The 72,089-nt window shown below is 42.9% G+C and overlaps 1 long non-coding RNA gene and 1 pseudogene across 1 annotated transcript; both read right to left on the bottom strand.

The window, feature by feature from the left end:
• Positions 1-22,609: 22,609 nt before the first annotated feature.
• On the bottom strand, positions 22,610-29,175 carry LOC111849965 (uncharacterized; annotated as a pseudogene).
• Positions 29,176-44,029: 14,854 nt separating this feature from the next.
• On the bottom strand, positions 44,030-45,588 carry LOC140578725 (uncharacterized). Its single transcript, XR_011982997.1, has 3 exons — positions 44,878-45,588; positions 44,296-44,612; positions 44,030-44,159 (listed from the first exon to the last, which is right to left on the bottom strand). It is a non-coding gene; the product is annotated as an uncharacterized lncRNA (long non-coding RNA).
• Positions 45,589-72,089: the final 26,501 nt, after the last annotated feature.

The following is a 72,089-nucleotide window of genomic DNA, read 5'->3' as shown; positions in this document are numbered from 1 at the left end:
AGGGCTTGTCCTTTGAAAAATGCAGGCGCACACAAATTTGTGCACCTAAAAAGTGCTAGGTGCACAATTTTTTTTGTGCACCTTAAAAGTGCTAGGTGCACAATTTTACCTTTTTTGTGCACCTAAAATGTGGTTGGACTTTGGTGCAATGGGTCAAAATGTACTTGTATTTGTACATATTTCTGTTTTTTGTAGTCCTAGTGTTAGTTGAGAATTTTGTCCTAGTTTTAATGCTTTAACATACACTCACCTAAAGGATTATTAGGAACACCATACTAATATGGTGTTTGACCCCCTTTCGCCTTCAGAACTGCCTTAATTCTACATGGCATTGATTCAACAAGGTGCTGAAAGCATTCTTTAGAAATGTTGACCCATATTGATAGGATAGCATCTTGCAGTTGATGGAGATTTGTGGGATGCACATCCAGGGCACGAAGCTCCCGTTCCACCACATCCCAAAGATGCTCTATTGGGTTGAGATCTGGTGACTGTGGGGGCCATTTTAGTACAGTGAACTCATTGTCATGTTCAAGAAACCAATTTGAAATGATTCGAGCTTTGTGACATGGTGCATTATCCTGCTGGAAGTAGCCATCAGAGTATCCATCTCTCTCACAGTTACGTGATAGACTTTTTCAAATCTCACCATGATCCTGTTTGGCTGTGTCACTCAAAACATCAGATGGCAATGCAATATCAGCTAGATGTCCCCCATATACATGATATAAATACTGAATTACCATTGGCACTTGCAAAATAGACTAAACCACAATTGTGAGTGAGATGCAGTATACAGTATATTAACACTACTGTGGCTTTGCCCCAATACAGCCAATTATTTCAATGTACAATATTAAGGCTGCAGAAGTCGCTTTACCTTTATCTCTTATAAAAGGTACTAGTATTATTGGTATCTGCTCCTTAGCTTTGGCTTGGAATTGCCTCAACAATCCTGGTACCTTGTAACTACTGAACTTCATAATGCCTGAAAATAACAGCAAAAAAATGAGCTCACAGCAAGAGTTGAGCCCATCTCTGCCTCCAAAGGAATCCTAAGGAGTGAGACCAGCAATTTTAAGCTTCTCAATTTTCTGGCTATATACTGTAAGTAGGTAACTGCTTTCTATTGAGGCTTTGGAGCTGCACTGCCACCTAGACCTGGACTGAAGTGCAAGAGAGTGGGTCAGGGGTCTTAATGGTAGTAAGTAGCACCAAGTCATATCAGCTTTAAGAATGATGATATGAGTCCTTCTTCTGCTGCTTAATCAAAGTCTGATGAAACTGGTAAGAAACACTGCTACCTAGCAGGTGGGTGGACTCTCAACAACTGTTCTCTTTGAGTCTGCTACTTAGGTAAAACATGCATATCCATTAGATTAATAATTTTGTATGACTAGATCTATAGATTTTATGTATGTGTTGTTTAAACCTTAGAAACATGCCAGAAATTGGCTATAGCACCCTTAAGTAAGATGAATTTTGTCAGCATATTTTAAATAGAATTGTTCAAGTTTCTGTGGATATAGTACAAATGTGTAAATTATTAATGACACGTACTGTATATATGCATGCTCTATTACAATGATAGAAGTTTCTAAACATGTAATTAAGAAAATACAAAGGACTATGATGAATAAATCCTTATTGCCTGTATACTATTTCTTTCTAATAGAAATGTTTCAAAAAAGTTTAGCCTAAAATGCCAGGCCCTTTACAAATTCCATATCAGTATCTGAAATATTCTGCCTTTTCATTTGTCAGTGTGACTGTGTTAAACCGGAAAGAATTCAAAGAAGCATACAGTTCTGGTCATGAAAATTAAGTTATCATAATCTCTAAATACTGCAAAGATATAAACATGTTGACCACAATTTAATACCACTTAAGTTTTTTTTTTCCTTATATTTATCTTCCCACAGTGACTTCATTCATCCACCCATCCAATCATCCATTTGCTTTTTCATTCATTCATTTCCTTATTTGTTTGTTTATTTTCTTATTAATTTATTTATTAGTTTGTTTGCTTGCTTGCTTGTTTGTCCAGAATATTTTTGAATGGATAATATGACTGAAGGTTAAAGAGTATTTGACTAATAATAATAATAATAATAATTTCAAGTGTAATGCAGTATTGTGCAGTTTGAATAGTAGTATGCTCCTCAGTGGCTTAATATGCAAAACCAAATTTAGAGCACACCTCTGTGTTCACAGCGCACCTGCTTTTCAAGAAGCTGAGGTGAATTAATTGTCCATTTATGAAGCTGCTGTGTTTGTGAGGTTAATTCTCATTTTGACTAATAAGACGACCGTAAATGAAAGCACCATCTGACTGAATTGCAAATGTGTGCTGCTAGTCTTTCTTGAATACTTTAAGTCTCTTAAATGAATTAATACAACTTAATGCATGGCTATTCTATCAGGGATGTAGGCCCAGGTGCTGCTTTTCAAAGATTCCCACAAAAACTTACTAGGAAATTACATAGATTAGATTAATTTTGAGACTTATTTTTATTAAGTGTCACTCTAGTTTGTTGCCCTTCAGAGAAGTATACACATTATCCATCCTCTACATAGGTTTGAGAATAAAATAAAAAAACATGTTCATATTTAAAAAGGATGATGAATATAATTCTTGCAGAGTGCGGCATGAACCACTGTACCACTAGAAGAATTTTAAATTCCAGTATATGAGAAAAGGAACATTTTTAATGATTTCATAAAGACCGTGCAATGGGATGGCTATAGTTGAAGAGTAAAATCAGTTCTTCGACTTTTTAAAAAGTTTTTCCTATGAGTCTAGAAGTCTGTTCAATAAAGTCAATTAAACATGCCCGCACCCCAGAGCAAAGGTTCATTGTGTAGACTAAACCATTTTTACCAAGACCATCACAAAAACTTGGCATGATCAATTTACTGGTGTAGCTAACTGAAATTATAGCTCTGGCTTTTTGCAGTTTTTACTGCTGAGTGCTACAGGAATAGGCCCTGCACCCACAGAGCTCAACATTCCATTTACTATTGTATACAGTCAAGTTCCACATAAGAAAGAAAAATTGCATTTATTGCATCTATTTATTGTGCTTTTCTGCACACTACTGTGATAAATGCTTTATCTCATAGTTACATGACCAATGTTAAAATAGTGTTTGTTAAGAAAAAAAAAATGTCCTGACAATAAGCCTTTGAAATGACAATAGAGGTGCCAAGACAGATTACAGATTTTCTTCTGGAAAGGCATGAACTTCAGTACTTTAATCACAGTGGTGATTACCTAAAACAGGGCTGCAATATGTTGGTGCTGAAATTCTGAAAGAAAATTTTTACCTGTCATTACACATATGTGATCCAGGTTATCATATCTGGTCATCATGCACTTTGCATGTCATTTTAGTAATTTAAAAATCTGGATTTAATCATTTTATATACAGAAGCTCCCTGGTTTACAATGGTCCATGATACGATATTTCAACTTTACGATGGGCAAAATTTTTTCACTTAAAATATATTATTCAATAAATTAAATGAAATATTCAATTTATTATAAAATAGGGTCTCATGACCTGCTCATACTATCCTTCCATGTGCCACGCCCCCCTAGTTACCTCGTGTGAAACCCCGATTGTTTTCAGCTTTTTCGTGTCATTCCTGATTAGTCCAGTGTATTTAAGTCCGCGTTCAAGTCTGTTTCCCCAGTCTGGTCATTGATGTTGCCTGTCTTGGAGATTAACCCGTTAAATAAAGTCCTTCGTTCATATCCACGGCTTCGTTCGCCTGTTTACCTGAACCCGACATACAGTAACATAGGCTTTGTGGTAATGATTTTGTCCAACTGTAGGCCAGTGTAAGTATTCCAAGCATGTTTAAGGTTAGGCTAGGCTAGACTATGATGTTTGTTAGGTTACTGTATTAAAATGCATTCACGCCTTACAATATTTCTGACTTACAATAGGTTTATTGGAATGTAACCCCATCATAACCTGAGGGGAGGCTTACAAGGTTGCCAAGTTATGATCTGAACCATTACTTTAATGGCCGTTAATCATCTAATACTGTGAATGTGATTTGAAGCAGGCCTGTAATGTGGGGTTAGCTGGCTATGCTTATCCTAACAATTAATATCTTGGAAAAAAAACTTAATTGGTAAATTAAAGGCACCTCAGAGTTTAAACCTACTGTATGTTTATAGTGTATATGCTTTGTACGTCTCCCACAATATGCTAATTTATTATGCTAGAGGAGGGTTGCAATATGTTACATAATCTCCTCGCATCGCAGTCTTGGTGCATTGTCAGTCATGGTAATAGGGTACTCTGAGCATGTTAATGCAAGAAAGTTAAGTGAATTACGGCTTTATTATCACACCAGTCATATTTAATACTCTGCAAATGGTAATACGAAATAACGCTATATAAATGCAAAATGAATAAAATGACATAAAAGCAAACAATATCAAGACAACGGATATTACTGGATGTGACCCATATACACTGAAAGCAAAATGGTTGTGAACCATTGAGGGTATTGTTAATGGTTTGGTTCTTCAACAGTCGTGGGCAACACTGAAGCAAAAGTATGCAGCTAAAAGTCTGGAGGTTTAATTTCATTATTTCTGCCTGGGTACAGACACTGTGGAGGAGTGTTGACAAAATATTCTGGTATATTCATGCGTAAGTACAAGTATACATCACATGCATATTATTTGTCATTTTATGTTTATCGTTATATTATTTTCATCATGTAATGGTAACATAAAGAAATTACATTCACATAACTGTATGTGTTTTTTAAAGTAAATTGTTTATCGATTTATTTTATCCCTGGATATGCAGCTTTCATTTGGCTGTAAGAATTGTCTTAGGAGTTGTTTCTTTTTGCTTTCCTCTAATTATGTCTGTGATGCTGACATACTGCTGTCTCTCATGTTCACTGTGGTGTCTGGTCAATTGTACCTCTGTCTTGCATAGTGGCTGGATTGTCTAACTTGAAGGGATAAGTAACCCCTTTAGGATATGTTTCCACAAAGTATTTTGAAAACCGAACAAATTTTTATGTAATCCGTTTACCTCTTATAAATCATGTGGCACAAAAATCCATAGAATTACCGATTCAGGTTAGGTTACAGCAGTTGCCATAAACAGAATGGGAATCATGAGATGCAGTCATTCTAGAGCAGTCAGATAAACAGTATAAATAGTATATAACTCTAAATAGTTAATTCCTCATACATTGATATTCCATACCAGGCAGGATAACATGGTCTTAATAAAACACAATACAGTCCCACATTATTTTCTCACATGGCTTTTGAATAACATGTTACACCCCCCCCCCCCACCCCCCCCCCCCCAGATGTGCTAGAATTGCTTGGTATGTAGGTTCTTTGCTTTAAATGAATGCCTTAAAAAATGCTTTTAACAAATGAATGCATGAAAGTTGCTGCTAGTTTCCGGTGATGCTGAGCTGCATTTATCCAGTAACACATCTGCAAACCCCACCACTTAGGAGGCCCACGTTGATATAACTGCAATCCTGTTCCTCCTGTTTTATGGGTTAAAGTGGGAACTACTGGAGGACAATTGAAATGTTATTTATGCAAAACGAAACATTTGAATGGGATCCACACACATGTGCACACATGCATACACGCGTGCACACACATACATAAATATGTATAATGACAAATACTGTTATTTAAAATACAGGTAACATCTACGGGGCTATTATTGTAGCAAAATTATTTGCAAATGTGTATGGAGACTGACTATCTCAATCCATGTGTGCATAATCAGATTAGTAAATGTGTTTAAAAATGTGTAAATGTGTACTGAGCTTTGCAAATGTGTACAGGAATCTTGCAGACCATAGACATTGCTGTACCAGAAGGCTTGTCATTGAAATCCATTATCAGATCTGAAAGATGAATGATAACTCGCATCTGTCTTAAGCGCGGCTCCTATAACTCCATTGACAGATACGGACACATACATTTGTTTAGTTATAAATCCATTCGACTTTCTCACACATTAAATTGAATTTCCCATTCTCCCTGTAGTTGGCATCTGGTTTAACAGCTAGCAGGCACGTTGTGATTGTTGCCCGACCCATGTCTTAAGTCAAAACACAGAACTTATCTTCCCTCTTCAACATTGTGGAGTTGACAATATTATAATAACTGGCATACTACAAATTAGTAATACAAAAGTTATACAAAATCAAAAACAAAACCAGAAAGTGACAAACATGTCCAGTTCTTTGCGCTGTGCAGCTAACCCATACAGTATTTAACCTGTCATGGGATTAAGTGGGCTGCAAATTGACACTTTGTCAGTTATTTTTTACTACAAATGCTTGCTGTGTGTGTGCACTGTACAACACTGAGATGGATGTTAGAATATCCACTCTGGCCTCCAGGCGTGTATTTGCTCAATATTGAATCCTTTCTTTGAGAGATGGCAGGTGGTGAGATGAGTCTGGGAACGTTCATATTTCAGTCAGCCTATCTGATTTTTCAAACCTTTCTGTATTAGAAGTATCACTCCCAGGTACTGGAACTAATGAGGTAAAGAAACTTAGAGTGCTGTGTCTCCAAAGCTGCTCCCTTATACGTCTCATATATCAATAGACAATGATAAACACATGTGTGTGCAGTAGATTTGGTCCTTCATCAGAAAGGTTCATTTTGCATATGGCATAGTATTTTGGAGTACTTATAGCTTTGGTTCACTCCGACCTGAAACATGAAATTTGTCATATTTTGCATTTGTTGCAGCAATATATAATCACTCCAAATCAGTGGGATCAGAAGAAATTTGGAAAATATAAATAACATACATTTCTGTAGTTGCCTGTCCTGTTGGCATAAAACTTTGCTGCAGCATAATAGCGACAGCAGCCAGGGACATATACAGTCAGCTCACTGTGCCTGGGGTTTCTAACAAGATCCATAAGCACGCACTCAGAGAAAAGGGCAGGTGCTATGCCAAAGTTTTATTAAACAGGCAGAGGACACGTATAATCCAAAATTGAAATATCTGGCTGTATATCCCATTTTGGGCTGGTGGAGATTGCTTACAAGCAGGCCAGAAAATGGATTTCATAAAAAAGACAGGGTGTTAGAGACACCAGTCTGTAGGAAGTGCTGATCAACAGTAAGCACAAAAGGGGGCTTTGGCTCCTTAGTGTAATTGTTAGAATACTTTTATGCATTTATGGTTGCTTACTCTCCACCTCACTACTAGCTCCAGTCTAGGGTTGGGGCGTAACAGAGTGGAAGGGAAAGGGCAATAAGGGAAACACATGGTGTGGTGCACAAGGGAACACACGTGGACAAAGGGGTATTTTTTTGTATTTTTCTGATTTTATTTACACGTGACAGACGCAGAACAAATAAACCCGTGGCCTGTACTACGAAGGAGGTTTAACCAAATCAGACTTAACCCAGAGGTAATGTGCGAACGCGAGGTTCACAAAATCAGGTTGACTCCATCGGGGCTAATCAGTACTACGACGCCGGTTAAGAAGTTGATTTGTTAAATCGGTGTTAACTGCATTGGAGTTTGTGCGCGTTCACATAAATGGAGCACGTTCGTCAGCGCAAGGCACCGTTTGACTCATAGCGCGATCTCCATATGTTTCACGGAGGAAGACTGCATGCTAATTATGCAGGGTTATGAGGAGTTGAAATCAATGCTGTAAAGAAAGTCCAATACCACTGCAGCCAACAAAAGCAGGCAGGCTTGTTGGCAACGTATTGATAATGGAGAAAATGCATACGTACGGTCATAAAACGTGGTCTAAAATATCTCACGACCGAGTATTAGACTATGAAGTGTTTTGTGAAAAGAACTGAAATACTGTTAATAATTACAGAGGCTAACAGATGCGATACAATTCATAAGTTACCTATTATATGCTGCTAAGTAATGTAATGCTCCCTGAAGTTCCATTACTGTAATGTTACTCATAATGCAAACCTAATGTTAACAATAACTGATCCGATTTCAAATGCAATAGTAGTGGAAAGCGTACGTGGCAGCAAGTAAAGATGAAATATAAAACATCATGTCAAGTGGTAGGGATATGTATTTATATTTCTACTCATTATGAAAGATTTGTTGTGTCTAGCCTCCACTTAATAGCGTGTTTCTATGTTTTACAGCTAATAATAAAAAGGTGTCTGTTCATATGACACTTAATAGAAGGTGAGCCATTGTTTACACAAACAATTAAATGATTTACAACAGGACAAAACAGAAGCATATGTGTAGTGAGAAAACGACTAGGAACCTGTCACCGCGGTTAAGTTAGCCTCATATTCCATATTCAGTTTTCTGGCTTTAATAACTTTACGGAAGGTGGGCGTTTTTAATGACAGAATTGTGATGTCCAGTACACAGACATCGACGCACACCAGTTATTTTTCCGCTTCAAAACATTTTGTGATTTGTGCCAAATCATGTTAATAGCTAATATAATAGGTCCTTTCAGCTGTAACGACATATGGTGGTTTAGTATTTTGGGCTCATGGCGACTGTTGCACACCCCTTTGTTTCCAAGATTGCTTTACATGTGAATTTTAATTAATTTTTGAATGTTCAAATGTATCCGTATACTGTGCAGTCGACAATACATGAATGGGTTAATAATTTTAAAACTAGACAAGACAGGCACATCTAGTGAAGTGCGCTTTGATCAGTGGACAACAGGGAACAATGCACACCCCTTGGGTTTTCAGAATAACTTTCTCTGTAACAGTTAATACATTGTATGCATATTATATGCCATTGCTCCATTTCATACATATTAACAGAGAGCCCCTCACGATTCGTGCGCCAATGTCGTACGGATCATCCAGGTACGCCGGTGTTCTGCCCTTTTCTGCTACCTGCCAAAATCTGCTTCTAAGCGCTACAGCGCATGCGTACGTCAACATTACGCCGTAAATAGGTTTTAACATGGTTTATCTTAAACATTGTTAATGATTTGTTGATATTTGTGTTTATTTCGTGCATTAGACACATCGAGGTGATTGTTATTATACTGCTTACATTCTTACGCACTCAGAATTCTGTACGTATGGGATCAAATTCTACCATTAAACACGGCTGTACCCGTGTATTTTATTTGCTGCTTGGAACTACTTTAAACTGTGGGTTTTGCTTTAGTTAGAGTAGAAATATTACATATACATAGAAAAGTAAATCTTATTCGTTGTTGTTTAACCTAAAACTACATTTGTTCGACACAAAAGCATTATAACAGATTGAGAGCGAGGTCTGCGTGCCCATGTCTTATATGAGTCAAGAAAGGCAGAGTTGTTTTTGTTGGTGAAAGAAAGTCATTATTCCACACTTATACTACTACAATTGGATTGGATTGATTTCGATTTTGCAAGGAAGCGATTCGATGTCTGGCGATGTTTTAACTGATACTGCAATGCAATACAATATTGCAATTTTCAATATAGTGGAACGTAAGCTAATTTAAGTGGAATTTATTTAAATTTAAAAGGGCTTGAATGTTAAATTGTTCATTAAAAACTGTGTTGGGGGGGGGGACTGCAAAAAAGTGCTTTACAATTTTTTTAAAAAGTGTCAAAAGCACATGTCTGCACAAGAAACACTGTCTTGTATTTGTACTTTAACAACAAAAACAATTTATGGATATGTATAGCTTACTCTGAAAATGTAGGAACATAGGTAGACTAAACTACATAAAGTGTACTGTAACTTATTGGTCTGTACTAAGGTGAGTCTCTAGATTGCTTTCAGAGATTTTTTCACAGATTTTTTTTCTGCTGCGTTTTGGTGTATCGTTATATTGTGGTGATATGGATTGATATTTGTTAATTGAGTCGATTAAATCGTATGTCTGCTTTAACAAGCAACATATTGTAGCGGTTCTCTTGAGGGAAAGAGCCGCTAATGACGCACTCACACACAAGTTATGCTCTTGAACCAGTAATGGAACCGGGCAGGTTTTATTATTTGTTTTTACCAGCCTTTAAAAAGGCCAACCTGTTACCAGTGCATCTCCTAGAGACTAGGATGGGCACAAGCATAAACCTGTGAGCAAGCTTGATAATAGAGGCCAGACCCACCGAGTTATCATTTGCCATACCTGTTACATCCATGGTGAATCTGGACATCCATCATCAGCTTGCTCATACAACACAACACAACACAAAGAAACATGTGCAGCTTGCTCTTTTACTTGCAAGCCCAGAACATGCACACATAATGAACAAAACTCCAGCATAATCCCTGTTCCCATAATGCACCTCCCACAACAGCCAATGAGAGCTCCCACAGAACCATTACAATATAGTTTAGAATCGATTCACTGTTACACCATTAGAACATAGATTACAATATTAACCCACAAATCATATGAATCATGTCAAAATGGCCCTAATTACCTTATCAGGGTAACAATGTAAATATAAAGCTATAGGAAGCATTCCTTGACCAACTAATCTTAGGAGATAAGGGTAATAGTATATTTATAGTTATTTTTTATTTTTTTAGGTAAACACTCGCCAGAGGAAAAACAAATTTTGCTTTTTAAAATCTGTCTATTTGTAGAGCTATGGAAAAGAAGTGGGATGAAGTTTATAATTTTGTCTTTTCACAAGCATACCCTGAAGGGTATAGTAAGGCACAGAAGCAAAATATGAGGAGATTTGCTTCCAAGTTCATACTGAAAGGTTAGTAATTCTTAAGGGAAAAAAAGATTCCGGTATATTATGAATGTATGTATTAAACATTTTTTTAAATTGCAATATAGATGGAGAACTTTGGTTTGGGAAGAGAAAAGTGGTGAAAACCAGAGAGGAAGCAAAGACTGTGTTCATAGAATTTCATTCATCTCCAATTGGAGGGCACACGGGCATAAGAAAAACAAGACATGCTATATCTTCAAGGTTTTACTGGTTTGGCATGTCAGTTGACATTGAAAACTGGGTATGTTTAATTGTAGATGACGTAGCTCTTCAAATAATGGTGTAATCTGTGCTGATATTAATTGTAAATATCTTACAGATCTTGGAATGTGACAAGTGCCAAAAGGTTGGTAAGCCTTTGGTTGCTGTTCAGACACTAGAATGCATTCAGGTAAATGTCATGTCTTTTCATTTCATACCTAAATTTGCCAGTAAATACAGCTTCCTGCAGCTGAATCCTCCCAAGCCTGTCCCTCAGTCATTATGCAAATTTATGTGATTTAATAATGGGTGTTAAGTGGTAATAACTTGAAATCAGTCTGGTGAGTAGTGGCTCCTTATCTGTGCCATATTTAGGTGCCCCAGCTGCACTGTGTTTTTTCTGGCCATTTTGAAGGTCACCATCGTAACAGTGACCACTGTGCGTATTATGTATGTAACATTTAGTATTGCACATATTAAAAAGGATCTTTCTCTTAATAGGTCAGTGATGTCTGGGAGCTTATCGGAATTGATCTAACAGGGCCTTTCCCAAAAACCACTGATGGCTTTCCGTACATTTTGACAGCCACTGACTACTTCTCAAAGTGGGTTGAGGCCTTCCCCTTAAAAACAAAAACAGCATCAGAAGTTGCAAGACGGTTGTGTTCAATTATATACAGACATGGCTGTCCCAAAAGAATTCTTTCCGATCAGGGAAGAGAATTCGTTAATGAAGTAGGTACCGTTAAATATATAACAACAAGTAATTTAAGGTTTTGTGATTACTTTGCAGTCTCTAAAATTTTGTTTCTTCATTCTTCAAGATCAACCATTCCCTTTGTGAACTGCTGTGCATTAAAAGGAGTGTAACAGCAGCCTACCACCCACAAACTAATGGCCTTGATGAAAAGACCAATGATAACATAAAACGGTAATGCTTAATGTTATTTTGCCTAGATTTTTATATTTCATAAAAATGTGATTATAATGATAGTATTTTTATTTTAGAGCCCTCAAGAAACTCGTCAACAATCAGCAGAATGACTGGGATACCTATCTGGATGCCACACTGTTCTCCTTGAGATCGAAGATGCACACAACCACAAAACACTCTCCCTTTCTTTTAATGTATGGCAGAGAGGCGGTATTCCCTTCTGAGGTTCCTGCTGACATGCCGGTGAGTCCTTCCATATTTTATCACTTGCTATTTTAGAAGACACTTTTTAATCCTAACTTTGATATTTCACTGTAATATGTCAAAAATATCTTACGGTTCATTTACATTTTGATGCCATTCCATTCCTAATTATTTGACATTCTAGCTTTCCACTATCATTCTCCCTGGAGAGTCTGTTTATAAAGACTTTGTAAAAGCCAAAGACAAGACAATGAAGGCTTTTAAACAGACAACAGAACAAAATATTAAAAAGTCACAAGATAAACAGAAAGAAGCATATGCCAAAAGGGTTCAGAAGAAGTACCAACATGTCGTATATGGTGTCGGTGATGAGGTTCTCCTTCTGAATATGAGGAAGTGTGGAAGAAAAGGAGGGAGAATTGAGCCAGATTTCTCCGGTCCATATGTCATTGAAACTTTGTGTGGCAAATTGGTTACATTAAAAAACCAAGAAGGATTTACACTAAAAACAAAATACAACATAAGTCACCTTAAGCCATACAGAAGAAGCACGGACAAAGACCGATCTGATAGTTCAACAAATCTGCCAGCTAAAAGTAATAAAAGTTTCAGCACGCCTCATGCCCAGCACACTGGGAGTCACCAACATTTGGTCAAAGAGAATGATCAACAGCCTCAAGACAGTACAATCCCAAGAAGACCATCCGTTATTGCATATGCCACAAAATACGAAGAACACATAGAAGACTCCAAAGAGGTAACAACAGCCACAGAAGCTGTAGAGCCTGTACCAGAAATTCCGTCCAGTCAAGAGAGAAGCTGTGAAGAACAAGGTTGCACACTCAGATTTCTACTTCTGACCTGTTGGTTACTTGTAACAACCTTGGCCTACTCCGCCAATTCATTCTTTACATAAAGGTGGATTGGCAAGTTTGTTACACACCTGCTGTACTAACCTATTGGTCACAAGTTAGCAACAGGGGCTGGAGAAATTAGAATAAATCACAACCTGTTTTTCAGTATCTAAAGCTTGGACATAAAAGGATGCCTTCTGCTCACAATGCACAGCCAGCTGTGATATTCAGTATACTTGTTATATGTAGGATAATTAATATTTTTATTGAATGGTACCATGCATGTCCTATGGTTCACGCATGAGTTACCTTATGGTATTCCTTCATCTAAAGTTATACATCCACACACGTTAAATAACATAGCCAAAAATATAATATTGAAAATTTATGATACCCCCCTGCTTAGCTTGTATCAACTCAACTCAACTTCCTTATTTATTCTTTCAGCAGTATTTCCCTATTCCTTTAAGGCCTTTTTAAGCATCAGAATTGGGGAACACTGTTGTACACTCTGATTATTTTAAATTGGCCCGTTGGCCCTGTTCGGTTTTACATTGGCCCGTTGGCCCTGTTCGGTTTTACGTTGGCCCGTTGGCCCGGTTTGGTTTTACGTTGGCCTGTTGGCCCTGTTTGGTTTTACGTTGACCCGTTGGCCCATTTGAGTTGTTTTATGTTGCAGTGTTTAGAAGACACTGATTTTTCCATAATCATTTAGTGATCATGCTCTGGGCTTCAAAAGACCATGGACAGGTCGAAGCAGTTGTGGGACCTTATAAGCTGTACGACCACTCTTTTCGCACGCTGCAAGGGACTGAGTGGCTGGCAGACGAAGTAAGAAAGAAAAAATTACTTGCGTTGTTGTGTTTAAAGTCAGGTTTTATACAGGCTTTAAAAGTAAAAATTTGGTTTTCCAAGCCTGTATTTGTTCCAATACCGAAATTTATGTCAAACAGGAAGCATACATGGGCAAATGTTTGTTTGACAATAACCGAGTATGTGATGGTATGTATCAATCTTGGTTAGCCATAACTGTTACTTCTGCAAGTACATAAGGATTGTTGTTGCATTGTTGACTAGACATTACTAATAGTAATGCTCATTTAAGGTCTGTCATGAGACCAGAAAACTAAGGCTAGTGGAACTTAGCACTCCACATATGTAAGGAGTACCTTTACAAAAATTTATAAAAAAGCAAGCCGCACATTTTGAAAGATTTTCTAAATTTTAATTTTTGCTATATTGCTTAAAATATTTCTCAATGTCAGTGAAACAGCAATGTGTAGTTATGTTTTGTTAATATTAAAATTAGATTTTTTTTTTTTCGAATTAAACTTTTTAAGTGAAATTGTGGAAAATTTAATAAGGGTCCTGAGAAGTGATGGAAAAGTTATGCGATACCATTCATTACAAACTACGAACCATGTAATGACTAAACTTGTTTAACATTTTCCATTTATAGGTCATTGATGCATTCATCCACCATCTCATTAAAAAACAACAGGCAAGTTATAATTGTTGATGTACTAATGCTTCTAGAAATTGCAAGCATGCTTCTTTGCATACTTACTTTTGTGTTAACTTTTAACAGAAACCAGTATACAGTACCACCTGTGTGCAGCTGTGTCAACTTCATTATTTTTTGGGAAGTTCCGATGCCTCTTGTAGGTATTCAAGTAATCCAAAAGTTAAGTGGTTGCATAACAGAGCTATCACTAACTTGCCACACAACTCATCCCACAGATGAAGTTTCCCATAGAAGACACCTGGCTGTGTCCTGTGAATTTTGGAGCACACTGGATTCTTTTTGTAAGGGTGGCATACCAAGTATGGTGTCAAATATTTTGTGTTTTCTGTTCTTGTACATTTGTAAAATTGAGTAATCACAATTATATCATTATGAGCAGAGCTTTGGAATGTTTCTCATCCAGTTTGCTTACGTTATGTTTTAGATGTAATTTGTGTCCTTATGAAATATGTCGGTGCATTACATTATTTGCCTTTTTAAAGATTGTCTGCATGTCCAAGAAGACCATTACCATTGTAGACCCATTGGGAAAGGAAGAGGCATATGAACGTAAAGTTCTGAAAAATTGGAGGTAACTGGGCATATGACATCGTGGAAATATTTCTTATTAAACAAGTCACTCCGATGTAATTTAATTGAAAACATGTTAAGAGTTATTACATGCATTTCAGTAATGACCATTGGAGAGAAAACACAGGCTTTAATTCTTAGTATGATTTTTTTATGTTCCAAGATTTGAATACCCTGTTTTTAATGTACAATATCTAGAAATTTTCTGAAGATGAGAGACTGTGCCGAGGACAATGCAGTGTGGCAAACCCAGCCACACGAGCTACAGCAAGATTCCAGCAGTTGCGGAGTTCTTATTTTGAAGGTACCCGTTTGCTGATTTATACTGGGCAGTTATTATTTTGAATTAATATTAATACAACTGAATTTTGCAGTTTGCAGAACATTACCTTTCAACGGGTCACATCAGTGCTGTGAAGACGAGCCAAAGTGCCGTGAGCGCATCTCGAATGGAAATTGCATGTGCACTGCTGGAATGTCGAGGTATGTTTAGGACTATTGGTAATATTTTGGCATTTACAAATGAAAAGATGATTAAGAATCTGGATGTACCAGATGAAACACCCTCAGAGAGAGGTCTTGTGGGATGGTGACAATACACAACAGGCACAAAATATTAACATGGTAACTACACTGGACATACAAATCCTGTTCTAGTATCAACTGTTGTGAAATAATCTTAAATGTATGTTTTGTGAATTTTTTGGTAATATGATCTGTATCAGTAATCATTTAGGTTACAAAGTGTGTCGTTTGTAGCCTAGTCTGTGGTCAGTTGTATACTGTGTTACATTGTCAACAAGGCAATAGAATTGCAGTAAAAACTATATTGTGCAGTAACAGTGTAGTGATTCAGGGTTATTCCAAATCATGTTCTTTTAACCCAATTTTAAATGTTGTGGACTATAATTTGATGAACTGTAGTTGGATATTTCAGTTCATTTTGAATAGATTATTTCAAATGGTATGCTCCTAGGAAATGTAGAGGACTACTGTGTGGTTTGCGCTATGATTGAAGGGAACGCTGACGAAAGCATCATTGAAATGGTAATAACTCATATTCCCATACAAATTATTCCGTTTCTACTTTAACACCTCAACTTGTAAAAGAAACATTTCCAAACAGTATAGCATTGACTGAATTTAGAAAAGGAAAACTCCTGGAAATATACCTGATCCTTGTAATGAAAATATTTTAACGGAGCAAAAGGTTCACACACTTTATTATACACTCATAAAATACTTGTCCTAACCTCACATATTTTAACATAGATTAATAAAATTACGTTTCTCCAAAGATTTGTCATAAAGGTTTGTTTGATTGTTTCAGATGACATATTACTTTAACTGTCTTTTAGGTGCAGTGTGACCTCTGCAGTAGGTGGGCACATTTCAAATGTGCCAAATACATGAAACACTTGTCCACTTATGTTTGTGAGAAATGTTTAGAAAAATAAACTTTGTTCAGTTTTTCTTTAAACCTGCTTGCTTGCTTTTTATTTAAGACATTCACAGATTTTTATAAAACTGAGGAAGTTGGTTTTTTTTTGTTAATCACATAAAATGCCAACAATGTGGTTAAAACCAGCAGAAATGCATGGGGCATAGGAAGTTAATAACTACTTCGTCAATGATGATTATTTTATGACATTACATTCTTATCATGGCATTAATTTTCCTTATAAAAACTGCTACCCCATTAAACACTATAGGCAGCAGTTTCTGGCAGCTTAAAACTAAGTGTAAAAAACCGCTACCCCACTAGAAACTATAGGCAGCAGTTTCTGGCAGCTTAAAACTAAGTGTAAAACACTGCTACCCCACTAAAAACTATAGGTAGCAGTTTCTGGCAGCTTAAAACTAAGTGTAAAACACTGCTACCCCATTAAACACTATAGGCAGCAGTTTCTGGCAGCTTAAAACTAAGTGTAAAAAAACACTACCCCACTAAAAACTGTAGGCAGCAGTTTCTGGCAGCTTAAAACTAAGTGTAAAACACTGCTACCCCACTAAAAACTATAGGTAGCAGTTTCTGGCAGCTTAAAACTAAGTGTAAAAAACCGCTACCACATTAAACACTATAGGCAGCAGTTTCTGGCAGCATCAAACTAAGTGTAAAAAAACTGCTACCCCACTAAAAACTATAGGCAGCAGTTTCTGGCAGCTTAAAACTAAGTGTAAAACACTGCTACCCCACTAAAAACTATAGGTAGCAGTTTCTGGCAGCTTAAAACTAAGTGTAAAACACTGCTACCCCCTCTAAAGTACAGGAAAGTTATTTTGATAGCATAAATCCTTATACAGATGTCCATTCAGGAGTATGGGTAGTAAATTTTGGCAACGTAGCAAAAACTGACAGATAAAACTGACAATTTCTGCTGCGGTAGGAAATTCTGGCAAGGCAGCAAAAAATGGCAGAACACCGGCATTGTCTTCGGAGAAATTGTAGTGGTCGGGGCGGTGCTCATATAGGGCTGGCTTACGCGGAAACCTCGATTTAACCAAGAACAAAAACTGCTCGGAGCAGTTTTGAGACTTAGCGTAAATTGCCATACCAACATGTCTCGACTAAAACCTACCCACATTTCGTAGTACGGGTTAATCGTGAAGTTACACCACACGTCATCAAGTTCCTCGCAACCCCGATAAGCCAGTTACCCCGCTTCGTAGTACAGGCCCCTGGTGCAAAAAGACTCAGGAGTGATTATAGCCAAAATAACAAACCGGAAGCCCAGCTACCGAACGCAACCGAAATCTAACTTAACTACGTGCAAGAGAAATCAAAGAACAAAAACAAGTACTACACCTCACTCCCTAACCAAACAACAGCATACACAAAACCCCCAAAATAAATATGGCAACCACTCCCTACGCACCTAAGAAACACACAGAACATACACAGAGCAAAGCGTCAGAATCCGAGGGGCACGCGAAGACGTAAACCAAAAACCCGGCAAGAGATCGAAACCAAAAAGCAAACAAATCAAGGCAGAAGTACAGAAAAGGCCAAAGCGAATAATCAATAATAACCAATAAACTGAAACCGTCATACACAATAGTCCAAATCAAAGAAAGCAAACCAACAATAACCCAAAAATGAGCAGAGCTCCTCAAGTATTCCAGCGGTGGCCTTTTCTTTTCAGGTCCCGGAAGTGACGAGCGGCGCATCGGGGGAGTCGTGGGCAGGGACTGGATGAGGAGGCGGAGCAAAGATGCAGCCGGCGAATGGCGACGAGGGAGGGAAGTCCGGAGAACCTGTAGGCATCCCCTTGAAACTTACGGCACGTAACACTACACTCGCATTTTTTGTATAATTCATTTGCCAAAAAAGAGACAAAACACAATAAACAAATTTAAAGATGAATTTGTCTGGCAGCCTTATTATTATTTTGTTTTCTACAGATAACATGATAATACTGTTACCGTGACCAAGATAATCATGTAGTGAGAATATGATATTGTGACAGTCCTCTACACACACACACATGGTCTATTTGTAGTCTTTCTTGGGTAAAATATATAATTAGGATACAACACTTAAGGTTGATTCACACTCAATAGACTTCATAATACTAGTAAACAATATCAGAAAACCTATGCAAAAACACATTAGTACCCAGAGCCCCTGGATATGATGGATGGGTTGTCTGCCACTGAGTCAGTATGACACCCAGTGGGGGATAATATAATCACAAGAAAATACTCAGTAAAAAGCCATTGCCATCCAGTGAGGATCAATGGAGTTGTATCGTGTGATTTTAGAAATGGAGATGTTTACAGAAAGGTTTCTCTCTTGAGTGAAATTCTCAGATTCAAAATGATGATCGACGCTCTGAGTTTAAAGGGAAAAAATAAGGGGATTGTTAAGATTAAGGTGATTAAATATGTATATCAGTGGGGCATTAGAGAAGAAAAAAGTAGTGTCCCTTGTTGCCATTGAAGAATTCTCATAATTATATCCCAGTGAAAATGAGAATTCTTGTACCAAACACTAATGCACTGCATTGTGTTGACTACAGTCTTTGGTAAAAATATGATTATTCAACTACATATAGCATAAAACTTCTTTGTGTAAAAGCTGGGCCATTAAGGTGACTCAGTGCACTGTAAAAAATGAAACGTTGGATCAACTTAAAAAATTACTTCATTTTTTCATACTTAATTTTTTCAAGTTGGGTTAATATAATTTTTTCAAGTCAGTTCAACTTAAAATAGTCAATCTAATACATTAGATTTTTTTCACTTAGCACTGTAAAGAATGAAACATTGGATCAACTTAAAAAATTACTTCATTTTTTCACACTTAATTCTTTCAAGTTGGGTTAATATAATTTTTTCAAGTCAGTTCAACTTAAAATAGTCAATCTAATACATTAGATTTTTTCACTTACAACCAATCATGCTCAACTAATGAATATAATTTGAAACAAATAAAAAAACCAAGCCAGTTTACTGTAACAGTCCACTTTATTATGACGCATTATTCATAAACAAGCCATAAACAAGAAAGTGTAGGTGTGTAACGCCCTTTCCCCATGTCACCTGTTATTAAAATTGATTTTGATTGGGAGGGATCAGTGATAGGGCGCGAACAGTGAGACTAGAGATAGGCCAGTATGAAATGGGATGGGATTTTGTGGATTGGGGTGAAGAAATAGCCATTCTAGGACGAACTGAATGGGAGGGGGAAAAAAAGTTGGATATTAGCAGTGAGCGAGTGAAGGTGCAGCCACTAATAGCTACTTGCGTGGAAGATCTGTTATTTTTGTGGGTAATTATGACACCTTTCTTCACTCTGCGAAAAACAATCACCTAATTACAATATAATCCCGTCCACACAAACACTACTTTAAAACATTTGTGCCCACATAAAACGCAAAAAATGGCTGTCCACAGCATGTTAAACCAGCTTCTGATAATGTTCACCCTGGAGTTTTGCAAAAACTCCGTTTCAATGAACTGAAACTCAGTTTACGTGTGGATGAAAGACCAAAAGGTTAAGAAAAAGCAACGTTTTTTAAACATTCGTGTACATGTTGAGAAATCCTTTTCCCCGTTTCTCTACACGCGACACAGATTGAACTGTTTTCTTAACAACTAACTCAAAAATCGCACCTTGTACCCTTGCTGTGGTTCTTGACATTAATTCAAAAGGAACTAGTACTTAATATGGCTAGCTAACACAAAATAATATCTATATATTAATACTAATATTCACATTGAGCATTTCCCAATAAACGGCTAATGGCGACCAATCTATGTAAAATAAACTTGCTAGGTAGATGTTCTACATAACTATGTTCTACCCAATACTAACTTTAAAACGTCAACATGCAATCATGTTCTCGACTAAGATATAAGAACAAAAAATTACATTTACAGGTTCAATTTTTCATTCTTACCTGAGGACAGCATATACAGTAACGGCAAGCTTTGTGGCGGTTATTCTCAGAGACGTGCACAGGACTTGCGCATGCGCGATCCAAGCACACAAACAATTTTAAGCTTTGACCCAATGGATCATTCTGCTTTAGTGGTGCAGTTTGTCTAATTGAGTCTGTTTAGCTAAAAAACTTAAGCTGAACACATGACAGAAAATAATACATCAACTCTACATGAAAATTTTAGGTCAAACCAGCTACACCCTTGTGACACTTTTTTCAGTGTGGGTGTCGCTATGACCTCATACTTCCAAGGACGAGATTTCGTCCCATACTTTACAAAATATATGAATTTTGGTGAACTTATGTGTATATATAGGAAAGAAGAAGAGCTTAACTACACAGTTCCTAAGAGAAGGCTGACCTTGAGGGAAAGACCTTCCTTATAGCTAGCAGCAGAACCACTGTGCAGGTCTCTTACTGCTTCTTGTTGCTCCTATAGCAGGCCAGCTGCAAGCCAGTTCTGCTTAAATCTACAATGCCTAAGACAGACCTGGCCCTGAGCTCCTTCCCTACAGCTAAAGCAGAACTACCATACAGGTTCCATACATGTTTTTGTCACTCCAAATTCCAGGCACAACCCAATTATGCCGCAACAGTATTGGGAATATGGTTCTCTGAAGGATTCCTTTTTATGTTTTTACCAAAATATCTGTGTGCACCGAGTATGAGACAGCTGTAACATTAAAAACGTATTTCTGCTTGAAACTCATAAGTATAAGCTTTCTTTCTATCAAATGTAAAACACTGATTTAAGTCAAAGACAAACTGTTTCTTTTTTTTTCCAAGACTGTTGTAATGAAACCTCATCTGTGCATTGTAACAGTACAGTAACAATATTACTATAATTGTCCCGCGTGACGGCGCACAGGGCATAGACAAAAGTGCAGGATGCCGAGTCGTGGCAAATACAGGGTTTAATTGAAGTGGCAACAAAGGGAACAGGCAAAAACGCAGGCTGACATTACAATGTCTGGGGAAACAAACGGAAACATGGACTAAATACACTGGACTAATGACAACAATCAGAAACAGCTGGTAAACACAGGGAATCCACACAGGGTTAATGAGGGGGCATGGCACAAGGAAGGAGTGGACGATCGGGGCAGGACTGGGACCCCCTCCCCCCAAAGGCGTGCACTCTGGGCGCGCCTAAGGGGAGCAAAATGACGGGGACCGGGGACACAACAGCACCTGGGGAGACACAAGTAACATCAATGGGGCACAGGGAATAACACGAACACACAGAACAAACACAAAGAGACCAACTCGGACAACAGACAACAAATCACAGGGAACGCAGATGCACACAGTGGCACCAAGGAAGGAAACACGGGACCCGGGGACATTAAAGGGGACAACGGAGGGACCACACTAGGCGGCACACCCACAGGAGGCACATATGGACTAGCAGGGGACGTAGACACAGAAGGACGGGAAGGATGCATGGGAAGCACAAAGGAACCAAAAGAGGACAAAGGTACAGAGGGACACGGAAAAGACGCAGGGGGCACAAAGGGACCAACCTGAGACGAAAGCACAGAGGGACGGGGATAAGACACGGGGGGTACAAAGGGACTAGAGGACACTGAGGGATGAGCGGGAAACACAGGGGGCACAAAGGGACCAGAGGGGAGCAAAGGTACGGAGGGACGAGGAACAAACATGGAGGGCACAAAGGACCTAGAGGGGAATGACAGTGGAGCAAGATGGGGAATGAACACAGGGGGCAAGGGAGCTAAGAGCAAGGGGCAACGGGGAGCTGAAGGGACCCTCAGAGGGTGTGAGGTGGGGTGCGCTGGAGCAGCAGGTCTCCGTGGGGCCGGAACAGGGGCTGATGGGAACGCCGAAGGTGGAGAGGAGGGAGTCAAAAGGGGAACCAGGAGAGGCGAGGATGATATCGGGGGGGGATGTAGGCGGCCGTGAGACTGGAGCTGGGGCTGAAGGGGACAAGGAGGAAGGTGATGGGGCTGGTGGAGGTGCAGTTCTCGCCTGCCTAGGCGCGGGTACCTGAGGACTTGCAGGCGGTGAACCTACCGGTGTCTGTGGGATCGGAACAGGGGGGAACAGAGGTGGGCCAGGGAATTGACCCCAATGCCAGTGTCCCCTTCCTCTTCTGGAGACCAAGAGGTGGGAGCCCGGCTGGCATCTGCCGTGTCATGAGGGTGGAGGAGGAGTCCCAGGGGGAGTCACCAGGGAAATCAAAGAGATCCCCGAGGGGTCCCACTCAAGCTCCTCCTCTAACTTCACTATGGGGGGAGGAGCAGTGGTCTGGAATTCGGGGACCTCCTCGGGGACTAGGGCCATGGGAGCTGGAGGCACGGGGATTGAGGCCATGGGAGCCAGGACCCCGCAGACTGGGACCTCGTAGGGCAGCACGTTGGCCGTTGGGGCTGGACCCTCACGGGCCAGCACGTCAGCCATCATGAGGACTGGAGCAGGGTCAAGGACTGAAATGGGCGGAGCCTGGGCCGGGACGTCGGGTGGAGCTTGGGCTAGGATGCCGGGCGCAGCAGCCAAGGCCGTAGGGCCTGGAGCCACGGGAGACAGGGCAGGGCCTGGAGCCATGGGAGACAGGGCAGGACCTGGAGCCGGGAGCCCGGGCAGAGCAGCTGCGGGCAGAGCCGGCAGCCCGGGAGGAGCAGCTGCAGGCGGAGCCGGGGCCAGCTCCTTGCAAGGTGGCGCGTCCACTGCCGGAGTGGACATCACAGGGACCGGTTCCTCGGGAGCGGTCGCCAGAGCAGGAACCGTGGGAGCAGGGACCTCAGGTGCCAGAGCAGGAGCCCTGGGCGCGGGGACCTCCAGGGGCACAGCTGGAACAGCTGGGTCTAGAGTCCCGGAGAGCAATGCAGGGGCTGCCAGGTCAGGAACCACAGGGGCAGGGCTTCAGCCTCCGGCACAGGAACCCCGGGGGATGAAGCAGGAGGCACAGGAACCTCGGAGGATGTTGCAGCTGGTAAACACGGGGAATCCACACAGGGTTAATGAGGGGGCGTGGCACACGGAAGGAGCGGATGATCGGGGCAGGACAATAATGTTATACCAGATTGTCTTCGTATGGTCAGTGTTTTACTTACTATTAATCACTTCACAGGAAACGTAAAAAGTTCCTGACGTTTTTAGCTGAATGAATGACCTGTCCTTTAAATGGTCTATCTATGGCATAAGCTATTCTGATATGCCCCATTGCAGGTTTTTTCCATGTAATTACAGGAAGCACAGTAGAACTGACAGAGGTAGATGTTGACTTGATATAATGAAAGTAATATTTGTGTTATTAAAAAAAAAAAAAAAAAACAGAATCACTATTGCTGTAAAACCAGCTTTCAGAAATGTACCTGAAGACATTAAATAAAAACAACAACATTAATAATAATAATAATAATATTAGTCCTAACGTCCTCATTGTGGGCGAAAGTGAGCCAGACTTGAAACATACCAGCTCTAGATGAAATAAATTACCCTAGAGTTCTTTATGATCTAGCTATCTTTATAAGCCACTAGATTGGTGAAAGCGGTACTTGTGAAAGGGAAGGATAACAAGACTTGGCAGAGAGATAAAAACAAAATCAAAGTCATACTGGTTTATGGGGCACTGGAAGACCTTCTGGAACAGGTGGAACCTGTTCAAGCCGGATGGGTTGCATCTGAACCAGAGTATTGGGGAGGCGTATGTGTAGAGTAGTTGAGGAATGTTTAAATTAGTGACGGGGGGCGGGGCAGGGAGGTTCGTTAGGAATATAGGTGGGGAGAGATGGAAAGCCCCAATTAATATTAAAAGTGGGCACTGTAAAAGGCCTACCCTTTGTGATCTGTACCTAAACGCTAGGAGTATTAAAAACAAAATTTGTGATTTAGAGGCTTTAATTTCATCAGACTCTTACGACATTATAGGAATAACAGAAACATGGATGAGTGACAATGATGGAGAAGAATATAATATGGATGGTTACACGTTGTTCCCTAGAGACCGGATAGGCAAGAAGAGAAGAGGTGTTGCAGTATATGTAAAAGAAAACTTGCAGGCAAGGGAGCACACTGATAAAAATAAAAGTACAGAAACTGTATGGGTAAAACTAGATGCTAAAAACTTAAATGGTCTAATTGTCTGTGTTTGTTATAGAGGACCTAATGTAGCTGCAGAGGAAAGCAGAATGTTTTATGACAATATCAGGATTATGAGTAATAAAAATGATTTGGTGGTTATGGGTGATTTTAATTTTCCTGGGATACAGTGGGACAAGTTCTGTAATTGAACTTGAGATGGTGGAATTAGTACAGTAATTAGTACAGTAATTGGAATTAGTACAGTAATTGTTTTTTTACTCAGTTTGTTAATAATCCTACCAGGAGAGAAGCCCTTCTTGATCTTGTTTTGTCAAACAACCTTGATAGGATTGGAAAATTAGAGGTTTTAGAACCACTGGACAGTATTTGAAACTAGAAACTGTAAACTGGAGTTAAACAGCAAAACTGTTGAAGAGGCATGGGAAATTTTTAAAAGCACATTGTTACAAGTGCAAGAGGATTTCATATCTGTTTCCAGAAAAACTCAATCTAGGAAACTGCAGCCAAGGTGGTTTACTATGGAAATTAAGAATAAAGTCAGGAGAAAAAGGGCTCTCTTCCACAAATGGAAATTGGAAACTAACGATTTCAAAATAATGCAAGAGTATCTAAGTCTAGATTCAAGATTCAAGATTCAAAGAACTTTATTAATCCCAAAGGGAAATTGCTTTGTCTTGGTTATACAGTTGCTCTGATTAATTTACTGGGAAGAAAGGAAAAAAAAGAAAATAGTTTAGGAAAAAGTATTAGAATGGAAAAATATAGATATAAAAATTTAAAGAAAAATACCAATAAATAGAAGTAAAATATAATAAAATTAAATTAAATATAGCACACATGTTTAGTAATGCACTAGAAATGCCGTGTAGATAAGGAGAAATATTTCACAAATGTACTAGTCAGATATTGCACTTGGAACATTAGTTGAGAACAGTAGTGTTGTAAAATATTATTGAGCAGGAACTACTCATAGTTCAAGTCCCGTACTGAAAACATTACAGAGAAGAGTTATATATTTTAATGGCCATTGGGAGAAAAGATCTCCTGTGGCGCTCTGTAGAACACCTGGTCATAATCAGTCTCTGGCTGAAATAGCTCCTTTGATTGGGGAGAACTCTGTATAGCAGGTGAGAAGGACTCACCCGCTACAGGTTCAGTTAAAAAATAACATTAGACTCGCTAAGAGGAATGTAGAAAGGAAGATTGCATTGGAGTCTAAGGATGATGTTAAAAGTTTCTTCCAATATTTTAACTCCAAAAGGGCTCTAAAAGCTGAAATCACTAATCTGCAGGATAGTAAGGGTCTTATAATTGAAAATGAAACTGATAAAGTAAATGAGTTTAATGATTATTTTACACAGTAGACAACACAAGTAACCTGCCATTTAGTTCAAATATAGCGTAGTCTATGACCAATATATGTATAACTGAGGCTGATGTGGTACAAAGCCTAGCTAAGCTCAAAATAAATAAATCGCAGGGCCCTGGTGGTATCTTACCTATAGTTTTAAAAGAGATGAGGGATATTATTAGCCAAACTTTAACATTACTATTTCAGAAATCCTTATCTACTGGTGTGGTACCTTCTGATTGGAAGCATGCTAATATAACACCCATATTCAAAAAATGGGATGGTTCTTAAAACATCTTCCGATGCACCTGAACACATCATCAGTGATGTAACCTGGGGTCCTCGGGCATTTCGGATCTTTCAACATCACACACCCTCGCCCAAGCGACCCAGCCACGGCTGATCAGACCGCGACTTGTGTTCAGGTAGCACTCGCTTGCCCCCATGGTGCTCCTCTATGGATCCAGAGCCATCTTGAAGCTTTCTCGGCTGCGTCGGTGGTGTTCTTGATGGCCCTGCTCCTTGCTATTCCTACGATGCCCAACGTGGTAAAGGCTTTGTGGAGAGAACGCCCCACAAAACCTCTGCAGCCAACCTCAATGGGCATGCATCTCGCCTTCCAGCCCTGTGCTCGGCAGTCTGTGACCAGCTGTTCATATTTGGTCATTTTTCTTTCATGGGCTTCTCCCAAGCGGTCCTCCCATGGCACGGTCAGCTCCATGATGATTATATTCTTGCTGCTCTCTGAGACTAGAGTAATATCTGGCCTCATAGTTTTTCTGACGATGTGCTCGGGGAATTTTAGCTGCTTTTCCAAATCCACAGCGAGTTTCCAGTCATTGGCCGATGCCAGGATCCCTGCTGGTGCCTTCCTCCCTGTTTGTGGCTGTTCTCCTGCCCTAACAAATGCAATTGAGCGAGTGGTATTGCTCCCTCGGCCGCCTTTACTGATCTCTTTGCTGATGGTGTCTGCAATAACTTTCAGCACCTGGTTATGACGGCAAGTGTAATGACCCTGGCCGAGCGCTGTTGGGCAGGAGCTCAGAATGTGCTCCAGCGTCCCACAAGCTGGGCACAAATGGCACGTTGGTATGTCTGCTTTTCCCCACATGCAGAGGTTTGCTGGACTAGGCAGGACGTCATACACTGCTCGAATCAGGAATGCTATACGGTGCGGCTCACTTTGCCAGAGCTCCGTCCAGGTAACCTTGCGGTCCATGGCCTGCTCCCACCTGGTCCAGGCTCCCTGCTGTCCCATTCCGGCTGCTCTGCTAGTCCTTCCTTCATCCACAGCAGTTCTAACCTCTTCACATATATAGCTACGTTCCTCCTTCCGCTTTCTACGCCGAGGCAGTGTTGGACACATCCCCAAGCCTGCTCTACCTCGTGCCACCACTCCCACAAGCTCTTTATGCCTCAAACGAGCCTGAGGATCCAGCACAGCGGCTTGAGTGCTCCATTTCCTCCCTGTCCTCACCAACACTCCTGCCTGAGCCACCTTTGGGTCGTCGGAGTCTCTATACATCAGCACCTCCCGTGCCCGAGTCACTTTAAACTCCTCTTCCAAGGATTTCAGGGGCAACCGGAGCATTGTGGTATTTCTATAGAGGGCTATATTACTGAGACTCCTAGGCAACCCTAACCATCTCCTGAGGCAACTGCTGACCTTTCTCTCCAAGGTCTCTACCGTAGAAATTGGAACCTCATACACAAGTAACGGCCAGAGTATTCTTGGTAGTATACCATGGTATGCAGTATACCATGTTGGTACATCCACGCTTTAAACTTGCCGGGGAGGCCAGAACGGTCTGTTGCTCTTAACCAGCTATCCAGCTCCTGGCAGGTTGCCTGGACTGATGCGAAGTCTCTGAGGCTGCTGTCAAAAACCTTGCCCAGGCTTTTCACCAGCTGTTCTGACAATGATGGTATCTTTGCCCCTCCTATACTGAAATGAAATCTGTCCGTAACCTTGCCCTTCTTCAGCACTAGCGAACGGGACTTGGCTGGTTTAAACTCCATCCGAGCCCACCGAATGAGCTTTTCCAGCCCTTGGAGTATCCACCTGCCTCCTGGCACCGACTGTGTGGTGACCGTCAGATCATCCATAAATGCTCTAATCGGCGGTTGTTGGACCCCTCCTCTACTCTGGGGCCCCCGGCACTCAGGCTCTGCCGATTTGACAATCATACTCATAGCCACTGCAAACAGGATCACAGAGATGGTACAACCTGTAATTATTCCCACCTCCAGTTTGTGCCACTCTGATGTCACACCTCCTGCAGAGACTCGCATCCTGAAATGGTTGTAATAATCCAAGATCAGATCTGCAATGTGATGTGGCACATAATGCTTGGTCAAGGTGGTCTGGACCAACTTGTGGGGGATAGAACCATATGCATTGGCCAGATCTAACCACAGCACCGTGAGGTCTCCCTTGTATTCACGAGCTTCCCGAATGAGCTTGAACCACTCCCGTGTGTTCTAAACAACCTGGGACTCCAGCAATTCCTCCCTTCTGCACAGATGTATCTATGTAGTTGTTATTTAAGAGGAAGTTGGTTAGACGCCTTGCTACTATGCTGAAGAAGATCTTGCCTTCCACACTCAGCAATGAGATTATTCTAAACTGATTGATCTCCTTGGAATCTTTCTCCTTCGAGATCCAGACTCCCTCAGCAAATCTCCACTGCTGTGCCACCTTCCCTCTTCTCCAAATGACTCGAATGATCTTCCAGAGTCGCCTGAGCAGCAAGGGACAGCTCTTGTAGACCTTGTATGGGATTCCACTTAGTCCAGGGGCAGAGCTAGATCGTGCTTTACGCACAACCTCCTGGACTTCTTTCAACAGTGGCTCCCTGCTGTCAAACTCCTTGGAGGGAGGAGGTATATCCACAAGGTCTACACTGTAAGTGCTGTGCAGATGCTGGTCGATCTCCTCTTTTGAACAGAGCAACTTTCCGTCACGCTTCTCTCCCAGCGGCTGTTTAGTGAACCCAAAGGGGTTGGCAATGAACGAAGCTCTCTTCCTAGATCTCTCCTTTCGACGCCTTCGGTGCCACTCAGCTCTGCGCAAGGTCATCAGCCTTTTCCTCAAGACAGCTCTCAACTCCTCCAGGGGGGGGCATTGCTCCTCACTGGCCTCCTTGTACTGCTTCTTGAGTGACTTCAACTCCCGCCGGATTTTACGGATCTTCACTGCTCTATGGTTCATGGAGTAGGTAGTTGGAGTTGATCGCTTCTCCTCAACACCAAACCTCTCCTGAGCTAGGCTAAAAATAATGGTCGTCATTGCCTGCAACCTTCGATCCACATCTCCCTTCACTATTGCTTCAAGCACCTTGTTGACATCTTCGTCGAACTGCCTCCACAAAAAAGCCTACGATGTGATCTACTTAGATTTCCAGAAGGCCTTTGATGTTGTCCCCCACAACTGGCTCTTGCTTAAGCTCAAAGCGGCAGGGATTTCAGGAACTGTAGCGGCTTGGATCAAAATCTGGTTAACAGACAGGAAGCAGCAGGTAGTTGACGCAGCGCTAGCAACCCACACTGAGGAAGCCCTCCAGCGACTCATTAACGGCTTCGCTCATGCTAGCAGTGCTTTCGGCCTTACCATCAGCCTCAAGAAGACCAACATTATGAGTCAGGATGTCAGCAGCACCCCCAGCATCTGCATTGGTGACCACACTCTGGAGGTAGTGGAGGAGTTCATCTATCTGGGTTCCACCATTTGCAGCAACCTACCACTTGATACTGAAATCGACAAGCGGATCGGCAAGGCCGCTGGAGCAATGGCACGCCTCACCAAACGGGTGTGGGAGAACACCATGCTGACCATCAACACCAAGATCCGTATTTACCAGGCTTGTGTCTTCAGCATCCTCTTGTACGCCAGCTAGACATGGACCCTTTACGCTCGCCATGAACACAGGCTCAATACGTTCCATCTCCGCTGCCTGCGAAGGATACTGGGGATCACATGGCAGGACCACATTTCCAACACGGTTGTCCTGGAAAAGTCTGGCATCCTCAGCATGTATGCTCTGCTCACTATGCTCAGCCGCCTTCGCTGGCTCGGCCATGTTCACCGGATGGACGATGGACGGCTCCCCAAAGACATCCTCTACGGAGAACTGGACTCTGGCGTCAGACCAGTGGGGAGGCCAGCACTGCGCTATAAAGACGTCTGCAAGCGCGACATGGAAGCCTGCGACATCAGCCCCACAACATGGGAAGCTGCAGCAGCAGATCGCAGTGGGTGGAGGCAAACCGTCAAGGCGGGTGTAAACAACTGCAAACAAAAGCGACACCTACAGTGGGCAGAGAGGAGAGAACGCAGAAAAAATGTGGAGAAATCCTCAGTGAAACCAGACACCATCTTCAACTGCCAAAACTGCACCAGGAGCTGTACATCCAGAATTGGGCTCTACAGTCACCAAAGACGCTGCAATCAAGCCATGGAGTAACCTATCCGGACGCAAAATTCCATAGTCTTCCGAGACTGAGGACGCCAACGAATGTCACAGTGGGCCTGCGTTCATAGTGGGGTACCACAGGGTTCAATTTTAGGACCATTATTGTTCCTAATTTACATTATGGATATTGACGCCAATACATACAGTAAACTGGTGAACTCTCTGGGGTCTAGGGATAGGGAACACACTTTCACTGACTGGGGCATGGTCACACTTTTCATTCAATATCATAGATTTAATACATGGCAAATACAGTGGTACCTCAGTTCTCTAATTCACTAGAACGTCGAACAAACCAGTTTGACCTAGAACTCGATCTGAATATCAGAAGTTGAACCGTGAACGCTGACCTAATATAAATTGTACGCGCCAGGAAATGAGTCATACTACAATGCAATTCTTACTTGAATGCCTTCTTCTCAGACTGGATGATTAACCAAATAAAGCAGCGCAACATTACAGTAACTAGCAATAAATAAACCACTAACTTACATGTACTATTAGAGCATTTATGTCATTTATTTAAACTTTATTTTACCAGGTAAATTAACTGAAAACCAGTTCTCACTGCTTTACATGATATTCGGGAGAAATAGCAGATTACGCATCGGAACTGCCTGGGATACAAACGTCATGCGTGTAACTAAACTCTTCAGCCAATAAGGGCAAAGGTGTGTCGTCACGGAGGCGGTTCCAGTTCGTGCAGCCGGGTGAGAGGTCGCAATGCATCTAACCGTAATGCATTGCGTCAGGATCAGAATGCATTGCTTTAAGCCAGCGCTGTAAGCAAGTCGAACGCACACAATGACCGGACTGGGGAAACAAACTGAAACGTGGACTTAATACAGAGGACTAATGACAACAACCAGAAACAGCTGATCACATGGGGATCCCACATGAGGTTAACAAGGGGGCGTGGCACACGGAAGGAGTGGACGATCGGGGCAGGAAAGGGGTAATGTTGGGATAAGATCTTTATCATTTTGGAAGCCATTAAGAAAAAAATGCTCTTCTTGTTTTATCCCATATTTAGGTGTAATTTTGGGGGGCCGGGAACCAATTATTTGGTTTTCCATTATTTCTTATGGGAAAAATTCGATCAGAACTCGAACTTTTTAGTCCGAAACAGATTAAGTTCGAGAAACAAGGTACCACTGTACATTATTCCTTTTTGTATATATGTATATATATATATATATATATAAATATTTGTTTGTTTTGGCATTACACTGATCTCAATTTTAATGTATTTTGTAAATATGTCAGATTTATGTTAAGTTTGTAATTTGATATCAAAGTATAGACATTGCAAAATGCAGTTTGGAACACTTGCAGAAACATTATAAAAGTACATAGTAAGCAATGGTGGCAGTTTGTGTCCTGCCCCGATTGTCCACTCCTTCTGTGTGCCACGCCCCCTCATTAACCCCGTGTGGATTCCCTGTGTTCACCAGCTATTTCTGATTATCTTTCGTCCACCTGTATTTAAGTCTGCGTTAGGTATGTTTTCCCCAGTCCGGTCATTGAAGTTTCACGTCAGTCTTGTGGCTTGCCTTATGTGTTCTTATCCTCGTTCTAATCCCTCGTTCCCTGCTTCCTCGCCTCCCTGCTCCTGTTTCTCCGGTAGGCGTGCATGACAGAATGACCGGACTCGGCAAACAAACGCTTCGTCTCACAGAGGATGAATACCTCGAGCTGACTGATGAGGTGGTTTACTGGCTCCAACAGTCCGAGGTAAGGAAAGATCCAGCTGCCAGAGCCCTGGCTTTCCATTCAAGGGAGATTCTGGAAGAGATCTCCTTGTCGGATGCCTCATGTTGCGTGGAGGAGGTATGGCTGAATCTGGCGCGATTAAGAGGCGGGACCACAGAAGCAATGGTATGGCAGGTGTATCAGGATTGTGGGCAGCCCAAACTCCCCGTCGCCCCTGCTGCATCTACTCCGCAACAGAAGCGGAAGGGTCGCAGACAGAGGGGCGTGTCCAAAGCCCTTCTGGGGTCTCCCGCTTCGCCGATGATGCCCAACATCACCGTGGACACCGCCGTCCTCGAGCCGGCCCCCGACGCCTGCGCAGCTGCATCGCCTGCCCCAGAGGTGAGACTGCCTGCTTCTGTGTTTATGCAGGATGCCTGTCTGCCTACAAGTTCCACTCACTTCCCCGTGGCCTTTAAAGAGATATCACCCACTGTGATCGACCCCGTGGTGTTCATCGTGCCCGGGTCGCCAGTCTCTGGTTTTAGCCAGCTGGCTCCCGCAGTGCCTGAACCCACTGCATCAGTTCCGGAAGCGCCCTTTCTCCTCACGCCTGTTCAAGAGGTAAGCCTGTCGACAGGCTTGCTGTCCACCGCCACAATCCCCGCAGCCCGTGCTTTTATGGGCACACGCCCAGCCCATAAAGGTGTCACGCCCACCCCCCAGGTGCAACCCCCACTGGTGAGTCCAGTTCCGCCCCCCGAGGTTCCCGCAGCGCCCCCTGCTGGTCCAGAGTTGGCGGTAGCCGTGCCGCCCGAAACCCCTGCTGCTGCGCTGCCCGAGGACCCTGCTGCTGCGCCACCCGCGGCCCCTGCTGCTGCAGCACCGCCCATAGAGCTCCCCATGGCTCCTGCGCCACCCGTAGAGTTCCCCGTGGCTCCTGTGGCTCCCGCTCAGCTCCCTGTGGCTCCGGCTCAGCTCCCTGTGGTCCCTGCTTTGCTCCCGGTGGTTCCAGTCCCTGCTAGGGGTCCCGTGGTTCCCATGCCAGGGGTAACTGCTCCCTGCCCTGTCCCCCGTGGCTCCAGGTCTTGCAGATGCTACACCCGAGGCCCCAGCTCCGCAAGCTCCGCCCACACCCGATGTCCCGGCCCAGGCTCCAGTCCCCAAGATGGCCGACGTGCCGCCCTGTGAGGTTCCAGTCCCCAAGATGGCCCTGACCCTACAGTCTCAGTTCTCCCAATTCTTGTCATTCACATCACAGTCCCCGTACCTTTAACCCCCATTGCTCTAGTCCCCGAGGAGGTCCTGGAGTTCCAGACCACTGCTCCTCCCTCCACAGTGGAGTCAGAGGAAGAGCTCGAGTGAGACCCCTCAGGGATCTATTTGATTTCCCTTGTGACTACCCCGGGGACTCCCCCACCATCATGAAAAGGCAGATCCCAGCAGGGTTCCCACCTCTCAGTCTCCCGGAGAGGAAGGGGACACCGGCGTCGATTCCTTGACCCCCCTCCACTCCCCCAGGTTCAGGTCCCACAGACTCCGATGGGTCCCCCGCCTGTGAGTCCTCGGGAGCCTGAGCCTAGGCAGGCGAGGACTGTACCTCTGCCTGAGACTCGCATGCCACCAATACCTGAGCCAGTGGTGACAATGCCTCCACCTGCTATGGCTTCCGCTCCCTCCTCGCCATCTCCACCAACCCTTTTACCTGCCCCATCGTCTTCCTCCTCGTCCCCTTCAGCCCCGGCTCTGGTCTCACGGTCACCTGCATCCCCTCTGATGTCCCCCTCTGCATCCCCATCAGCCCCTGTTGCGGCCCTGCGGAGGCCTGCTGTTCCAGCGCGCCCCACCTTCCACCCACCGAAGGTCCCTTCAGCTCCCTTGCCCCCTGTGTTCACTCCCTGTCCTGCTTCACCGTCGTTCCCTTCTAGTTCCTTCGTGCCCTCCATGATTGCCCCTCGTCCCTCCATGCCTTTGCTCCCCTCTGGTCCCTCTGTGCCCCGTGTGTTTCCCCCTCGACCCTCAGTGCAATCAACTCCCTTTGTACCCCCCACATTTTCTCCCCGTCCCTCTGTGTCTTCCTCTCCGTTTGGTTCCTTTGTGCCTCCTGTGTGTCATTCCCGTCCTTCTGTGTCTACGTCTCCTGCTGGTCCCTATGTGCCTCCTGTGGGTGTGCCCCCTGTGCTTCCTCCTCATCCCTCCATGCCTTTATTCCCTGGTGTGGTCCCTCCATTGTCCCCTTTGTTGATCCCCGGTCCTGTGTTTCCGTCTTTGGTGTCTTTGTGTTTGTCTGCGTTCCCAGAGGTTTGTGGCTTATTGTTTGAATTGTCCTCCATGTGCCAGTTCTGTGTGTCTGTGCTGTTTCCTGTTGAGGTTGTTGTTTTTTGTTCCCCCAGGTGCTGTTATGTCCCTGATCTCCGTTGCTTCGCTCCCCTTAGGTGCGCCCGGAGTGCGCGCCTTTGGGGGGGGGTTCTGTCCTGCCCCAATTGTCCGCTCCTTCTGTGTGCCACGCCCACTCATTAACCCCGTGTGGATTCCCGGTGTTCACCAGCTGATTCTGATTATCTTTCGTCCACCTGTATCTAAGTCTGCCTTAGGGATGTTTTCCCCAGTCCGGTCATTGAAGTTTCACGTCAGTTTTGTGGCTTGCCTTATGTGTTCTTACAATAAATCCCTCATTCCCTGCTTCCTCACCTCTCTGCTCCTGTTTCTCCAGTCGGCGTGCTTGACAGTTTGTTTTGATCCAAGATATCTTATCACCAAAGTCTTGGGTACAAATGTGAATAGCGATCTTCAGGTGAGGGTGGCACTACGCGCCCCCAATGCACGTAAAACAAAGTAAGGTGACATGGTTTACTTTTTTTTTTACCAATTTCACATAATTTTAAAAACTTTAATACTTCCGACAATGGACGTTTTGAAAAGAAGACAGATTATGGATTTAATCAGAATTTTTTTAATTTTCTACAATAAGATTTCAGCGAGTTATGAATTGGAATACATGAGAAAGATACGCGGCATCGCTGGCGATGCCGTCGACCCCAGAGAGTTACATTTGCAGACGACACCAAGGTGGGTGGTGTAGCAGATACTAAATTAGCAGCACAGATGCTACAACGGGATCTTGATTTAATTAGTGACTGAGCTGATACCTGGCAGATGAAATTTAACGTAGATAACTGTAAGGTAATCCATGCACGAAGCAGAAATATAAAGTACAGATATTTTATGGGTTCCACTGAAATAAAGGTAGCTGATTATGAAAAAGACCTCGGTGTGTATGTTGATGCTTCCATGTCCCACTCTTGCCAGTGTGGGGAAGCAATAAAAAAGGCCAATAGGATGTTGGGTTACATCTCTAGGTGTGTGGAGTTTAATTATACAATTAAACCAGCTACAATTATACAAGTCCTTGGTAAGACCCCACCTAGAATATTGTGTGCAAGTTTGGTCATTATATCTTAAAAAGGACATTGCTGCCTTGGAAAAGGTTCAATGTAGGGCTTCAAGAATGATTCTTGGTCTTAGAGGAATGTCTTATGAGGAGAGATTAGCTGAGCTGAATCTGTTTAGCCAGAGAGATTATGGGGGGACATGATCCAAGTATGTAAGATTCTAACAGGTCTGGATGGTGTTCAGCCAAATGGCTACTTTAATATTAGTTTAAATACTAGAACTCATGGCCATAGGTGGAAATTAGCAGGAGAACATTTTAAACTGAATTTGAGAAAACACTTCCTTTACACAGCGTGTAGTTAGAGCATGGAATAGTCTTCCTGCTAGTGTAGTGCAAGCTAAAACCCTGGATTCCTTTAAATCAAGAGCTACATTGTAAAAAAAAATCCTGTAAAATAACAGTAAAGAGCCGGCAGCAAAGACGCCAACAATATACCGTTATTTTTACGGTACTCATACGTAAAATTACTTTACGGTAGTTTTCTGTAAACCAGAAATACAGCATATTTCTGAATTAAAACTGTTACAGTAAAAAAAGAAATTTGGAAATTACAATAATTTTCTGTTTATGTTGTTATTTTAACTTCTCACAGTTTCCTGTAGACAGACACAGTAGATAATACAACTATACATTTCCAAAAATATCAGTCAGTATTGATTGCAATGAACTGAATTTTTCCTCAGTCAGGGCTATAGACAGCTGCTTAAGATATGTGCTATTGTGAATATTATGCAAAAAAAAGCAATCAAAACAATCAAATCAAATACATTTATTTCAAAGAGCAATGTCAATGTCAACATTAATACTGTTACTTTCAAAAAATGGAAAAAAAAATAAAATAAACCCTGTTGGACGACGCTCATATGAGATTTCTAGTTGCAAACAGAAACAGTAGTGTCTGCTTTAGACTATGCCAATAAACTTAAAATCTTAAATTGCACGTCAGACATTGCCCCTAACCCTTGCCAAACATGAAGGGCATAACCTATAGTTGTATGTATTATCTAAGACATATGTTTGAACACTTAAATTCTTGTGATAAGTGATTTATCTTACCTACAGAAACTTAACCTTTACCTTGATTAACACAAAGGGTCTAAGAAAAGGACCAATGCAGCAAATACAGATCATTGGCAAAAAAGGTTATGTGGTACATTGGGCGGAGCTTTAAGCTCTTGCCCATCTATGACGTCATAAGCGGGATGTGGGCATATCCTTTGTTCTGATTGGTCGGGGGGGAGAGGTTTTGGCCAAATGATATCATACATGCTTATGCCACGTGTTGCCGATAGGGGGTCGTATGGTTTGGGGGTTGTTAAACTTTAATAGAATAAAAATACATTACATGTATTTTATTAATGTGTTATTTTTAATAACGTTTTAAGGAATAATAAAACATATAGCAGGATGAACGTAAGCTAGGGCAAAACTTTAGTGTTACATTTAAAAAGAAAGAAAGAAAAGCAGGCGGAATTTAAACAAGTAGAGACATGCCGAGCGAAACACCGTATTTTAAACAAACGACACGAGTCCCAAACTTTAACTTTTAAAAGAAAGAAAGAAAAGCAGACGGAATTTAAACAAGTAGAGACATGCCCGAGCGAAACACTGTCAAGATAAAACACCGTATTTTAAGCACAAACAACACAAGTCCCAAACTTTTAACTTTTAAACAAGCACAAACATTTTAAACCCATTACATTTAAGCACCGTGTTTAAAGAAGAAGAAGAAAAACTTTTAGCGATATTTACCAGTGTTAGGTTGAAGAAAACATTTAACCAGCAAACATTTTAGCCCCGCAGCTCGGCCGTGTGATACCGCACCGTTCAAAACTTGCGCGACAAATGATTGCCCCGTGCGGGCAGCACGCGTGACGCAGGCGCACTCACGCAGACACACGTTCAGTTGGCGACCTAGATGCATTTACTTGTATTTTGTTAGTTTTATTTTAAAAAAGATGCCCCGATTTTATTTAAATACATTTAATAGCTGTAGGAGCTAGTGAACGGTATTTAGCAACATACCGTGTTAGAATAATGCAATGGGTATATTATTTTGTGGTTAAAGCCGGCATGCCACTAGTTTTAAACTAGAAATAATTCTCTTTAACATGAACGTGCTTTTTTAATACAATGTTTAATACAATGTATGTGAACAGCCTAGACGATAAGTTTTAGGGAATGAATCTATGTGTTTTTAACATAAATTTAGAAGCATGGGTGTGGTACGGTCTCAGCACATACCGCTAGGTGGGGCTGTCTACTGTTCTTATTTTGCTAAAGGGGTTCACACCAGGGTCAGTGAAACAGCGGGGGGCCACGCACCTGTTGACGCCTGGCGCAGGGATAGACCGGCTCACAAGACAATTATCCATTTGTCGTAATGTCATAAACCAGCACCGATATTCTTCCTGAAACCGTACATCAAACAAAGAATATTGATTGGTAAACCAGATGACAAGTATACCCCCACCAAGCTAGGGCTTATTAAGGGGGCGAGCGCTAGGTCCACATTAACACTCACGTCAAGGAGCGAAAGAAGCGGACACTTCATTTTCTGATCTACGACATATCAACGTTGGAAAATGGAACTCCCGAGGTAAGCTACATTTTCATTTAAATGTATTTTACAATTGCTGTTATAGATTTTTTCTGCTGTGAAAATATATTATTGTTATTTTGACCAAGAATTTTCCATGATGTAAAGATCCTGGCAAAACTATGATACAGAGGATTGGAATAGCGGTAAGTTTTCGAACATAGCTATGGATTTTACTGATTAAATGTGACAAAAGACTGAAATTGTTTTTGCTCACAGTTGCAGCTAACGACGACGAACTGCCATGCACGCCAGCGGTTATTTTCAGAGATAATCGTGAAGGGCCCGGACCCCAGCAAGTTAGCCATAAATGGAAAAGAGCGGACAGTTTTAACGGTACGTTGACCTATATTGCTTACCCTGTATCATTGGTTTTTCTGTATGAAATGCTTAACAGTGACTGTTCTTTAATAGACACGGCTGATGATGAATTGCTGGTCACTGCGGCTGAAAAAATTGAAGCGGAGCTAGCAACGGAAAGCATGCAGCACCAGCCGACTGGACAACTGGAATTTGAGCGACTTGGGGTTTCCACGACACAAAGTGCACCATCGGACCAAGGAGGATCTGCTTGCGGTGTTCCAGCATCCTCACCCCGTGCCTTAACAGAGCAACCACTGTGGTCGCAAGATACCGCCCCCTTAACACCTTGGCAGCGGGCTGCTTTGATTTCCCGAACTGTAGATGATTCCCGAGACATGCTGAGAAATCTGTAAAAAATCCAGAGGTGGACAAAGTACTCACATTCATTACTTAAGTGAAAGTACAGATACCACTGGTCAAATGTTACTCCAATACAAGTGAAAGTCGTGCAGTCAAATTTTTACTTAAGTTAAAGTACTGAAGTACTTGCTTTTAAAAATACTTAAGTATTAAAAGTACATTTTCTTTCACCGCATTGTTGCATTATTGGCACAACACACACAATACCTAATGCCTCTGACTAGCTTATAGAACCTCTAGAATAAGAAATTAGTAAAATGTTACAGAATGAAACACAACACAAGCTGACAAAGAAAGTAATTTATTTTTAACAAGTCAAAACAATCCCAGTGTGGTCAAATTACTCAAATTTGTAAAAGTCCTTATTTAGCTTAAGCAGAAGCTGGTTCTCAAAGTTGCATGGGCTGATTGCTGCCCGTCTTGGCCTAAAGATCAATCCAGCTGTACTAAAAAGTCTCTCACATGCTGCTGAGGCAGGCAGGGCTGTGTTTAGCTTCAGTGACAGATTACATACAGCAGGATAAGTGGTCAACATAGTTACACCTTCAGCTGCACATGTTAGGTATGCATCTAACTGTTTGGTTAACTGTTTGAGTGAGGCTGCTGGGATTGCTGGGATTGCTGTAGAGGCTGCTGGGATTGCTGTACTGATCGGGAGTGGTGTAGTCGCTGTGTGCACTTGTGTTGTGTTGTGTGCCTGTTGAAGCGGTTGATTTGATTTGAATTATCTGTAAAGGTATATTTGAGCGTTTGTGTGCCAGCACGGTTACGTGGGTGGTTGTTGTTTTCATTTTTTACTCTTATTTTTACGTGTGTACTTGTCTGTCCTTGTGAGTGTTACCGACAGCTGCGGGCGCGAGCGGCGTTTCTGTTTACGTCCTTCGCATCAAACACCCGCGGGTAATATTATCAAACATCGGTAACATTAACTCTAAAAGGTCAGTTGCTCCGGAGCTTTGCTCGGTCGCCGGTCGGGGCCGGGAGGACATTTTCCACTTTTTTTCCCGCTCCGGCAGTAGCCTGCTTTGAGAGGGTTTTTGTGGTTTTTTGGCCTCCCTAGAGCAACTTCGCTTTAGTTTAGCTAAACGTGGTTCAGCAGGAAGTTAATCTCGGGTAAGTAATTGTAAATTTGGTTATTTTAAAAGTAAAATGTAAAGGTTGTTATCGCTGACGCTGCCGGATAATTTATAATAAAGTACCGATTTAACGCAAGTGTTAATTTAGTGCTTTAGTGTACTCGGCACTTTGTTTTAACTATACGTTAATTAGATCAACTAAAAGTTTAAATAATCTCTATTAATATACTGGGCTGGGAGTAAAGGACGGGGACATAGTGAGTTAGGTAATTATGGGGCCAACTCAGTGTTGTGTTTGCAAGATGTTTGCCCTTCTGGATGCTTGCGTCCAGTCGGACTTCGTCTGCGAGCGATGTGGGTTAGTTGACTCACTCATGGTCCAGGTTCGTGACCTAGAGGAGCGACTGGCTCTCATCCAGCATAGCAATGAGTTAAAGGAGAGAGTTAATACGTCTTCTAGGGAGACTATGTGTACGTCACAAGCGGGGAGGGGGGAGAATGATGAACAGGTAGGTCGAGAGAGCTGGGTGAACGTAGGTCATAGACGTAGAAAAGGGCGTACACAGTTCACAGAGGCGGCATCACCTGAAGTAACGGTTTCTAACCGCTTTCAGGTGCTTCCAGCTTTAGAGCCGGAAGAGACTGGGGAGGCAGGTGGGCCCTTGGGCACCAAGGAGCCACCTAACCCCAGTAGGAGGGAGGTTGTGGTAGTAGGGGATTCAATTATAAGAGGTGTAGATAGTTATGTGTGCACCCGTGATAGAGAGTCCCGTACGGTGTCTTGCCTGCCTGGTGCCCAGGTAGGGGACCTTCCAGATCGAGTGGACAGGCTTTTGGCCCCAGCCGGGGTGGATCCAGTGGTCGTGGTGCATGTTGGCACCAATGACATAGGAAAGGGCAGAAGGGCTGTTCTGCAAGATAAATTTATAGAAGTCGCGGATAAGCTTAGAAGCAGAACATCCACGGTGGTATTCTCTGGAATACTTCCCGTGCCACATGCAAGTCAGGCAAAATTAGCTGAGATAAGGGGATTAAATGCGTGGCTAAAATGGTGGTGTAGGAAAGAGGGGTTCAGGTTTATGGGGCACTGGAAGACCTTCTGGAACAGGTGGGACCTGTTCAAGCCGGACGGGTTGCATCTGAACCATAGGGGAACCAGTGTATTGGGGAGGCGTATGTGCAGAATAGTTGAGGAATGTTTAAACTAGGGACTGGGGGGGCAGGGAGGTCAGTTATGAATTTATGTGGGGAGAGACGGAAAGCCCAAATAAATATTAAAAGTAGACACTGTAAAAGGCCTACCATTAGTGGTCTGTATTTGAATGCTAGGAGTATTAGAAACAAAATTAATGACTTAGAGGCTTTAATTTCTTCAGACAATTACGACATTATAGGAATAACTGAAACATGGATGAGTGACAATGATGGTGATGAATATAATATGGATGGTTATACGTTGTTCCGTAGAGACCGGATAGGCAAGAAGGGAGGTGGTGTTGCAGTATACGTAAAAGAAAACTTGCAGGCAAGGGATCTCACTGATAAAAATAAAAATTCAGAAGCTGTATGGATCAAACTTGATGCTAAAGATTCAAATGGCCTAATTGTCGGGGTTTGTTATAGGGCACCTAATGTAGCTGTAGAGGAAAGCAGAATATTATATGATGATATCAGGATTATGAGTAATAAAAATGATGTGGTGGTTATGGGTGATTTTAATTTACCTGGGATACAGTGGGACACAGTCTCTGGCTCTTCTGTAAATGAACTTGAGATGGTGGAATTAGTACAGGATTGTTTTTTTACTCAGTTTGTTAATACTCCTACCAGGGGAGAAGCCCTTCTTGATCTCGTTTTTTGTAATAACCAGGATAGGATTGGAAAATTAGAGGTTTTAGACCCATTGTACGGTAGTGATCATAACATGGTTAAATTCGAGGTTAATTTTAGTGTCCGAAGAGCAAAGTCTAAATTAAAAGTATACAATGTTAGGAAGGCTAACTTTAATGGTATGAGACGGAAATTAGAAACTGTAAACTGGACAGAGTTAAATAGCAAAACAGTTGAAGAGGCATGGGAATTTTTCAAAAGCACATTGTTGCAAGTGCAAGAGGACTTCATACCTGTTTCCAGCAAAACTAAATCTAGGAAACGACAACCAAGGTGGTTTACTAAGGAAATTAAGAATAAAGTCAGGAGGAAAAGGGCTCTGTTCCACAACTGGAAAATAACTAATGATTTCAAAATCAAACAGGAGTATCTAAGTCTACAGGCAGAGTTAAAAAATGACATTAGACTATCAAAGAGGGATGTAGAAAGAAAAATTGCATTGGAGGCTAAGCATGACAGTAAAGGTTTCTTCCAATATTTTAACTCTAAGAGAGCACTAAAAGCTGAAATCACTAATTTGCAGGATAGTAAGGGCCTTATAATTGATAACGAAATTGATATGGTAAACGAGTTTAATGATTATTTTTCAAGGGTGTTCACAATAGAGAACACAAGTAATTTACCACCAATTAATACGAATACAGCATCGTCTATGACCAATATATGTATAACTGAGGTTGATGTGATACTAAGCCTAGCTAAACTCAAAATAAATAAATCGCAGGGGCCTGATGGCATCTTACCTTTAGTCTTGAAAGAGATGAGGGATATTATTAGCCAACCTTTGACTTTAATATTCCAGAAATCGTTATCTGCGGGTGTGGTACCATCAGATTGGAAGCATGCTAATATAACACCCATATTCAAAAAAGGGGATAGAAGTAATCCAGCAAACTATAGGCCAATCAGTTTAACTAGCATTACTGGAAAAATAATGGAAGCTATAATTCAAGTGAAAATGGTAGATTACCTAGATGCAAATAACATTATAAAGGATAGCCAACATGGATTTAGGAGAGGTAGATCCTGCTTAACGAATCTGCTTGAGTTCTTTGAGGAAGCTACAAGTGAAATTGATCACAAAAAGGCCTATGATGTGATTTACTTAGATTTCCAGAAAGCCTTTGATGTTGTCCCCCACAAACGGCTCTTGTTAAAGCTTAAAGCTGCAGGAATTTTAGGAACTGTGGCAGCTTGGATCAAAAACTGGCTAACTGATAGGAAGCAGCGAGTAGTTATTAGAGGCACTATGTCACAGTGGGCCTCCGTTTATAGTGGGGTACCGCAGGGTTCAATTTTAGGACCACTATTGTTCCTAATTTACATTAATGATATTGACACGAATACATACAGTAAACTGGTTAAATTTGCAGACGACACTAAGGTGGGCGGGGTAGCAGATACTAATCTAGCAGCAGAGAGGCTTCAACGGGATCTGGATTTAATTAGCGAATGGGCTGATACTTGGCAGATGAAATTTAACACAGATAAATGTAAGGTAATCCATGCAGGGAGCAGAAATATACAGTACAGATATTTTATGGGTTCCACTGAAATAAAGGTAGCTGATTACGAGAAAGATCTCGGTATGTATGTTGATGCTTCGATGTCCCACTCTCGCCAATGTGGGGAAGCAATAAAAAAGGCGAACAGAATGTTGGGTTATATCTCTAGATGTGTGGAGTTTAAGTCAAGGGAGGTGATGTTACACTTATATAATTCCTTGGTAAGACCCCACCTAGAATACTGTGTGCAGGTTTGGTCACCATACCTCAAGAAGGACATTGCTGCCTTAGAAAAGGTGCAACGAAGAGCTACGAGAATGATTCCTGGTCTTAGAGGAATGTCTTACGAGGAGAGGTTAGCGGAACTGAATCTGTTCAGCCTTGAGCAAAGGAGACTAAGGGGGGATATGATTCAGGTCTATAAGATTCTAACGGGTCTGGATGCTGTTCAGCCAAATGACTATTTCAATATTAGTCTAAATACTAGAACTCGTGGCCATAAGTGGAAATTAGCGGGAGAACATTTTAAAACAAATTTGAGGAAGCACTTCTTTACACAGCGTGTAGTCAGAGTATGGAATAGTCTTCCTGCTATTGTAGTGGAAGCTAAAACCATGGGTTCCTTTAAATCAGAGCTAGATAAGATTTTAACAACTCTGAGATATTAGCTAAGTTCTCCCCAAACGAGCTTGATGGGCCGAATGGCCTCCTCTCGTTTGTAAATTTCTTATGTTCTTATGTTCTTATGTTATCTTCTGTGTCTGTGTATGCTTGATATTAGAGAAGAAATCATCTTCATCAGAAGTAGTTAAGGAGTTGTCAGCAGACCGAACACCCTCATCATGGTCAGGAAGATGCTCCTTAATGTAACTGTGGCCTAAATCAGAAACAATTATAGATTAATCATAATTTTTATAGAACATTGTCATTAAGCTGCAAGCTTATGCAACTACAATTTAGGTTTTGTCTTTCAAAGAATAGGCAAAATTAGGAAACGATTGGATATTTCTTACCGAGTCTAAGGACCTCTTCATCACTGGTCCAGGAGGTTTTAAACTTCGGATGAAGAATGGCTGCTGCAACTAGTTCAGGATCAAAGATCATATCTCCAAACTGTTTCCTCAAACCATCTAGGAGGGCATCAACTAGCGGCTTGCAGAATCTCAGCTATGCTCTCATTTTGTCAAGTTTGGTCACAAGGGTCGTGATTATAGGGAGCAGCCATGCCATCTGAATGTTGGATTCTCCTTGCAATATATTTATTGTCTTTGCAACTGGGCTCATGGTGGTGGTGTATTCACCCAAAAAGGCTATGTCAGCTGGACTGTACCTAACACAAAAAAAAAGACCAATCGTAAAAAAACAAATAAATTTTCCTCCAATGTACATAAAATAACTAATACATTAAAGCACCCTCACAAATGGGTAATTTCAGATCACACAGGAATTAGCTTTATAAAATCATTCTATAACTGTTCCTTGTTTTTTGCTACTTATTTGCATATAATGCACAAAAGGTGACCTGACCAGGTGATGAGGCAAGCATTTATGTAGGCAATAAGACAAATAGAAGATCCCGGACATTTGTTACTTACATAGGAATTTTGAGAGCAGTACAGACAGCTCTCATAGGCCCTTCTCCTTGATCTTTGAGGATTCTCACTATGCGCTCCACAGCCAAATAAAAGGAATTCCATCTTGTTGCATTGGGCTGTACCAGATGAAGCTTACAGTGCTTCTCAACGGTCTCTGCAGCAGTAGTAGACCTTGAACTCTTATTCCAGAGAGCCTGTTTATTAGAGAAGGCTGACCTTGAGAGTTTCTTGTAGGCCTCTGCCCTGTTTGCATTCTCGACATCCACTGTGGAAACCAAATTCAGCAAATGACAGGCGCACCGATGATGCTTTGGCAGTTGGTACTGAAGGCCATCATCTTCAGCCATAATTGCATCAACATCAACAAATTTCACTTCTGTCTCTTCATCATCAGAGCAATCTTCATCAGTTGCTTTTTCCTCAGTTGCCTCTTCAGCGGCGTCGTTGTTTTCTTCTAGTCCGAACTCACGAAAAGCTTTAATAAAATTTGAACCATTGTCAGTTGTGGTTCTGACTATTTTCTGACGAATTTCATACTCTGTGTGTATGTCATTCATTGCACCTGCCAAAGCATCAAATGTATGAGGACCCTTTAACCGTTTGCATGCAAGAGCAACAGAATGCCTCTCAAAACTGCATGGATCCAGCCAATGTGCTGTTACACCGATGAAACTCCTCCTTCTCACAGTCCAGCAATCAGTTGTTGTGGCAATGTATGCAGTCTCCCTCATTGCTTCTTTCACTTGTTCCTTCATGATTGTTGTGGCTGCATCAATCTTGCGCCGCACCGTAGATCGAGACATTACCACACACTTTGGCTGCAAATCCAGGACAAGGCTTTGGAATGAAGGCTGTTCAACAAGGGAGAAGGGCTGGAGACCTTGAACTACGAAGCGGAGTACAGCGTTATCCACTGTTTTCTGAGAGATTTGTCTTGTTTCTTCAAGCTTCATTTGTTTGACATTTGAAGATGATGTCCCAGCTTCAGTTTTTCTTTTGCAGGCAGCCCTGGTTAGTTCACAGTATTTCTGCAACTGACATCCATGCTTCCTCTATAAAAGAATAATGTCACAGTTAATAATAATAATAATAATAATAACAACATCTCAACACCTCCAAGGCAGCAGGACCAGGCTACACACTGAAGTCATGTGCTGATCAGCTACGAACATCTTTAATTTGCCTCTGCAGGAGGCTATAGTACCCACATGCCTCAAAACCACTACCAGCATCCCAGTGCCCAAAAAGCAAGCAGTCACATGTCTCAAAGATTATCATCCTGTTGCTGTACCACTGATTGCTATGAAGTGCTTTGAGAGGCTTTTCGTCACGCACATCAAGTCCAGCGTTCCCACTGATCTGGACAGCCATCAGTTTGCTTACCGGGGAAACAGGTCAACAGAAGATGCAATTTCAGTCGCACTTCACACTACCCTGTCTCATCTGGAGCATCCCGACACATACGCCAGAATGTTATTTATTAACTTCAGCTCCACCTTTAACTCAATCCCTCACAAACTGATTACCAAACTCACCAACCTGGGGCTAACCACCACTCTCTGCTCATGGATTCTGAACTTTCTCACCAACAGACCACAAAATCTCAGGGTATGAAACTGCATGTCATTCACTGTCACACTGAGCACAGGAGTACCACATGGCTGTGTCCTCAGCCCAGCCCTTTTCACCCTATTCACATACGACTGCACACCCATCCGCACCTCCAACACCATAGTGAAATTTGCATATGACACCACAGCAGTGGGACTGATAACAGGAGACGATGAGACCCACTAAAGGGAGGAGGTGCAACACCTGCTACAGTGGTGCTCAGACAGCAATCTTGTCTTGAATGCATCCAAGACAAAGGACATTGTTATGGACTGTAGGAGAGCCAGGAAAACGACACCTTCCCCCCTCCACATAAGTGGAGAGGGTTAACGACATCAAATTCCTGGGGATCTACATCTCAAAGGACCTGAAATGGACCGTTAACACCTCTCACTTGGTGAAGAAAGCTCAACAGACTTTTCTTCTTAAGAACACTCAAAAAAGCCAGACTTCCCACTCAGCTCTTTGTTAACTTCTACAGGAGCACAATAGAGAGCATTCTCTGCTATGGTGCTACAGTGTGATACTCCAGCTGCATGGCAGAGAACCGGAGAGACTTGGCCCAGACAGTTAAGAGGATCGTGGGTACCAAGCTGAGAACTCCCAGTTCTGAACAATGTTTATGCTAGCCAACTATGTAGGAAGGCTAGCAACATTATCAAGGACCCCACCCACCCGGGTTACAAACTGTTTGTCACCCTCCCATTGGGCAAAAGATTCAGGACCATCAAGTCACGAACAAACAGACTGAGGAACAGCTTTTTCCTGAGAGCAGTGGCCTCCTTCACACCCCTTCCCACTACAGAACACTGACCATTAACTTCCACACCTTGGTATTGTTGCTGATATGCACTTGGTCACTTTAATCACATTGACTAAATACCTAAATCTGTAAATAACCCAGCACACTGTAGACTGCACTAGGGAATATATTTCTTATATTGTATTTTACCAATAGTTATATTAGGTTTATTTATACTTATACCATGTCTACGAGAATGTATGCTATATTAAAGTGGTACATTAATGTATACCTCTTTGCTGCTGAGCCGTGAGATACCAAACAATTTTCGTTGTATTTCTGAAGGAGTCTGTTTAAGATAGTGCTAACGTACAAGCAGAGTCATCAGTAGCCTAAGATAACAGCTAAAATTTTTCTCGTCGTCTCCCAGATAGCGAAATCAGATTGAAACATTGAACAGTCAGGTTGAAATATTGAAACGTTGAAACCAAATTGAAAGCGCTCGTTATGTTTTAAGTTGAATTAACAGCGGGTTTTAATTAGATTATTTGAAAATAAATCAACATCAATTTAACCCTAATCTAAAATGTCAATCTGGAGCTATTTTTAGTTGATTTTATATTGAGAAAACATTATCAATGTTGATTCAACTATCATCTAAATTCTAAAGTCAGTCCTCAGCTATCATACTCTATGTTTTAAAATGTTTACATACCTCAATATGTTTGCGCAGGTTGGAGGGCGAGTTCTTGTAGGCCGTTATATAGTTTGTTTTAGGCAGACACAGCACACACTTAAAATGAAATGAATCTTTGATCCTTTCGGAAAATATAAACATTTTATCAAGATATGGCCAAGGATGCGAAAATGTCACCGAAGAATCACTGTCTCCGTCCATCGTCTCGCGTTGCAGAACTGCAATACCGGCGTTGACCTTAATTTAATAGTTACAGACTACGTCAGATGTGACGTAACTCTACTTGTTACTGATAGGCTGTCACCCGTATCAATCACGTTTTAGAAAAGGGAGAAAAACCATCCGCTTTCAGAATTAAAAGTAACGAGTAACGAGACCCTTGATAGAAATGTAGTGAAGTAGAAAGTACGATATTTGTCTTTCAAATGTAGTGAAGTGAAAGTCATAAGTTTCCAAAAAAAATACTACTCAAGTGAAGTACAGATACTCAAAAACTGTACTTAAGTACAGTACTCAAGTAAATCTACTTCGTTACTGTCCACCTCTGAAAAAATCACATTATAGACATTTCTAGGTAAGACTTTTGAGCTATGAAGCTTATAGACAAAGGGGTTGGCTACACATAGGTGAAAGTGACATTCTGAAATTTTATGTAGTTTGATTACTAAAGTGTTAGTACTTTAGAGTGACACTCTTTTTCTCAAAATCAGTGGCCTTCAAAATTAATATTGATGAGATAGGTGTCCTCACACCTGTAGTAGTTTGCATGCTGTCAATGGCCCATCAGTCTGGAATGTCACTGCACCCCACACCCATCACTTTGGAAAGGCAGTTTGAAATGCAAGAAAAGTAGCAACAATAAAATCCCTTTCACAGTTTATTGGTAGATGTAATGAAAAATGAAAAACTGTTACTATATAAATATAGAAAGCGATAAATATGATGCAGTGACTATTATTAACGCTCTGGGGACGAGGGCATCGTCGACCGCGTATCTTTCTCGTGTATTTCAGTTTATATCTCGCTGAAATCATTATGTAAAATCTTCTTTTCAAAACTTCAATTGTCAGAAGTATTAAAGTTTTTAAAATTAGGTTAAATAGGCAAAAAAGCAAATCGTGTCACCTTTCTTTGTTTTACTTGTATCGCGAGCGTTTAGGACCGCTCTCAATGGAAGATCGCTATTCACGTTCTAAATACGCTGCGTTTGAATCGGCGACCACGTGATTGCAGGCACACAGGCTTAGCCCACTGAGCCATGAACGCAGGTATGAGCTTCGCTGCTGAAAGTGGCAACACTGGCGCAAAGCTTCAGCGGCAGAGACGTATCCGTGTGCTATATTGTAGCCGATCAGTGTAAACACTACCCAGACATGTGCTCTTGTTTATTTCGGTCACAATGGGCGTATTCACATATTTCTTTACCCAATACTAACTGTCGTATTATCATGTTATTATCATGCGAATAGCGCGATTTGCAAGTGGGTGGGCGATCAGAGCCGCTTCGAGACGCAGACGCTTAAGTCAGTCACTCTTGTTCTTTCAATTCGTATCACGAAGCTGTAAAAATATATTTAGTTTCTACCTATATATATTTGAAAAGTAGACCGTCCAAGGTTTCTGAGAGTATTTTTAAAATGTGTATATGACAAAAACTCGCGGAGTTATTTAAACGGTTTTGCAAAATTTCTGTCAGATCCCACCGGCGGGACCGCCGACCCCAGGGGGATAACCCCCTTTTGCTTGCCATGATAAATGATTTAAACTGACCAAATGACCATGTGCCTATGGGTGTGGAAATGGCGGACGGGCACGCGACCGAGCCTGGTGTTAGGTGCGACAACGGACTGGACACAGATATTGAAATGCCTGATGTAGATGACGTTGTGGCCATGCACTCTCAACTGCATCAGATGCTTTCAGAGTTGAATGGCGAGAACCCGGGTGAATTTAACTCCATCTTACAAAACTTATTAAATGATTTAAATGATGATGGGGCAGCAGAGGTGGAACCAGAAATTATGGATGTTGATAATGGGGTTCAACAACAAGGCGGGGATGTGGGTGCAGCGGCGGCGGGGGAGCCAGAAATTATGGATGTTGATAATGGGGTACAGCAACAAGGTGGGGGTGTAGCTAATGGTGATGCAAATGTTAATGTGATACGCAGACCGCAGTTTAACAACACTGAAATAAGGCAGCGTTTTCATTTTGATGGAATCCAGCATGATGATATAGTAGACGTTTACAGGGCTGTGATACAGACATTCCAGAATTTGGTCAACAGAGTGAACGCTTTAGCGGGGGCTGGGGATATAATACAGGTGGAACTGCAGGGGGCGTCAGTAACCAATAACACAGCTATACATGTTCGAGGCGAGGTCGATCTAAATGATCTGCTATCGATGGTAGACAACCTTTCATAGAGCAACGCCGACGTTTTCAGCGATGATACGCTAGAATTGGTCGTACAAATTATTCATAATCGAAATGGTGGGGCAGCCAATCGACAGAAATTAACAAAGCTTTTAAAGTCTGACATTCTGCAAAAAAAGCTCAGCTGTCTTATTGTATCTGAAAACTCTGGCAATAATCTATGCTATGCTTACTGTGTAGTCCGTCTGTTAAACCCCGACATGTCACATCAGGTTGCTGAGATAGAAGCTAAGCGTTTGCAGGAAGCAGTAGGTCTAACTGAGTCAGACATGGTGTCATTCTCAAACATAGCAGAGTTTGAGAAAATTCTTGGTGTCAAAATTGTTGTGTGGTATCGCTGTGACAAGTCTGACATTTTTAAGAAATTTCAGACAAACCCTGAGCCTTGTGATAAAACAATTTTTCTGTACCTTCAAGATCAACATTATTTTGGCATAAAAAGCTTGACAGCATTTTTTGGGGAATCATACATCTGTGATTATTGTTACGCTGCATTCAGTATTAAAACAGGGCACAAATGCAAGTATTACTGTAACGTATATCTGAGTCCCGAGTGCCATAAGCATACCACAACGCACATCCATTGTGAGGACTTTGGCTCTTTCTGCCGCTCGCGGTATTGCTTTGAGCAGCACAAAATCTCAAAGCAACAGCCAGATGGCAGTTTTTATATTTTGTGTGATTCGGTCAAGTGTTGCCGACGGTACGTCGTCACTAAAAAAAAAAACCCAAAGGCTCATAAATGTGCACCTAATACAAGGTGTGTTTTTTGTAAAGAGGACTTGATGCATGGGTGTGAACATCAGTGTTTTATCAAGCCAGTAGCACCTGAGAACCTCTCAGAGTGCTATGTGTTTTATGATTTTGAATGCAGACAAGATGTGGGGGTTCACATTGCAAATTACATCTGCTCAATGGAGAACTATGCAGGCAATTGCTGGTCCGCTAAAGGGGACGGGTGTGTTGCGGCATTTTTTAAGAAGTACCGCAGCTGTACATACAAGGGGTATACATTCATAGCGCACAACTCTAAAGGCTATGACAGTTACCTGCTTATGAAATATTTAGTTGAAAATGGCGTCGCCCCACACATTATTACGCAGGGCAGCAAACTGCTCTGTGTGACAGACGAGGACTTTAACCAAAGATACATTGACTTACTTTGCTTTCTGCCCATGAAGCTGAGCGCATTCCCTGCAGCTCTGGGTTTTGAGAGCGAAAAGAAAGGCTATTTCCCCCATTTTTGGAACACTGTAGAAAATCAAAATTACATCGGACCCTACCCGCCACGTGAGGCATACGGTGTGCAAACCATGATGGAAAAGGAAAAGAGAGAGTTTATGGCTTGGTACGGCACTGTTGTTGGGGGTGTGTTTGATTTTAGGAAAGAAATGGCAGAGTATTGTAAAAATGATGTCGTCATCTTAAGAGAGGGCTGTCTCAGATTCAGGGGTGAGATCATCAACAGTTGTAATCTAGACCCTTTTCAATGTGTCACCATAGCCTCAGTGTACATGAAACAGTTTTGCATGAGCTTTTTGCCTGAAAATACGGTCGCGCTCACCACTCCGGATAATTACATCAAGCGACAAAAAGCATACTCCATGCCATCTATTCAATGGTTGGAATACATAGCCCATCGCGAACAAATAGAGATTCAGCACGCGCTGTGTAGAGGGGAGGTGAAAATGGGTCCCTACTACCTCGATGGCTATGCCGAAACCGGTGGGGTTCGTACGGCGTATGAATTTGCGGGGTGTTTTTTTCATGGTTGCCCAGAATGCTTTGATTCACACGAAGTGAATCCTGTAACAAAACTGCGTTTTGGGGACATGCATCAGCAGTTTCAGGACAAGATCTTTGCCCTTAAAAACACATACAACCTCAATGTATATGTTATTTGGGAACACCAGTGGAATAAATTGAAGGCTGAAAAGGCTGATGTACAGGCATTCTTGAGGGAATTTGACTTTCCAGAGTGCATCGATCCTCGGGACGCTCTGTTTGGTAGCAGAACTAACGCTCTGCAACTGCACTATAAAGCACAGAGTGATGAGCGCATAGATTACTACGACTTTACTAGCCTCTACCCCTCAGTCAACAAGTTTAAGGAGTACCCGGTAGGCCACCCTGTAATCATTTACAGTGATTTTGACAGCATTGAAAACTATTTTGGGCTGATCAAAGCCAAAGTTTACTCACCGAGAGGCCTTTACCTACTGGCTCTGCCTTACAGGTGTGGTGGTAAACTCATGTTCACACTTTGCAGAACATGCTGTGAAACCGAGACGCGGGGGGTCTGTAATCATACAGATGAGCAGAGAGCTCTGATCGGCACGTGGTGCAGTGTCGAAATCAACAAGGCTGTTGAAAAGGGCTACAAAGTCGTAAAGATTTATGAGGTCTGGCATTTCCCCGACCGGACAGACACACTTTTTGCTGGCTATATTAATAATCATTTAAAGGGAAAACAGGAGGCTTCCGGCTATCCCTCTTGGGCAAAGACTGCTGAGGATAAAGAGAGATACATTCAGACTTACTTTGAGAAGGAGGGCATCCGTTTGAACCCCAAGAACATCGAGGTTCACAAAGTGAAACGCCAAATTTCCAAATTGTTCCTAAACAGTCTTTGGGGAAAGTTTGGTCAGAGAATAAATCAGGCGAGTACGACGCTCATCAAAGATCCCGATGAGTTTCTCACGTTCATTTTTTCAAAGCTGGTCAATGTGTCTCATTTTTCCTTCCTGAATGACAATGTGGCGATGGTCCAATGGCGCAACATAAAGGGGTACCCTAGCATGCCGCGGCACGTCCATGTTTTTATTGCCGCTTTCACTACAGCTTATGCTAGGCTTGAGCTGTACAAACTCATGGACCGCTTGGGACGGCGCACGCTGTATCATGATACAGACTCTGTCATTTTTGTCAGCAAACCGGGTGACTGGGCGCCCCCTCTGGGCGATTTTCTCGGTGAACTAACAAGCGAGCTGGACCCAGATGATCACATTGTGGAATTTGTCTCAGGGGGACCCAAAACTTATGGGTACAGAACGGCAAAGGGCAAAACGAGCATGAAAGTGAAGGGGATCACGTTGCATAACACCAATTCAAAAGTTGTCAATATTGCATCTCTGACAGGATTGGTTCAGGACTATGTGAGTAACCCACGTGACCCCCCTAGAGAGATCAGGACATCCACTCAGCAGATTGTGTGGGATAAAACGGGTTTCCATTTAAAACAGTCTGCAAGTGTTTCAAGGTCGTGTACACTAAGTGGCAGCTTCTGTCTGACTACACGACCTTACCTTATGGCTACTAGTGAAGGGTTCGACAATAGACTTCAGCATCCGTTCTCTTGTATTATATCGGGACCGAATAACTCTGGCAAGTCATATTTCATTAAAAGACTGTTGAAAATGTGGATTGTACATTATCCAGAGTTCCTGAAAATGTTGTATGGTGCTATTCTTGCTGGCAACCGCTGTATGATGATTTGCTGTGCAAAATAAAGAACATTAAATTTGTGGAAGGAATTCCGGAATCTCTGTGTGACGATGAACTTTTGCCTCCAAATAAAATCAACCTAATCATCATTGATGATCTAATGGAAAAAGCATGTGTCAATAACGAAGTCGAAAAAGCTTTCACCAAGTATACGCATCACAGAAATCTGAGTGTTATTTATCTGGTGTAGAATCTCTTCTTCCAAGGTAAGAAAAGTCAGACCATCAATCTGAATGCCAATTACATCGTATTATTTAAAAACCCCAGAGATAAATTACAGACGTGTGTACTTGCACGCCAGATGTACCCGCGGCATTCAAAATTTTTTCTAGAAGCTTTCGAAGATGCCACAAAAGTCCCTTATGGGTACCTGCTTGTGGATTTAAAAGCCGTGACACCTGAGGACTGCACACTCAGATCTGGTTTGCTTCGACCGGAGATGCCTGTTGCTTACGTTCTCAAGAAAAAATATTAACGATGTCGGCTCGTATAAAAAGAAACTGGAGTGCCCTGAAAGTTTTATTTGACAGTAACGCCAGACAGAGAAAGAAAATTTTAAAGACGGCCTCGTCGGGTTTGCTGAACACTCTTTGTGAAATAGCTTTGAACGTACTGTGCGGTAACATCCCGCTAACCAAATCACAGACTGCAAGACTTAAAAAGCAAGAAGAAGGCTATTAACCAGACCGGTGGGGGGTTCATTCTACCCATTTTAAGCATCGCCATACCGTTTCTCACCAGACTTTTTCTTTGGGGTTAAGTAAAATGGATTACGCTAGGAAAATGTATCTGGTCCCGAAGTCACAACTTGAAAAACTGCATGATGCCACAGTGCCTAAAGATACGATAAGGCAGACTGCTGAAAGCGAGCTGGACATTGCAATACGCAACATTTTATCAAGAATGGATGTTGCTGATCACGAAAAGGTCCGCTTGTATTCAGAGGTGTTACAGAGATATTTGAATCTGGCCAGGCAAGGTGATAATGAGCAGCTATCTTTGACACTTCCCACTGAAGAGATGGATGATGTTGTAAAAAATGCCGCACCGCGTAACAAGAAAAAGGTTGAAGTAATTTATCAAGCTTTACTTCCTCCAGCTCATCACAAGCTAAAACACCATAAAAATGTCTCGCGGTCCATCGGTTTCTACTAAGGATATTAGATAGCTCCAGGGTATTCATGACTAGTAGTAATCATACAAAATGTTTCTCTTTTGGTTAATCTCGATTATATTGTCGAAGGTCGCGTAAACAAGCGTGACAAGTTAAAGGCGTACAAAGTATAGCCGCTTATGTACTTATGTATTTTTCAAATGTCTCCCCGTGGCCAGAACGAAGCTATAATACTCACGGGCAACATTTCCCCTGTTAAAATCAGGCTGAAACGGTTTAGAGGGATATTTACGGTGGCCGAGAGAGCTCAATGCTGCAACTTCAGAAAACACATGCAAACAGAAAAAAACCATGCTGCAACTTCAGAAAACACATGCAAACATAAAAAAAACCACAACAAATTAAGAAAACGTCTCCATCAGTTTGACAACACAGGCGCTGCAAATACGGAAATGCGCTGCAAACACACGAACGCGCTGCAAACACAAAAAACGCGCTGCAAATAGCAGGGACCACAACGGAAATGTTTCAGGGGGACCTCAAAAAGTGACGAACCCATCTGGGAGCTGATTATTTGTTCAGTGGCTTTTGGTCAGAGCAGAGGTGTTGTGCGTGAACTAAAAGGTGTTTTTTTTTTTTTTAACAACCTGATCATACGATTCATTGGTCTTTTGGATATTATTAGACTAATCTGACGAATCACACACTTAACTGTGGAACGTTATTAATTTAATTGCCAATAAATATCTGTCACATTCGGAGACGGGCGAGCCGGGAAGCAGACGAGAGCAAGCCAGGACTTCGGGTAAACTGGGTCTTTAATCGGCGACAGACAGACAGGTAGGGACATCCAATGGACAATACAATGCCGGATCTGGCATACATGGGGAGACGCGGACTAATATGCACAGGACTAGGTAAACGGAACAGGCAACAGGTGAGAACAATCAGGGCTGAACACGAGGTAATGAGGGGGGCGTGGCACACATCGGGATCGTACGGAGCGGGATGTGACAGAACCCCCCCCCAAAGGCGCGCACACCGGGCGCGCCAGAGGAGAGGCGACGGACGAGACGCACTGGGAAAACAGGACCTGGAAAACAAAGCAGAACGTCAACCAAAAACAGGGAACAGAACGGAGACGCAGAACAAGAACAGGGATGAGAAGAAAGACAAGACACGACTCAGAACCGGGAAGGCGGACAGACAAACCAGGAAGGGAGACACAGAAGAAGGGGAGAAAGGCGGAACAAAAGGGCCAGGAGTGAACGGAGGAGACAGAGAGGGACGAGGAACAAAGGCAGGAGGGACAGACGGGAACGGAGGAGGAACAAGGGGAGCACGAGGGAGCCCAGGTGGGCAACGGGCAGCGGCCGGAGGGGCCGCAGGGGAGAGGGAGGAGGGAGCAGGAGGGGACCACCCAGGGGCCATGGGAACGGGACGAGGGAGTGACGGAGGGGACACGGAGGGAGCAGGAGGGAACACCAGTGAAGGCGACCGGCAAGGAGCCGGAGGCGCGACCGAGGACCGGCACCGCGGAACCAGGGGGGGACCCGGAGGCGACCGCCAACCCCGAGCCGGAGGAACCGCAGGCGGCCCCGGAGCCCCAGCCAGGGCGAGCTAGGGGGCAGGGCGGGCGGGAACCGGGCCCCACGCCTATGGCCCCGTCCCTTTCGGGACACTGACAGGCGGGGTTCTAAGGGGCGTGGGTCCCTGCAGGGAGAGGGATCTGGGGTCCTTAGGACGGTCCCCGAGGGATCCCACTCAAGGTCCCCCTCGGGGACAGGAGTCTGAGTCTCGGGCGGGGCCACGGGCGTGGCCATTGCAGCAGGCGGAGCCGCCGACGAGCAGGGCTGGACCGGCTGGACAGGCAAGCAGGGCTGGCCGGGCAGGACAGGCGAGCAGGAGCAGGGCTGGCCGGGCAGGACAGGCAAGACGGGTAGGACCGGCGAGCAGGGCTGGCCGGACAGGACAGGCGAGACGGGCAGGTCAGGCAAGTGGCCAGCAGGAGCCGCCGCGGGCAGAGCGGCGTCTTCTTCCGCCGGCGTGCGGCCAGCAGGGGGCGCCGCGGTGGGCGCCGCCATCACGCGGCCAGCAGGGGGCGCAACCGCGGCCACCTCGAGCAGAGCTGCAGGCAAAGCGCCGGCCGCAGCAGCAGGTGTAGCCACTGTCTGGGCAGGCGGGTCAGGCAGGACAGGCGGGTCAGGCAGGACAGGCGGGTCAGGCAGGACAGGCGGTGCCGCTGGCAAAGCGGCAGAAGCTGCAGCAAGCGGTGCCGCGGGCAGAGCGGCAGAAGCTGCAGCAGGCAGGACAGGCAGTTCAGGCGCCGGCAGGGAGGCGGCAGCTGCAGCAGGCGGTGCCGCGGGCAGAGAGGCGGCAGCTGCAGGCAGCGCAGCCGGAGCATGCAGGTCCGGAGCAGGCAGGTCCAGGACTGCCCCTTTAAGGGCTCTAGAGACCCGGGGAATCGCGTCTCTCACCGGGCTGATCCCTTTTCCGTGCAGGCGCTCCGGCCGGTATGGATATGCCTCCCGCAGAGGCGGCATCTCACCGTGGATGCCGAGCAGGCGGGTAGTGGCGAAGTCATCCCAGGGGAGCGGTGAGCCCTCGTGCTCCCTGGCTAACTCCCAGGCAGGGAGCAGAGTGCAAGCCCCCAGGAAGAGACGGAGCCTCTTCCTGCTGCACTCTGTTTTTGTTCCGCCTCTTCTTGCCGCTTACCGTGGAACGCGGAGCCACCGCGATCACTTCGCCCGGGCTCCAGGCGACGCGTTCGCCTCTCCGCCGTGTGAGACGCTCGCTGAGACGGCGCAGGAGTTTGCGTGCCCGCTCGAGCGGGTACTGCTGTCCGGGTGGGCGCTCTTCCGTGAGGAGGTCCGCGCCCCGGGTGGCCAGCTCCAGGGCTACAGGATCCTCTAGTACTTTGGGTTGGGAACGCCAGAACACAAAGTCTTGCAGGAGACCAAGCCGGTGGTGCTCGGTCTCCCGCGTTGTGTTGTTTGGGAGATCCGGCATTCTGTCACATTCGGAGACGGGCGAGCCGGGAAGCAGACGACAGCAAGCCAGGACTTCTGGTAAACTGGGTCTTTAATCGGCGACAGACAGACAGGTAGGGACATCCAATGGACAATACAATGCCGGATCTGGCATACATGGGGAGACGCGGACTAATATACACAGGACTAGGTAAACGGAACAGGCAACAGGTGAGAACAATCAGGGCTGAACACGAGGTAATGAGGGGGCGTGGCACACATCGGGATCTTACAGAGCGGGATGTGACAATATCTAAATAAATATATGCAAATAAATGACAAAATTCTGCAGTGCTTCATTAATGGTTAAAATCAGGTCAAAATTCATTACAGATTGATAGAAAAAAATATATTTTACAATTTATTCAGACCCATATACAAATAAATCATGCTAAAATCGGTAACATTGTTATTTTTTGTTTTTTCAGATCAAAATGTATTGTCCGTTCTGTGGCTTTCAGCAGCCAACTTTGCTCAAATTTTGTAGCTCATGTGGGCGAAATGTTAGTTTTGTCGTGGAGAATGCCCCTAAACCTGCAGCTGAGGACCAGGTGTCATGCCAGGCTGTGCCCAGAGGTAATATGAACAAATAATCAGCTCCCAGATGGGTTCGTCACTTTTTGAGGTCCCCCTGAAACATTTCCGTTGTGGTCCCTGCTATTTGCAGCGCGTTTTTTTGTGTTTGCAGCGCGTTTTTTGTGTTTGCAGCGCGTTTGTGTTTGCAGCGCGTTCATGTGTTTGCAGCGCGTTTCCGAATTTTCAGCACCTGTGTTGTCAAACTGATGGAGACGTTTTCTTAATTTGTTGTGGTTTTCTTATGTTTGCATGTGTTTTCTGAAGTTGCAGCATGGTTTTTTTCTGTTTGCATGTGTTTTCTGAAGTTGCAGCGCGTTGAGCTCTCTCGGCCACCGTAGATATTGCTGACCGTCGACATACTGTAAAGCGCTACAAATTCAGCATCGTAATGTTGAAAATTGAATGGGTTTCGATCGTAAGCGCCCATAAACCCCATGTTATCTACAAGGCCAATGACAATGGTTTTAGGCAACTGGCCTAGAAACAGATTTTCTTGCGCGCAGACCCGGCTGCCTGCAGCAACGCTGAATGTTTTCATGCAGACTCTCTCGATCGGGTATTTCGCGTTGGCTGTCAGCAAGGCGACACAGAAACTTTTTTAACAAACAGGGAAGCCGATACGATTTTGAGCGCCTGTTCAGGGGCTGTTCAGCATCTCCGCTCATGAGGCAAAACTCATCTTTGTTTCGAACCATTTTAATTTTGGCATCGACCCCATTTAGCATTAACCTCTCTTGAAAAAATATGTCAGAGTGTATGGGGCCAATTAAATCGAAAACGCCGCTTCTTGCTGAAAATGCTGCTCTTTTCTCTAAGCCCTTGTTATCGCCATCAGGGTCTCTATCGTCCATAACTACCAGAACTGTCTTTATAAAACAGCCCACAGGTAAACTGCCTGGATAGCGTTCCGACGCTGTAATTAACTCTCTGGGGTCGAGTATGTCGTCGGCGACATCGCGTACTTTTCGCGTCTATTTCAGTTTATATCTCGCTGAAATCTTAATGTAGAATCATGAAAAAAACGCTGGATAAATCCGTAATCTGTCTTCTTTTCAAAACGTCCATTGTCGGAAGTATTAAAGTTTTTTTAATTAGGTTAAATCGGCAAAAAAGTAAACCTTGTCATCTTACTTTGTTTTACCTGCATCGGGGGCGTGTATACCGCTCTCACCTGAAGATCGCTATTCACATTCTAAATAGCCGCATTAGCGCGTATTCAAATCGCATTCGCATGGTAATTTGATTAACAGCGCAACGGTGAAACGCGATCCAGATACATCCCCTTCAGCGCCATAAAAGGGGGTTGGGGACGTGGCCAGGTGACAATGGCTCATTCATACACATGAAAGTTGCTACATATTCAATGAAAGGAGCCAGAAATAGTTACATGAGTTAGGTTTTTCTTATTTATTTATCCAAATGAATGTTGCAACTACACCATTTAGTCATCTTCATGTAGCCAAGACTTTGGTGATCAGATATCTGGGATCAAAACAAACTGCCAGCATTGCTTACTATGTACTTTTATAATGTTTCTGCAAATGTTCCAAACTGCATTTTGCAATGTCTATATTTTGATGTCAAATTTCAAACTTAACAAAAATCTGACATATTTACAATATATATTAAAATAAAGATGAGTGTAATGGCAAAACAAATATATAAGAAATAATTTATTTGTCATGAATTAAGTTTATGATATTTGAAGAAATGTGTGATCATGCCCCAGTCAGTGAAAGTGTGTTTCCTACCCCTAGGCTCCAGAGGGTTAAGCAGGCACTCTATCATGGCTCTGTAAGGCTACGTATTGCTAGACTGGCTTACTAGCCTGTCACCCAAGGATACGTCCACCTGTGAGAAAATTGAGGCGATAGGGTAATTTATGACCCCCACCTTCGCGGCAGGGTCAATGTTTGTCCCATTAGCTTTTGTGATTCGGCACCGTAGGTGCAGTAGCGTGTTGTTGAAGTCTAGGTAATCTTCCCCATTACCGGCGATGAAAAACTCCAGTGGGCCATTATCTGTTAAAGCTGAGAGTGGCGGCACTTCCACGTATATATTTTTATCGATGTTTGCTTGTGTGTATGGCACTGCAAAAATATCCAATTCTGATTTCATGCACTCCTCTGACAGGCTGTGTATGAGGGCCATAGTTTTAGAAAATGTATCTCCTTCTCTGTATTTTTTTGGGCGACTTCTTCTTTCGCTTCTTTTTGACTACTGAGCTTCTCTTGGTCGACACCTTGCGTTTTTTAGCAGCGGTAATTCGAGCCCTGGGGGGTCTTTGACGCTTACCATGCACCAACACCATGAGCCCCAAGCCCTCTTGCTGTCGTGCTGTTAATTGCCCCGTAATCGCACCCGAAATTACATCCTTTGCAATATTTTGCGCTGCCGATTTTAGATGTGGCTTTGCCATACTGAAAGTCCTTTTCAGAAATGGTACTGCCATTCTGAGGAGCCCTCGAAAAAAAGGCCCCCCAGACCCCCTCCGTACATGACGGGTGCTCCGTTGTATCCGGGGAGTCCATTACCAGCTTGGTTTCTGTAGTATTCCACATATCTATGTGGATCTGAAAAATCGCCGGCGCTGTACGTTATTATTATTATTGGGGGTAATGCTTAGCCGGCCTGAAATGCAGCTTCGCGATTGTTTTTCCATACCGGAAGGGTATCGCCTTGTTCTGGTCAGACTTTAACTCGATGACTATATTATCAATGTGATTCTTGCAGAGCGACACGTAATGGATCCTGTCGTACGATATTGTGACCATCAAGTTGTAAGTCCCCGTAATATGTACCCCCCGTAAAAGAGGCACGAAACTGTCACCCACTCTTTGGTGCTCGACAATGTCTGAATACACATAAATTGTGTAAAATCCGGCGCATACATCTGCGGGATTCGAAGCCAATGGTCTATCACCAATCTTTTGAAATACATCAGGAACAAAACCCAGCATCCTTGCAAGGTTACCTTTCGTTTTAAAAGCCATGTGTGGTGGTCCAACCATATACACTTTGTTTTTTATCGCTCCATAGTCAAGTTTTAGTTTTGACATTCCTAGAGCATCGTTAATTTCACTGATTAGGTTTTCAGTATCTCTGTAATGCCCCGCTTTTAGCTTGTATTGCAGGATTGGCGGTATTGACACCCCTCCGGCCACATAAAATAATGTGTCTTCTTCCACCAGCGTATCCCACGTTCGCGGGTAGTGGATTTCCGCTAATCCTACTTCCCATTTACCATTCAGATCAATCGACTTGGCTAGTTTTGTCGTGTAGCTTGATATGGTATTGTGCGGGAAAACATCCATAGATGCGTTGCTAGGGAGCGTAACATAAAAACCGCTTTCCTCCTTCATGGCTGCTATTGATGTGAATGCATGCTACAGGCACGTACCATCCCAGTTATACGTCGACTATTTGGCTAGCGGGGACCCAGCTGTTAAATTTGTCGGGCCACCCCAGCCATTTCACTAAAAACATTTTTTTACCCCTCTGCGTTTTTTCCGCAACGATTTTCTCAACTTTGAAGTTTTTGTCTTTGTCTATTCTGATCTTTTGTAGCTCTTCTGCATAAAATGTGCCGTCTATGATCTCCACATCATAATCTTTAATCCTGTACACCGGTGGTGATCTAGGCAGACTTTCGGTGACTGTAAAATACTCGTCCGTAAAAGTTTGCTCATATCCTTCGGTAAATTTCCCCCGTGCTTTCAATACGCTGACCACATCACCGATGTTAAACTTATAACGACGATTTTCAGCCACACCAGGCGTCAAGCCATATACAGTATGTTGTTGAAAACCTGTCCGGCATTCTCCGTATTCACCTCAACCGGCTTCATTTTAATGGTGCTATGGCAGGTGTTATTGTAAGCACTCGCCAGATCTTGTACAATGTCCACATACCTTCTTGTATTATAAGCCGTAAAATAGCGCCACATTCGTGTCTTTAAAGTGCGGTTAAATCTTTCTACTATGGATGCCTTAACATCATTACCGGTTGCGAAATGTATTATCCCATGTTTCTCCGTAAGCTTATGAAACGTTGTGTTAAAAAATTTTGTCCCTCGATCGGTTTGTAACTTTTTGGGTATCCTGCCTTCAGAGAGAATGTTTTCAAACACTTTCTTTACCTCTAAACCAGTCTTGCTTTTAAGGCAGCGCACCCATGCGTATTTTGATAGAATATCTATGCACGTCAACATGTATTTAAAATCATCATTCTGGTCCGCTTAAGCCGACATATCCACCAAGTCAGCTTGCCATTGAGAATCGATATTAGTCACAAAGACTCTATTCCTTTTAAAGTTAAATCTGATCGGTTTATGTAATGTGTATGCATCTTCACCAGACAGCCATGTCGCAACTTGCTTTTTATCCACAGTATGTCCACTTTGGTCATTTATCTGTGCCCTGTATAATCTATCGACACCACCAAATGACCCAGGGTTTGATGGCGTATAATAGACATGTTTCAAGTGCTTGTTATCCATCATGAACCTCTAGCAATAATGACACAATGTTTTCATGACTCAACTCATTTTATTTAGAAAGCATATAAAAATTGCCATCCAATCACATTTTGACAGACGTTGTTCAGCGTTTACACCCCAGCCAGAGTCTGCTGGAACTTGTGCATATCCCAGAAATCACTAATTGCACCATCTACAGCACACTCATAATCTTTCCCTTCAACATCACGTTTCAGCTCGCGTAATTTTTCCCGTACATTAATTTCGGTTTTAAGTTCAGAAATTACTGCCTCGACTGCACCTTGGACTTTGACAGGTGGGGGGTGGGGGTGTAACATCGCGACTGCTTTTGTGATAATATATTTAAACCATGGTCTATACAGTTTTTTGATCAGCTTTTCAAAATTGTTAAAGAAATAAAACGCTTCAGGTTCGTAGAGACACGTGTGCCTCCGCTGGCTCGGGTGTTTCACAGAACACCCAACACAGATCTCCTGCATGTCATCTTCAATAATCCGATCCAGAATACAGGCCAGAGATCCTTTGATTATCTTCATGGCAGAGTCGGTGATGCTCCCATCCACAGCATCTTCAGATAATGACAACGTCGCAAAACACTCGCAGAGCTCATCCATCGTCGGGGCAGGGGGCCTCGATGTGTCCATTAGGTTGGAGGCCTCGTGCGGAGGTTGTTGTTGTGACCCCGGCCACATAGCCCAGGTCGGGCTAGAAGGAGGTGGTGGTGGTGGCAGGAACGGAGCACGATACGGGCCCCATGATGCAGGGCGCCGCGGGATGAGTTGAGGATGCTCTAGCGGTTTGTCCAGTCACAGTTCAAAATTGATGCCTGAGGCAATGATGGGTACCACTGAAGGTACGGGTCTGTATCACCCATTCGCTGGTCAGAAGGCGATGCAGGCTCCAGTAGGGCGGCTTTAGGAGATGTCAGTTCGCTCGCCATTGCTTGCTGGGAGATGTGTCTCGTCCTGAGTGATGGCTCACAGGATGGCAGGGTTTTAATACGTTTTCAACATGGGCGTCATCACCAGAAGTGGGCCGGCCCCGTCACCGACCACACTTTGTTCAAAATTTTTTTCTCGAGTTTTATACCGATGCATTTTTTATGCGAGAATATGCTGCACAGTGAACCGTGCTTGCGCTGTCTCGGCGGCTTGCGTGGAGCCCAAGTCGGGTTTAGCAGTACCAAGTTACGGGTAGGTGTCGTCGTCAAACTCATTGCAAGCTCTGTCTGTATGAGATCGGAAACAATTTGTCCGCCGGTCGCCATTTTTGTCACCGATTTGACAGCGATGCTGCTATTTAAAGCACATAGTGTGTCTCTACGTGGAGAGAGAGAGCGCATGCGCTCATTTTAACAAGGATTACCAGCGGCAAGGCACTACATTTTGTCTATTTAAAAAAAAATACTATTACAAATCGACTTTTATTTATTTAATTTAGAAATATATTATTTATACTATATACAAATAAGTCAGATTAACAAATAGAGTTAATGCGCATTCTGTCAGGATGGCGGCGTGCTCACACAATTAAGGGCCATGGGCTAGCGATTACAATTTCAGCCGTCGCCATTTTGAACATGCTTCGGCGTGTTTACGCCCCTCCCCTTCCCCCAGAGGTCGATCATTTGTCGCGCAAGTTTTGAACAGGTCGGCAGCACACGGCCGAGCTGCGGGGCTAAAATGTTTGCTGGTTAAATGTTTTCTTCAACCTAACACTGGTAAGTATCGCTAAAAGTTTTTCTTCTTCTTCTTTAAACACGTTGGTTAAATGTAATGGGTTTAAAATGTTTGTGCTTGTTTAAAAGTTAAAAGTTTGGGACTTGTGTCATTTGTGCTTAAAATACGGTGTTTTATCTTGTCAGTGTTTCACTCGGGCATGTCTCTACTTCTTTAAATTCCGTCTGCTTTTCTTTCTTTCTTTTTAAAAGTTAAAGTTTGGGTCTTGTGTCGTTTGTTTAAAATGTTTCGCTCTGGCATGTTTGTACTTGTTTAAATTCCGCCTGCTTTTCTTTCTTTTTAAATGTAACACTAAAGTTTTGCCCTAGCTTACATTCATCCTGCTATATGTTTTATTATTCCTTAAAAACATAATTAAAAATAACACATTAATAAATACATGTAATGTATTTTTATTCTATTAAAGTTTAACAACCCCCAAACCATAAGACCCCCTATCGGCAACACGTGGCATAAGCATGTATGATACCATTTGGCCAAAACCCCCTCCCCCCCTCCCAATCAGAACAAAGGATACGCCCACATCCCGCTTATGACGTCATAGATGGGGAGAGCTTTAAGCTCCGCCCAATGTACCACATAACCTTTTTATTGGCAAACACTACACTTTTAAGACTATTTAACTCTTCCATTGTCGCCGCCTAGTGGTTCGGACGCATACGTCCAAATTTTCAATAACAAAAAAAAATGACGTTCAATAAAAGAAACAAATGTATCAAATCAACCAAAAACGGCTTGTTACACTACAAAAAACCTTTCAGATAATATCTGTAGAAAGTTGCGCAATTTTTGTGCCATGGTTTTTTTGTAACAAGTAAAAATAAAATGACCATGGTAGCCATCTTTAAACGGGTCGAGTGTCAGGAAGTAAAATATAAGTGTTAATAAAATGAAAACTAAGCACTTCAAACTATTTCTTTCACGGCCAATAATTCATAAACCGTCACAGTATTAAGACAAAACATGCATTTTTCCATAAATATGACTGTAATGCTCTGAAATAGCTTGCTCACTCATCGCGGAAAAATGTCAGTCGGCATTCTGTACATTCGTGCAATGTTTATTATCTTCGGAGTTTTAGAAGAAAACCAATGAATAAAATGACAAAGTTACCCTCGTTTGAAAGCTTGATCTCTTATGTACATAAATCAATCACTGTAATCCTTCATTGTCAAGTATTTTTTCAGATATATGCTCTGCTTCCCTGCTAGCACATTATTTTTTACGCACTGAACCTTTGCCCATGGTTATGTTTCACCATAATAAACTTTTTACATGAACATCAAATTACAGTGTCATTTGCTTCATCCAATAGAGGTGTGTCTAAGGTTTGCAAAATGGTATGGGATGTGCTGATTGGGCATTGTTTTTCGCGCTGGGGACATGAATGCTCAACTTATTATCTGCAGGTGCAGTATTTGTGGGAGTGTCTCGATTACGCATTGCGCACGTAGTCTCCATGAGTTTACCCAGTTATTTTCGGACAACAACTTTTTTGACTGAAGAAAAATGGCTCGGATGACTTTCACTGTTGAGAAAGCACAGAAGATGATTTTGAAGAGTGGTTCGGGGGAAGAAAGTGTCGCTTTTATCCATTGATTCGATGGAGGAGGACGCTTTTTTGCGCGGAGAGGATGCAACGCTCGACATAAGTACATTTATTTACAGTTTACTCTTTTATTCTATAGATTTTTATAATTCCGTGATTCAGTAAATTACAATTAACATTTGCTTTGGTAACACTTGTATTGTGGTACATTGGGAAAAGTTCCGCATCGCCTTTGTCAAGCTTTGAAGTGTGCAAAGTAATGCAGCGCTTTTGGCTTTCACTTGGGCAAAGTTACGCGGGGCTTTGTTTGGGCAAAGTTATGCGGGGCACTTGTCGGCCTTGTTTGAGCAAAGTTATGTACAGTACTTGTCGGCTTTGTTTGGGCAACATTATGTACGGTACTTGTCGGCTTTGTTTGGGCAAAGTTATGCGGGGCACTTGTCAGCTTTGTTTGGGCAAAGTTATGCGGGGCACTTGTCGGGCTTTGTTTGGGCAAAGTTATGCGGGGCACTTGTCGGGCTTTGTTTGGGCACAGTTATGCGGGGCACTTGTCGGGCTTTGTTTGGGCACAGTTATGCAGGGTTAGGGTTAGAAACAAAATGTTTCTTATGACCCATAAGTGGTAATGCATTTAGAAAGAAAGACGCTATCCCAAAACACTGCTAGTTACACTGCGGCCATTTTGGATAGGTTTTGGATAGGTTTGGCACAAGTCGTGTGAATAAAATATAGATTTTCCTACAAATGTGTGGTGATTTTGTGTGACAAAATGTTACTTATGACCCATAAGTGGTAATGCATTTAGAAAGAAAGACGCTACCCCAAAAAACACTGCTAGTTACACTGTGGCCAGTTTGGATAGGTTTTGGATAGGTTTTGGATAAGTTTGGCACAAGTCGTGTGAATAAAATATAGATTTTCCTACAAATGTGTGGTGATGATGTGTGACAAATTGTTACTTATGACCTATAAGTGGTAATGCATTTAGAAAGAAAGTTGCTACCCCAAAAAACACTGCTAGTTACACTATTGCCATTTTGGATAAGTTTCAGATTAGTTTAGGTTAGGTTTTGGATAGGAAAGGCTCCCAGTTGCACCATTTGCTCTTTCCTCCATAAAACCTGTTGGGCTGCATCAAATGATATGAAATTGGGCACACATGTAGAAAACAAGTTTGGGAACCAGATTTTTAAAATTGGACCTATTCCATCATGTAGTTTTTGAAATATTTACAAAAATCCAAGACACAAAGACAGGTTTTTGTATTTTTCCAGCTGTTTTTGTTATATTCGCATGTCCATAAATTATACACAGGTTATTCATTTCGTTATTGAACTTCCTACAATCAATTGTAAAGGGGTCAACTTTGATTTTAGGTATCAGGCATGTGTCTGTGACTTTTATATCTGAAGTTATAAGGTAATTATTCCAAAGAGGGAAGAAATGCCCCCCCATGCAAGGGGCCCCTGGTGCCCTCCATAGAGTTAAGGAACATTAAGACCTTTTTGATTGCAAGAGTAAGAACATTCAGCAAACAAGTGCCTTTGGCACAGTTTAGGAAAAAAAATGTCCACAGGCGTGTGTTTTTCCTCTTATAATAGTCCTGTGAGTTCGATTAAAATTTTCTCAAAAGTCAACTTGAAACATTTGCTACAATTCAAAACAAAGAGGCGTAACCCTATTGATTAACAAAAGGATAAACTTCACTGTTAACAACACCATAACAGATACAGAAGGTAGATTTATAATACTTAATTTATCTATTCAAAATATGGATTTCTGCATTACTAGTGTCTATGGACCAAATGTTGATGACCCCTCCTTTTTTCATGCTTTCTTCACTTCACTTTCTGTTCATATAATAATAGGAGGAGACTTCAACTTGGTATTGAACCCAGAAATTGACAGGCTCAGCATGACAATGAGTCAAAGGAACTGGAAGTCTGCAGATATTCTTAAACAATACATGAATGATTTTGCTCTTTGCGATGCCTGGCGTTCACATCACCCCACTTCCAGGGATTACACCTTCTTCTCACCAGTACACCACTCACACTCTCGCTTAGATTACTTTTTAATTAGCAGCTCCATGATGAGGAATATTACAGAAACCCAGATACACTCCATCGTAATCAGTGACCACGCACCGGTGTCTCTCTTGCTGGCAAAGGAAAGAGTCACACCACCAAGTAGGAACTGGAGATTCAACACATCCTTACTTAAAGAACAAGATTTTATTAATTATTTCAAGAATGAGTGGGTAACATATTTGGATAACAATGACTTACCAGAAGCCTCACCATGTATTCTCTGGGAAGCAGGAAAGGCAGTAATGAGAGGAAAAATAATATCTTACTGTACACATAAATAAAAAACATATGTTGCAGAATTAGAACAGAAGATTAAATCACTAGAAACAGCGTATGCTTCCTCACCGCAAGAGCATATACTTAGCAACCTGAGAAAACTAAAATTGGAATTTAATGGATTAAATGATAAGAAGACACAATTTCTGATAAACATACTGAGTTTGGAAAACAAGGCAATAAATCTGGGAAATTCCTTGCTAACCAGTTAAAACTCAATAAAGAAAAAACAACAATATGTTCTACAGTATTAAAGACTCTACGGGGAATGTAACACATGATCCCGAACAAATTAATAAATCTTTTAAAGAATTTTATAAAGCTTTATACTCATCACAGAATAATCCATCTGATGATGACATCAACAATTTTCTTAGCAATATAAATCTGCCAAAACTAAATGATGAACAAATTAGGGTTCTAGACTCTACTCTATCAATATCTGAATTCAATGAAGCCATATAATTTCTACCAAATAATAAAGCTCCAGGTCCAGATGGTTTCCCAGCAGAATTCTACAAAGTATTTTGGCCAACGCTAGCACCCATTTTTATCAGAATGGTTACTCAGATTCAGAACGATCACACGCTATCTGTAAACATGAACTCTGCCGACATTAGCCTGCTTCTAAAACCTTGTAAAGACCCAACACTAACATCCAGCTATCGGATTTGGGTCATCCTTAATAAGATGGATTAAAACACTATACTCCTCTCCAAATGCATGTGTTAGGACAAACAAATTAATTTCCCAAAGCTTCCGTTTGCAGAGGGGCACCAGGCAGGGCTGCCCGCTCTCTCCCTTGCTTTTTGTTATCTTCATTGAGCCACTAGCAGCAACAATTAGACAAAATGTAGATACTAAAGGAATTCAAACAGAAAAAAACAGACCATAACATAAGCCTTTATGCAGATGACGTATTACTTTTTCTTAGGAATTCACCAACCTCTCTTCTGAAGACAATATTACTTATAGATAAGTTCTCATCTATATCAGACTACTCCGTCAACTGGAGCAAATCAACAGTTTTGCCACTCAAACCTATGCACCCACTGCTCAGGTGACTTTGTGGAGAACTACATGCATGCCATATGGTACTGCACCCCAGTTCAGAAGTTCTGGCAAAGGATATGTGAAGATCTATCAATTTGGTTTAATTGCTATATCCCAACCTCACCTATATTGTGCATTTTAGGTGATGCAAGTGTATTAGATATGGAAGAAAATAAAGCGCACATGATCCTTACTGCCTTAGGCATTGCAAAGAAAACTATCTTCATGAACTGGAAATCAAAAAAAAAATTATGTTTTACTCAGTATAGAAATTTAATTCTAGACCACATGAGTCTGGAGAGAATGTCTAATTCCCTCCAAAAAAATCAATTGTGCGAATTGGATTCTCTCTGGTCCATTCTGGCCAATTCCATTGTGTAGGGGGGGTGGTCGGCTGTGGTCTCGTCTCGTGATTCTGGCGGGTGGCGGGGTTGGGCCCCCGGGCTATGGGCAGCTAGTGGCTTCTTGGAGCTGGGGGGGCTTTGGCTGCCATCTTGTGATGTCTGGGAGTCTGCCATGGGTGGTGGGGGGGGGCTTGGGAAGGTGCTGCCTGGCGGTCATGGGGCGTGGGGTCTGGGTGCCGGTGGTGACGGGGGCTGGCCCTGGGATGGGTGGTTGGCCTCTTCGGTCCGGGATTGGGTGGGGGGTCTGGGGCTCTGGTGCCCGGGGCCTGGCCGTTTCCTCGGTGGGTGCTTTTCTGCGCGGGGGTGGCCTGTGATCCCTCCGGGGCACCGTTGGGGGGGGTGGGTCGGTCTGTGTCAGGGGGTCCAGCCTGTGCTGTTTGGGGGGTGGCATGTCTTGAGCCCGGGCTGGTCTGCCACTGTTTGTCGTCGAATGAGTGGATGACTGAGTGCGGCCTGCCCTTCGGGGTGTGGTTAGCTCTTGGCTTCGACACTGCTCCGGGGTGTTGTCGCCGAGGGCCCCGGGTCCGCTTCTTCCCATGTAACGGTGGCGGGCTGGGGTGCCTACTGAGCCAGCTAACCAGCTGGCTCTCTTCTGCCGGGGGGTAGTAATCTCCCCCCTGGTATTATGAATCCCAACCCCTCTCCCCCCTCACTCACACAACATGCCATGCACACATGTAGGATCTTGGGGTGGGAATGTGCCGCGCACGCTGCGGTGAGGGGGGCCATTCACATGGCCTTACTCGCTGTGTGGCGTGGCCCTCTGTCTCCCCTTGTTTTAATTGCACTTTAGTCATCACATATCAGTATACACACAGGGCCTTGGGGGGTGGGGGCACTACTCAGAGGTTGGTGGGTGGGGCCGCTGAGGTGCTCTCACTCACCTCTTCAATGCTGCCCGCCCCTCAATTTTACTCACACCATATACATTGAGGGTCTTGGCAGGGGGGGGTGATGAGGAGGAGAGCTGTTCGCAAGAAGCGCTCCTCCGCGCTTCCCCCGTCAATTTTAAATTCATCTTAAGTTTCTCAACAGTCGTACTCATCCCTTACACCACATACACTCACATGCACCATCACACACATCCAACACTCCACCTCTCACACAGGTGCGTGGGGGAGGAGAGTGAGCGGGTCTTCCTATACCCCTGTTCCCTGCCCACGATGGTGGGGGGGCGCTCGGGTAGTCGTTCGGCTGGCGGCGCCCTGGGGTTGCGGGTGGCGCTAGGGGTGGCCCGTGCCCTTTTGGCTGCGGGGGCTGCACCTGGGACCTCCCTCCTCCTCCTGCTGGGGTGGGGACGTGGGGCTTTGGCTCTTCCATGCTCTTGGGGGGCTGCGGACGCCTTGGGTCTCCTGGGCCTGTCTCCGCTGGCCTCTGGCTCTTGTGGGGTGGGGTTGCGGCCCCCCATCCTCGCTATCAAGTACATTCCATGGAGAAATTCACACGCACCCAACATACACAAACGTGTTCACACACCTGCCCCCCCACAGATGAACACACATGCAAATACACTTACACGTTCCCTTCCAAACACACGCAACAATTCTGTATGTCTGTATATCTGTTTTATTTTCTTTATTTCTGGTTGTGTTTTTGTATTTATCCATTGTCCCTCTCTCTGGATTTATACCAATGAAGTGCCTGAAATCAAAATAATCTAAGATCAGTGTGGGGTTGCAATAACATACTGTCTTGTGTACATTTAATTAAATGCAATTAATTGTTTTTTTGTCTTTCTTCATTGCACAAATATATGAATGACAATATAGAAGTGACCTCAAATGGAATTATAATAAAGCCTGTTGAGTGTGTGTGTGTATGTGTGTTGTGGCTTGAAATGTACAGTACTTTTACCATTTTATAAAAACTAAAACAAACACATTAATTTAACTG

The sequence above is a fragment of the Paramormyrops kingsleyae genome, chromosome 1, assembly GCF_048594095.1.
Source record: "Paramormyrops kingsleyae isolate MSU_618 chromosome 1, PKINGS_0.4, whole genome shotgun sequence".
Taxonomy (NCBI): domain Eukaryota; kingdom Metazoa; phylum Chordata; class Actinopteri; order Osteoglossiformes; family Mormyridae; genus Paramormyrops; species Paramormyrops kingsleyae.
Note: the sequence above shows the minus strand (reverse complement) of the source record. Positions and strands in the feature narration are given on the sequence as shown.